The sequence below is a fragment of the Acipenser ruthenus genome, chromosome 5 (assembly GCF_902713425.1).
Source record: "Acipenser ruthenus chromosome 5, fAciRut3.2 maternal haplotype, whole genome shotgun sequence".
Taxonomy (NCBI): domain Eukaryota; kingdom Metazoa; phylum Chordata; class Actinopteri; order Acipenseriformes; family Acipenseridae; genus Acipenser; species Acipenser ruthenus.
This window is the reverse complement of record NC_081193.1, coordinates 71,216,288-71,277,235: the sequence shown is the minus strand read 5'-3', so window position 1 is coordinate 71,277,235 and position 60,948 is coordinate 71,216,288. Positions and strand designations below refer to the sequence as shown.

General features: G+C 38.5%; 1 protein-coding gene across 3 annotated transcripts; it reads left to right on the top strand.

Moving 5' to 3' along the window:
• The first annotated feature begins 296 nt into the window (after positions 1-296).
• Positions 297-19,012, top strand: LOC131737166 (uncharacterized). 3 transcript variants are annotated; one of them, XM_059024442.1, is made up of 10 exons: positions 297-620; positions 1,079-1,172; positions 4,780-4,816; positions 9,196-11,553; positions 11,632-11,685; positions 14,429-14,529; positions 14,839-14,900; positions 15,370-15,527; positions 16,424-16,573; positions 18,140-19,012. In XM_059024442.1, exons 1-10 carry the CDS (start codon positions 610-612, stop codon positions 18,490-18,492), a joined length of 3,378 nt encoding a protein of 1,125 aa, XP_058880425.1. In that variant the 5' UTR covers positions 297-609; the 3' UTR covers positions 18,493-19,012. The 3 variants fall into 3 exon arrangements, with proteins under 3 accessions (XP_058880425.1, XP_058880428.1, XP_058880426.1); XM_059024445.1 differs by having other exon boundaries at positions 298-620; positions 1,046-1,172; XM_059024443.1 differs by lacking the exon at positions 1,079-1,172 and having other exon boundaries at positions 298-620.
• The last annotated feature ends 41,936 nt before the right edge of the window (positions 19,013-60,948 follow it).

Genomic DNA, 60,948 nt, shown 5'->3' with positions numbered 1-60,948 from the left:
TTCACAATTGTATCAATCTTACAATTAGGCTCCCTAATCTACGTTATATATCTATAAATATCTACTTTATGTTGAACTTCGAGGTGCACTAAATACGGGAAACAACAAAGTTGTGTTATTTGTTCTCATTAGACATGATAATTAACGCTTTGAAGTGTCACACCAAGCAAGATGATATCATTATCAGTAAAAATAGTACCCGCTGATTCTTGGTTTAGGAGGATACATGTTTAAATGACGAGATAAAACTGCGATGTTACGTTCTTCACAGAACCCTTCATCGTTGTTGATTGTTCATTTGTAGCCCTCATTTTTTTGTATTAGTAGATGATATAATCAAATAATTAGATTCGACATACTGATGAACCACTGAAACACGTGAATCTTTTTTTTTTCTTTTAGAACACTAATCTGGAAACTTTCTTTTCTTTTCAGTAGTGATATAAAGTAGGCAGTCAGAGAGACACGCTAGTCTTTGACTACCAATACAAACTTAAACTTAAACTTAAACTTAAACGATAGCGATAGCGATGCTCCATTGGGTTTCTCCAATGATTTATTATATATCTGTTATGTGGTTGTTGTGTTCCATTAATTGTGAGACTCATCATGCAGTACGGGTAGGTAATTATTAAACTTCGTTTCTAGCAACTTTGCTGCATGGATTAAAACTGTTTTATAAAAGTAAAAAGCATTAAAGTCCACTTTGTTTTCGAAAATACCAATGCCTTCAATAATTAGGACTTTCGGGGTTCATTGAAACCGCTTCTTAAAATATTAGACTACTGTTGTGTTGTTATTATTATTATTATTATTATTATTATTATTATTATAATAACTGCTGTTCAATATCTAAAGTAGACACGGTATCCAGTATGCAACATTGCAACGAGGATTTCTGAAGGGTTTGTAGGATTTTCAGAAAAAGTAAAGTCTTGGGGTGGGGACTGACCGACCGACCGTTGGTAACATCTAGACATTTTTTGGTATCCAAACTGATTTTTGTTCTTTGTCAACCTGCAAACATATTATCCATGTACTAAAGTACTGCAGTAATTGACACATTTTTGCTGTGAAGAGTACACGCGGTCCATCTGGTGGAAGCTTTTGTTACTTTTTTAAATTTACAACAGCACATGGCATCTGGCAGTCCACTTAAGGCAAAACAAAAGGTAAGACTATTTTATTTATTTACTTATTTATTTTAAATGCACATTTGTTTGATCTCACGATCACTTAATGACAAACGTATACCAATATGTAATACATTTTACAGTCTTTAGGCTAGTCATCTCAGCAGGATTTTTATATATATATATATATATATATATTGGTTTCGATTTATTAAATCTGTATTACATTTTTGTAACTAGTTTCATGTTAACTGCTGTATGTGTGTGTGTGTATATATATATATATATATATATATATATATATATATATATATATATATATATATATAATTACACATGCATGCACACTTAGTGGTGTTTGGAGACTGAAATTATTTACAGCAAGACTAGGTGTGGGGGATTGTACTGTTCATAATTACTCACTCGGACCTCTTACTTCCTAAATACCCTGGTACTGTATTTCTGAATAGATCCTTTTTCTCTTTAAAAATATACTAATTTTTTTAATGATCAAGACATCAAGTAGAGTGGAACCCCAACATGTTCTCCTTTTTCACAGAAAGCAGTACCCCCCAGGATGAGGAGGGGAGTTTGTTGCTCGATAACTTTGCTGTAATTACTCACTAAATATCATGGCATCCCTGAATAGATCATTATCTCCTCATTTAAAACTATGCTAAGGATTTTAATGAGCAATCCATCTCAGTGGGGACAGCCAAGACTGGTACAATATTCAATGTTGTGTTGTCCTTGGCAGTCCTTATCCCGAAACCTACAGTGTTTGTGAGGGTAAAATGAACAGACTGTCAAACCCAGCCATTCCACATTGGCAGTAAGTGGATCATATTAGGGGTACCGTCCTGTTTGAAACTACAAACAGAAGTGTTGAAGAAACAGGCAGATTAGGTAGAACAGCTGATGACGTGAAGAAAATGTACGGGAATTCCTCTAATGACGAGCATCCTATGCTCCCTGCAGAACCAAATGTATTGGGGAGCCGTGCACAAGACTCCCAGCAGTAGCTGTTGTAACGAGTAGATGGAGGCATTGCTCTTTACTGGCGCATTTTAAAATGGTGGTTGATGCTGAAGTCCCAAGAGAATGTCTGCAAATTTGTGGAATGTAGAGGTGGGCTGATACTTGTACTCTTTAATAACCTGTAAGCCTAAAGTATTTATCGGTAGGTATTAAAATAAATCCATTAATATGTTGATATCAAAACAAAAGTCTTTTTACCTCCGTTTTACAGTCGAGTACAAGTCAATGACAATTAACTTCCGCCTTGTGTTTTTTTTTAAAAACCGTCTGGAAGTGGATTTTCCTCTTGTAAGAGGTGCTGACATTTTTACTGCTGTTACTAGGCAACTGTCAACACATTTCCACAGCTGCAATTGGTTTGGAATCCTGCTGGAGGTGAAGCAGTTCTGTGGTTGTATGAGACCTTGAGTGAAAGAACGCATGTGTATTTTGATCAATATTTTACCGGCATCCCGTCAGACTAAAGTATTGGGAGGTACAGCCTCTATTATACCAGAATACCAAAATCTGTACAACTAAATGACATTGGTACAGCCATGCCGAGGCGGTTCTGGTCAGTCTGTACAGGTGGACGACAAGCTGTGCATTGTAAATGAAATGGCAGTGTGAGAGCCATTTAGCTGTCATGTGAGGTGTAGTGAAAGAAGGAGCTGACTGCAGTAATGATTATGAAGAGTGCCAGCCTGCTTCACAGAAAACTGCACCAAATGCCTGCAAAAGTGGTCCGTGTGAAAGACCCCAACATGCCTGCCAGGTGCAAGAAGAAAACAAAGGTCCTCTGTGGCCTGTGTCTCCTTTCTTATCCTTGCAGCAGAGAGCAATTGCTAGAGGGGATTTCACGAATAAAACCTTGTAAAGCAAGAATTGCTGTTCTTGAAGAGATTTAAGAAATATAACCTCCCCCCCAAGTCGTATCGTTGAATGACCAACCTCCTCTCCAGCAGGACACAGGACCATGTTTCCATCCCCTTTGGATTCATTCGTTCATTCAGTCCTCCTGAGTGTTTTATGGCATGTAAATGCAGTACTATATGTAATAGCAGTACCATGTAAATAAATCAAATTATCTCTGAAGGATTGTACTTGCCAATTGAACTTTTGTTTTGCATTTTTTCAAGGAATTGTTTCACAGACCACGCTTCAACTCTAATCATAACTTCCTTACTCCATTAAGTCCAAGATTAGCATGAATCGGAATCTGTGAAACTAGCCATTTGGCAAATATGAAAGCCCTGCGCTCCGTACAGTACGTGTGGTTGAAAACGAACATTTTGGCAGACTATTTTTTGTAAAATATTAACATTGTTTATACCGTCAAATGTTGTAAAGTGTTACCAGCAGTAATTGCCCCTCAAAAGAATACTGTAAAGCCATAAATATTTGCAAGCCTTTTATTACGCATTTTTTGCGTAATGGGGGAGAAAAAAACAAACATTTTTTGGCACGAATATAAAATTTCACTAACAATACATACTTCGTATATTGCAAAGGTCGCCAACGTTTCTGCAGCAAAATAGGTTGTATGGGTGTGATTCGCCAGATATTTTGGTCACAAATATATCTATGGCTTTACAGTAGTACAATATTGGCTCCCCTTATGTTTGCAGCAATACAAGAATGTTGCAACATAATTGTCTTTGGAGAACATGACATTGAGGTGGGGGGATTTTTTTCAGCGTAGATCCCTAATATAAATAATAAATTGTTGCACAGGTACAACATAACAGTAATTACTGCTACTATACAAGCAATAGCAAACATTAAAACATCCAATACGAAAATTAATTAAAATACAATACAGGGTAAAAACATTACTTAAGACATGAATGATAGATTTATGAAAGTGTGCCTTCATTCGTGTTAACTGCAACAGTTGGTGCCTCCCTTCTGGAAATCTATCTGGTAGGAACACTTTTGGTTGTCTGTTTCTGTATTACTATTTTTAAAGCTTGTTTACAGTGTTAGATTTACCTTTCTAATTGCAGGTTTACACTTCAAAGCAGTATGCACAGCGTTATGCTTTCCCATAGCTCCCTCGAGCCTGTGCAATGAGCCAAGTCATTTATGTATGCAATTTACCAGTTCCGTATCTCTTCCTTGTTTCATTACCAGTTGCCTAAGGCATTGGAAACGGATTAAAAAACCTACAGTATACAGAGGCACATTATACAGCAGCTTGAGTGATCTTTATTAAAATGTGACCATTTTTTGTACCAGTTGCTGCCAATTTTATAGTAACTGTTAATTTTGGTAATGAGTGCCTGCAGTAGATCCCACCTTATTAACCGCAGAGATTCCTGTGCTGTTCAGATGATGGTGACAGTGATTTATTTCACAGATCTGCAGATTAAACACACTTGTGCCCATACTGGATCGTACCATGTTTCTTAACTAACTTGGCTGTGCCCTCTTGTGGTGATCCACTGGGGAAAAAATGATTTTTATATAGTGTGTGTAACAAAAATATGTATATAATGTTAGTTAATGCCCAAATAAAATATGACTTTTTAATGGGCCTTTTTGCTGGAAACAATGGCCAGTTTAAGGTGTAGCAGTATTTTTTTTTCACTTTCACTGAATTATCATTGTTGTATTTGCTTCATGCTAGGGCGCTGTGGATCCAGACCTTGGACAGCTGACTTCAGGTATGGTTTGTTTTTATAATCTCTCTAACGGTTAACTGTCCACAGTCCTCTATTCCTTCTCTCTCGCGCACACACACACCGTTTTTAATGGCTGCTTAAACTTGGTGTGAGCTTAAACCCGAGTGGTCTGATAGAATATTTAGATAGATATAATATTTGGTTAGAATATATATATTATATAGACGTCCTCAAATTTGTTGGTACCCCTCCACAAAAAACGAAGAATGCACAATTATCTCTGAAATACTTTTGTCAGTTTCAAGTTAATTGGCATCCACCATTGTTTATTCCATATTTAATAGAAATCAGACCTTGCTTTTGATTTTATTCAACATAATATTGTAAATAAGAAAACAAATGAAAATGTCATGGACAAAAATGATGGGACCGCTAACCTAATATTTTGTTGCACAACCTTTAGAGGCAATCGCTGCAATCAAACATTTTCTGTAGCTCTCAATGAGACTTCTGCACCTGTTAACAGGTAGTTTGGCCCACTCTTTCTGAGCAAACTGCTCCAGCTGTCTCAGGTTTGATGGGTGCCTTCTCCAGACTGCAAGTTTCAGCTCTTTCCATAGATGTTCGATAGGATTCAGATCAGGACTCATAGAAGGCCACTTCAGAATAGTCCAATGTTTTGTTCTTATCCATTCTTGGGTGCTTTTAGCTGTGTGTTTTTGGTCATTATCCTGTTGGAGGACCCATGACCTGCGACTGAGACAGAGCTTTCTGACACTGGGCAGTACGTTTCGCTCCAGGATGCCTTGATAGTCTTGATTTCATTGTGCCCTGCACAGATTCAAGGCACCCTGTGCCAGGCGCAGCAAAGCAGCCCCAAAACATAACTGAGCCTCCTCCATGTTTCACTGTAGATATGGTGTGCTTTTCTTTGAAAGCTTCATTTTTTCGTCTGTGAACATAGAGCTGATGTGACTTGCCAAAAAGCTCCAGTTTTGACTCATCTGTCCAAAGGACATTCTCTCAGAAGGATTGTGGCTTGTCAATATGCATTTTAGCAAATTCCAGTCTGGCTTTATGTTTTTCTTTCAAAAGTGGAGTCCTCCTGGGTCGTATTCCATGGAGCCCACTTTTGCTCAAAAAGCGACGAATGGTGCGATCAGAAACTGACGTACCTTCACCTTGGAGTTCAGCTTGTATCTCTTTGGCAGTTATCATTGGTTCTTTTTCTACCATTCACACTATCCTTCTATTCACTCTGGGGTCGATTTTCCTCTTGCGGCCGTTCCCAAAAAGGTTGGCTACAGTTCCATGGACCTTAAACTTCTTAATAATATTTGCAACTGTTGTCACAGGAACATCAAGCTGCTTGGAGATGGTCTTGTAGCCTTTACCTTTACCATGCTTTTCTATTTTCTTTCTGATCTCCTCAGACAGCTCTCTCCTTTGCTTTCTCTGGTCCATGTTCAGTGTGGTGCACACAATGATACCAAACAGCACAGTGACTACTTTTCTTAATAATACTGCATTGTAACTGATCTATTAATTAGCAGTACAGCTTTGGCCAAAAGTTTTGCATCTCTCCTATATAATTAATTTTGCTTCAGTCAAATGAAGCCTGTGGAATAATGCTACGTTGACATATTGAATTACATACTGCTTTGCAGTTTTCCATACCTAATGAAAAGCTGACATTTAAATGTGACCTTTCAAAATCCAACATGCCTAACTACTACAGTACCATTATTATGGCTTCCGGTAGACTTGTGTGTGTGCGATAGACATATATATACATACAGTGCCTTGCAAAAGTATTCAGACCCCTGACCAATCCTCTCATATTACTGAATTACAAATGGTACATTGAAATTTCGTTCTGTTTTAAAATAAAATATCAAACACAAACTCAAAATCAGTTACTGTAAGGTGACATTGGTTTTATGTTGGAAAATATTTTTAAGAAATAAACTGAAATATCTTGCTTGCATAAGTATTCAACCCCCACACATGAATATTTGGTAGAGCCACCTTTCACTGCAATAACAGCTTTAAGTCTTTTGGGGTAAGTATGTACCAGTTTTGCACACAGTGTCGGAGTGATTTTGGCCCATTCTTCTTGGCAGATTTGCTCCAGGTTGTTCAGGTTGGTTGGACGACGCTTGTGGACCGCAATTTTCAAATAGTGCCACAGATTCTCAATGGGATTGAGATCAGGACTTTGACTGGGCCACTGTAGGACATTCACCTTTTTGTTCTTGAGCCACTCCAATGTTGCTTTGGCCTTGTGCTTGGTGTCATTGTCCTGCTGAAAGGTGAATTTCCTCCCAAGCTTCAGTTTTTTAGCGGACTGAAGCAGGTTCTCTTGCAGTATTTCCCTGCATTTTGCTCCATCCATTCTTCCTTCAATTTTAACAAGATGCCCAGTCCCTGCTGATGAGAAGCATCCCCACAGCATGATGCTGCCACCACCATACTTCACTGTAGGGATGGTGTGTCTTGAGGCATGGGCAGTGTTAGGTTTGCGCCACACATAGCGCTTTGAGTTTTGGCCAAAAAGCTCTATCTTGGTCTCTTCTGACCACAAAACCTTTTCCCACATCACAGCTGGGTCACTCTCATGCTTTCTGCTAAACTCCAGACATGCTTTCAGATGGTACTTTTTGAGTAACGGCTTCTTTCTCGCCACCCTCCCATACAGGCCAGTGTTATGCAGAGCTCTTTATATAGTTGACTGGTGCACCATTACTCCACTCCCAGCCACTGAACTCTGTAGCTCCTTCAAAGTGATTGTTGGCATCTCTGTGGCTTCTCTCACAAGTCTCCTTGTTTGAGCGCTGAGTTTTGAGGGACAGCCTTTTCTTGGCAGTGCCTGGGTGGTGTGATGCAGCTTCCATTTCCCGATTTATTGATCTAACTGTGCTCTCTGGGATATCCAAACAATTGGATATTATTTTGTACCCTTTCCCTAATCCTATGCGTTTGTATTTTATCTCTAACTTCTGTAGAATGCTCTTTGGTCTTCATTTTCCTTCAGATTCACAGCCTGACCAATGATCCTTCAACAGTGGGGGTTTTTATCCAGAAAATGTGACGGCAACGTTAATGGTTCACAGGTGGAGGCCAATGGTAAGGTAATTGTGTTCTCGTTAGGGCAATTTCTTTCATCCGTGTAAACTGGGAGCTTCCACAGCACAGGGGTTGAATACTTATGCAAGCAAGATATTTCAGTTTTTTATTTTTCTTAAATATTTCTCAACATAAAACCAATGTCACCATCCAATAATTGATTTTGTTTCTGTGTTTTAAAATAAAATATCAAACAGGATGAAATTTCAATGTACCATTTGTAATTCAGTAATATGAGAGAATTGGTCTGAATTTTGCAAGGCACTGTTATATATATATGTATATATATGTGTGTAAAATGTATTAACTTGCTACCTTGCCAATACTACCTAGCTGTTTAATGTATCTAATTTCTTTTCATTGTTTCACAGTTTAAGTGTTTTTTCAAAGGTCTTCAACATGTCCATTCCAGTGCACTAGGGTTTGATATCAGGGGTGTATTCTCTGGGTGTGTGTTTCCCCTTTTTTTTTTTTTTTTTTTAAAGTCCTTGTGCTTGTTTCATGTGACATCAGTCTTGAAACAAAGAGCCCAGTATTTAAGAATTTACTAAGAACTACCTATAATAATTGCAGACAAAATTAATGGGAGATTTTTTTTAAAAATATAATAATTTGACATTGCTTTTTTGACCTCTTACCTGTTGTCAGTCACAGAATGTAAAGCTTGAATCTGGGTAGCCTCACGTAGCACCATGTTTGAAAAATAACATTGTCTCAAACAGGTTTCACGAACTGCAAACCTGTTTCTATTGATCAAAATGGGCTTTAAAAAAAACAATCCTTCACAAAACTGTCCTGGCTGTGTGAATAGGCCCCAATGTTCCAAATGGCAGAAGTGTACATTTGTTTGACTTAAATGTTTGTTTGGTTTTTGTATTTGGTTGGTTTAAACAATAAGATTCTGGTATGTGTTCCCATTTTTAAAATAAAATGACATGCACTCAGTGCTTACTATATATTTAAATTCTTGATGTGATTGGAAGGATTCTGTTTTACACAGAAAAGACTAGTGTGTTATGTGATTGACCTGTAAAAATTTGTATTTTATACAAATACTCTTACATTTAATGACCAGAAAATATATTTCATGACCTTTAATACAGCTATCCTTGGAGAAAGTGAGATTTAAATGTTTTAATAGAGCATTTTTAGTTTAACATTGTGAAAGGCAATCTGGTATCTAGAGCTGGGGAGCTGTGCTCATGAATTTAGGTCTAAGCAGTTTACAAAGTATACCCTGTAACATACAAGTTGTGTGGTGTGTGTGTGTTTTTTTCTTTTTTTTTTTTTTTTAGAAATGGAACCAACACTTCATGGCTTTTTCCCTCTAAGAAGCTGCCATGTTACTATGTTTGAAGATTATGGAGATTTGTTTTCCCCTGTATTTTTGGGCTCGAACCCACCTCCTATTTGGTGCAACTGGACTATTGTGGCTGACCAAGGGAAGCAAATTATTTTGCACTTGTACCAGTTTGCATCCAAGGAAAACTGTGAGATGAATGAAGATCAAATCATCTTTGAGGAGTTTCCTGCTAGGATGGAAAAGCATACATTGAATGGATGCTGGAACGAACAATTTTACACTTCTCAATCCAATATTCTTTATGTGTTTTGGCTTTCCATGGGCAGTCCAAGCATTGGTAATGGAGGATTCTATGGGAATTACGACATTTTTGAGGACAACCTGCCCATAGATAAGACTGCGTTGCCAATATTACATCAGATTAGGGGCACTCCCCCAGTTGATCGAGAAGATAACATCATCAAAAATCTTAAGGATAAGAAAAGTTCCTTGGGTAATGAGATGGAAGAAACTACAGAACATTTTGTGCAAAATCTTACCCCATCTATGACAAGTGTGTACATTGAATCGCCTTCCTTTTTATTGCATGAAGAGAGAAGTCATATTCCTACTACTGTAGAGCAGTCTCCTCTTCCCCTCGGGCAACTCGGTGAAAATTCTGCAAGTGCAGCTCTGTACTTGTTGAGCACAACTTCATTTCCGACACAAAGCACATGGAGTGAAGCATTTAGCACTGAAGACCACGAAGATATTAGCAAGACTGGGCACACTAAGCTTTATAAGCATCTGACCACTCAAAGTGAAACTGAATATCTTGAAAGCTATAAACATGACCAACATCCACAAATCACTACTCCAAATGCAATAGAAAGCCAAGCAGAATATCCAGAAAGCAATCGTGACCAACATTCACAGAGAATTACTACTCCAATGGAAAGTGAAACTAAATATGTACAAAAGTATAAACATGACCAGCATTTACAAAAGAGAACTACTCCAAATGAAATAGAAAAATACCTAAACTATAAACATAACCAGCATGCAAAGGAAAGGGAAAAAGAACATCAAGAAAATAAACACGACCAGCATTTACAAAGGATTACTACTCCAAATACAATGGGAAATGAAGAGGAATATTTTGGAAGCTATAAACATGACCAGCATGTAATAGAACGTGAAACAGAATTTTTAGGAAACTATCGACGTCAACAAATTACTACTCCAAATGCAGTGGAACGTGAAACGGAATATGTAGGAAACGGCCGTGACCAGCATTCACAAAGGATTAGTCCAAATGCAATGGCAAAGGAAGAGGAATATCTAGAAAACGTTAAACATGACCAACGTTTGCAAAGAATTACTACTTCAAATGCAATGGAAAGTGCAGAGCAACATCTAGAAAAAGACTGGCATGTAATGGCAGGTAAAGCTGTAAGCAAGAGATTCCATATAGTTAATCCTACTGAGAGTGAGACTTTGTTCAGAACTGTTCATTTGCAGTCAAAGCTGCCTGAAATCCAGTCTGAGGCTTTGGACTTTGGAGATTTGGAAGCAATGGCTGCTTTGGATTTAAGAGGTGACCTTGAACTTGAACCAACCAGAGTCCAGTCCTTCTCTTTGGAAAGTATGTTTCTTGGGATGCATGACACCCCCGCTGAAGAAAGGTTTGTAGTAGATGCACAGCCTTTAAATAAAGCTAGGCTGGAAGACGTGGATGGTGTTTGTAGTTCTTGTGAATTATCCAGAGTGTTTGTGGTAGCTACAAGTGGAGAAGAGGTTGTAGAAAGTTTGATCCCTACTTCATTTGCAGACAAGTTCAAGCAGTCTCAAACCTTTGCTGATAAAAGCAATAGTGCACCATACCTTCCAATATCTACAGCTAATTATCTGGAAACCGTGGAATCTAATCAAACATTCAAAAACATCCGTAACTCCATAGAAGTGTCACGGGTAGTCTTTCAAAGCAGAGTTGAAAGTCTAGATGGCGGTGAAGACCATGAAATAAGTCCCATATTGACTAATCGTGAGTCCACTTACAGGGTTAATGGAGATAAAACTGGTTCTGTCACCCCAGGACTTTTAGAGGAGGCTCCTGAAATTAACCAACAGCTAAAATTCACAACTCATCCATCTGAATCTAATTCATCTCTTAAGCAAGATGGCATTGAAGTACAGATACAAACTGGGAAACTCTGGACCAATGCAGCTTGGGAAGAATCGGTTGGAACCACAGATTCTGTTAATAGAAGTGAGAGAAACACATTTGCAGAGATAAGAGTGAATGGTGCCAGCCCTCTAGAACCACTCCATGAAGGCCCAACATCAATTGCACATGCATTTAACGTCTCTGGTTTGTATTTTCTGTTTTAAAATACATTTCGGAATAATTCAGAAAAACCTAGATTGATTTCTTTTCTGCTTTTCACAGATGGTGCTTACAGATCCCACAGAAATGTTACTCCGCTTGTTCATTTTCCTGGAGGTAAGGATATATACTACTTTGGGTGTGTATAGATTATTTTCTATAGATCCAGATTTAATCTAACAAACCCTTAGCTATTGAATATTTGGTAAACTACATATTACCTGCTATGTAGCTTAAGTAGTGCTATGTATGCTTGTTTTTTATTTTTTAGCATGGCTGTTTGGCTGTCAATTCTGTTGATTTTATAGGCTTTTCTGATGTTTACTCAAATTTTACAATGTTTACATTAGTCAACTTATAGTAGTTTATGAATCTATATGCAATTGGTGTTTATAGTTAAGATGTATTTTAGGATATTGCAGCAGTAGAAACAATTTAAAATGGTTCGGTACAATTTCAATGGATTTTGATAATGGATCATTTATTCGTGTTGAAAGCAATCTCTTGGCGTGCGCATGGTATTCATAGCTCAGTAAAACGTACAAAAATGATATCTTATTTCGGGAAACAAATATGACATTGCCTTCCTGCAAGAGATGCATTTGACTGAGGATGAATCTCTCAAATGCAGCTGGGTGGGCCATGTCATTGCATCCTGCTACAGCTCTAAATGTAGGAGTTGCTATCCTTATTAAAGTGGTGGCTACTGTCGCAGAAAGGGGTAAAATAGCAATTTAAATTGTTATTGGTAACAACTTATTTTAGTTTAATATTTATGCACCCAACATAAATCCATTTTTTGCAAACCTTTCAAAAGAAATATAAAACTTGGGGGCAGCACCGGCAATCCTAGCAGAGGATTTCAACACTGCCATTAACGCAGATATTGACAGTCGTGTACTTCATAAATAAATTAGTACAAGAAGTACCTCGGCAGATATAAATTCTGTAAATATAGTTTGCGAAGAGATTGGTCTCACATTCCTGGAGAACATTTAACCCCTCTGCAAGGGAATACGCTTTTATTCTGGTCCTCACCAGTCATACTCAAGAACTGATTTATTTTCTCACATCCAATTCTTTGCTAAAAGATATAGAAAATACCTCAATTGAACCAATTACTTTATCAGACCATGCCCCCAGTAACTTTGAAACTAAACCCAGTCTATAATAAAAAGCACACTCCTGGAAAAGTAGCACCTACTTTTATTAAATAAGAATTGTGCTACATTTATTGGAGAAGAGATTCATGACTTTAAAAATATCAATAAGAACCCGGAAACATATCCTTTTTAATATTATGGGACACATGAAGAGCCTACCTTAGGGTAGGATCATTGCTTTTTCTGCATCCAAAAGAAAAAAATGAAGGAAATAACTGATTTAAAGTAGAAATTCAAAAGATGCCTATCAAGTTTAGTAGTAAAAGGTTTGAATTGCATTAGAATACTAAAGCATAATTTAATACTAAATCACTTCCTGGGGGGGGGAGTTTGCCATCTAATTCTATTAAGCACATCAAAGAAACATCCTTTATTTCTGCAGTCAGATCTGAGTAACACTAAAAACTAATCAGTAAAAATCTAATGAGTTTGTTTAATTTTTACAATAATTTGCACTCTTCTAAATCTCATTTCAATGCTGAAGGCTTGTATGACTAAGCTATCAATTCCCAAGCTAGATGAGATGGATCAGTTAATATTAAATGAACAAATAACCTTGAATGAGGTTAATCTAGCCAATAGTAAAAGCCTTGGGTCGATGGTTACCCAGCTGAATTCTTAACATTTCAGGGTCCTATTGGCACCATTATAAGTGTTACAAGAAAAAGTACAAAGTTACCAAATTCTATGTACAAAGCAAGTAATTAATCCCTCAAACCCAAAGATCCACTAGATGTACAGAGTTATCATCCTATCTCCGATGCAATGTGATACTAGCTTCCAACTAGACTACAAAATTTTACCCAAACTTATTTACCCTAATCAAACTGGATTCATTAATGGCAGATCCTGGTTACTGGTACTACCTGACATTTCAATCAAAGATTATTATTATTATTATTATTATTATTATTATTTCAATTGATTTGGTTTACAAAACCTAATGTCATTCTCCTGTAGGACAATTTGAAGTTTGATGTGGTTGCTTCTTATGAAATGATAAATGTAGAAATGCGTGGTCCACCTAGGTGTCTCTGTAAGATGGTCTCCTAACTCATTTTCATCAAATCTTGAATAAAATTACTTTAATAGTAGAAAACAATTTATATGGTTCTTCACTAATTTGAGGAAATCCGAAACTACAATTTTAAACCAAAGTCCTTTATCAATGAACTTTGGTAAGAAATCCAAGACAGAATTCACTTATTTTGGGAGAAAAATAGAATGTCATTTAGATCCTTAGTAGAACAGTTTTAATTTTACAGGATGGTGAATCCCAATTGACTACTCTAATTATAAACTCCCATCAATTATGGTCCCTGATGACAATGTTCAAGATATAATTAGGTAGTCCAAGCTTCATACTGTATATCCCTAAAAATAATGCTTCTATAAAACTGATGTGGACTAATTGACAAGCCCTGAACATTGTCACAGTGTGCTGATTTGGCATGGATGACCCAAAGTGTATGCACAATTTATTTACGGGTTCATGACCATGCTATAGGGCGTTTCTGTGCACTGTTGCCTGCCATGTAGCTGGAGATTCTCCTTTTAGCTTTTGCTTCAGGACCTGCAGGCTGTGCTTCATGAATGCTTCAGTGGCAACTGCATGTTGCATTATTTCACATTTAAAACATGACCCTGTTTTAAATGCAACCATTGATCTTCTCATTTAAGACTATTTTTTGTTTCAGAGTATTTGTTTGAAGTATCTATTGAAATGCAAATTAATCACACTGGAAGCGAGAGCTTGGAGGATTTGGAAAGGACACTCTTGATATTGTTGGAGAATCTGGTGAGCAGAAGGTTTTTATTTAAACGAAGAATGGCAATAAAAATGGGGTTTCAAATACAGAATCTGTGTGGCTGCTCAGTGTTTGTGTTTTAACTCCAATTTTTTTAAAATAGTTTTATGCTTTCTAGATTTTTGGATTAATTCAATTGTGCAATAACAGGAAATGAAAACATCTAAACGTGTGTGTATGTATGTGTATATATATATATATATATATATATATATATATATATATATATATATATATATATATATATATATATATATATATATATATATATATATAAAAAAATGTATGTATCTTTGCAGATACAAGATGATTTGAAGCATTTGCATCCACCCAAAAGTATCGCTTTGAAACGAGTTAAAAGGTACAGTACCTATATTGATGGCTATTAATACCCCATTGGTAACAGATATGGACATAACATACTGCATATCCAACAAACCAATAGTTTGGTTTTGCTGAATTTGCTCAGAATTCTCAGGCTGCTCAGACACTTGCCTAGAGCACACCTTAACCTTGACGTTCTGTTTCCACAACATTCCCAAAGACCGTTCTTTATTTTACCATGACCTTAATGTTCTGATTTGAGTTGCACCCAGAACTAACCCATACAAAATTATCAACATCATCTAAATATAGGTATGTCTGCAGAAATGTGTGTTTAGTGCTTGATCCTCTTCCTGAAAAGTAGGGTGTGTGTGAAATTACTAAAATTTAAATTTAATGTGCCTTTTTTTAAATGCCTGCATTGTAAATCATTATTTAAAATTGATATCTCATGGAAGCTCAAAGCTAATTTGTGTAGCTCTTTTTATTTTTTTTTTTTATTGCAGATTGAAATCTGGTCTTCTGTTCATACTATGGCTACACTTTGGCTTTGGAGGGAGAAGCATGCATTTATTGATTCAGTCTTACTTGCAAAGACTTGTGAATAGGCCTGTGGCAGAGCTGGGAACCAAGAATGCTCTTGTGAGTTCTGTATCAACAGAAGGTAATGCATTTGAATGCTTTAGGACCAAGGGAACGGTGGGTAAAGATTTGTATTCGATTGAACTACAGTAGCATACATTTTTGTTTATATAACTTGACGTTGTGGTGCAAAATACCAAGTCTGAAATAATGATTTGTCTGGAGTCGCAGGCTGTGTATGTATTTATTACATTGAGTGACACTGACAATTTTTTTTTATTTTCATACATTGTACACCACTGTGAATGAATTGAGTAATAGATAATGTAAATGTCAACAATTCAGAAGTGTACTTTGGAAGTGTATGGCAGTTTGCACAAAGGTTTAATTATTTTTTATATAATTACTTCCTTCCAAACTCATTTGAGTGTAACACAGACTGTGTGAAATATAAGTGCACAGTGTTCTCTATGTTAATATGGTTTTGTTCAATTAACCTAGTCTTGTGTTTAATTTTATATAGTAACAACTATGCAACCTAAAAAGATCCAATTCCCTGACCATGCTTTAAAACTTAATATAATTGACATGTACTGAGCTTGTGAAATATGGCATTTGAAGAAAACTTTTAAAATGGTTGTATAAAACCCTGAAGACAGGTTTGTTTGAAACTTTCCCTTTTAACTTAATTGAATTATTCCAGAACATGTCTTGAATTTGAATAAACGTTGAGCCCTACATAACTATTCATCTTCCTGTGCTGTTTTTAATATGATTATTAATACCTGATAAGGAGTCATTCATAGCGGTAACATTTGCACAAAATTCTATATGCTTTTCTGAAAAGTAATTCAGATTTAAAGTCAAATATTTTTCGATTTTGTTCAAAGTCAACACAGAAAAGTGACACTTTCACAACCGTAACAAGTTGATTTTTAGTTTGATACCACATCACTGATTGGGAATGTTATGTTGCAGATGTAAACGAGTGCAGTACCGAGATGCTGCTGTGCGATGCCCATGCCGATTGCTTCAATGATTTTGGCACTTACACATGCCGATGTCAGGACGGCTTTGAAGATCGGTCTCGAGCAGGCTTGGGTGGCACGATTTGTGTTAATGTTGCAGGTATGTATTTAACAGAATGTGTTTTTAAAAACTGAATGACTTCCTTGAAGTGAATAGCTTCAAAATGCATTCTTAGTCCTGCTACATTTGTAATGTTGGGTAGATCAGCCCAAGTGTCTCTTGTTGGTCAGCGATGGAGAGGGGTATAGCTGCAGACTCGCACCGCGTAGCTCTCGCAGGGTAGTGCTGCATGCGCAACTCATAGTAGACGTCCATAATATGCTACAGCCTGATCACATACGGCTGATGAATTTAGGATACTAAAAACTAAGTTTATTTCATAACAGTAACCCAAGCCTAAGCTTTGTGGGGTATTGGCTGTAACTTTAAATACACACAACAATAACCTAGCCCTAAACTTAAGGTTCGTGGGGTATTGGCCCTGGATCACCAATTCACAGTGTAATCGCTATTTCTCCCCCTTCCATACCGTGTTTATGGTCACGTGGTAGGGGTGTTGAGGGTGAATGAAGCACAATGTAAATTACGAGTTGCGAGAGCTACACTGTGTGAGCCTTCGCTCCTACAGCTATATACTTTTTGCCGATGGCACAGCAGTGTCTAGCCAGCAAAACGAAAGCAAACTTAACCCTATGCAGTCAATTTATTAAGTGCGCGTCAGGCGTGTCGGGTCCAATTTATTTTCACATGCGCATTTAATTTTAGACGCGCCGTTTAAGTTTTTTTTTTTTTTTCCCCACAGTCAAACGGATTTGCAAGGCCCTGCATATCAACAAAACACTCACTAGACATCTCCAGCCACGCCCCACCCTTTCGTTCGCTATAGCTTTCACATATGCTGAGAAATAAGTCGTACATACCGATCAACCATCTCCCTGATCACTCGTTTTATCAACAAATGCCTCAATAGTGCGATCCAAGTCATTTTATTACTATAACATCTGAAAAAAGCTCTGCAAATGTCCGTGATATTCTCTGAGCGCTGATGCAGTCAGTCAGCTTGTTTCCTTATGGCCTCCATTATCAGATGCCAGGGGCAAGTATAACTATTCATGAGATACGCCCCTTTTTTTTTTTTTTTTTGTCTCGGCTCCTGTCGCTCCCACTCGGCCATTGAATGGTTTTTCCCAGCTTTTTCCGGAGAAAAAACGACAACCTGTTTTTTGCGTCTTTTTGATGTCGGACAGGGTCCGACATTGGACCTGAAAGGAATAATTGCAATGTCGGACCAGGTCCAACATAGGACCGCAAAGGGTTAATCCAAAGAGGCAGATCACCTAGATGGTGCTGGTTTATGGTCTGTAAAGACATTTCTGGCTAGTCTATGGAAAATGTAATTCCAAGCTACATATTCAGTAAGATATATACTTACTGTTTACAAATTACAATCCCCCCCCCCCCTAAAAAAAAAAAAAAAAAAAAAAAAAAAACTAATTTACAGGCCTTTTTAGACCTGATATGCTGTTATGAAAACTGTTTGACAATGTTGAATAATCGAGCATTAATTAATTAAACTAAATCAGATAGGCCAAGGTTTAGTTTTATTGTATCTCCAGAATCTCCAATTTAGGTGCTTGATGTAACTTTTTAATTTTATATTTTCAGGTTCAAAATCACCCACCCTCTTGGAAGCCTTAACTGGCTCTGGATTTGTGTTAATTGTGTTTCTATTGCTTTCCATGGTTGTCTTGGCAGTTGTTTATAAAAGACAGCAACAAGGAGAATTTGTTCATTGTGATAATCTGGAATCTGCCGTATCGCAGCAGTGTTTGCAAACTCACAGTGGTGGACTTCATCAAAAGGGTGACTTGGTTGAGCCTAAAGAGTGTGGCCCTAGAGAAGGCTTGCCTCTTACTCAGTTAAAGTATTTCTGTGGCTCGGAAAGAATTGGTTCTGGAATGTCTGGAAACACACAGGGAGATGACCTGAGCATTGCTGACGAACATGCAAGATTATAAGTAAGTCTGCACTTTTGTAATCCTCAGCTACCATATTGGTATAAGGTACATGTGTAATTATTTGCAGTGATATATAGTTTGTCTAGCCATGCTCATGCATGAGGTTGGTATAGAATCACACAAAAGGTCTGTCATAAGTAACTGGATTTCAGCCAAAATTTCTTTTAAGGCGCGTCTTGTTTGAAACAGTACTGATCTTGTTATGTATTGGTTGTAAGGGAGGGAGGTCAGTTCATTGCTTTCCATCTGATGCTGCTGGTAGAAACCCAAAGTACAATGTTTTATGTCCTGAGTGTATTTTTATTTAGTAACAATCCCTTATGTTAATTTTAAAAGTATATTGTTCCGTGTGCCTTGTGCCTAAATGTCTGTCTGTGATGGGGAAATCCTCACTGTCAACAGTGTGTTTGTACAGATCTGCATGTGATGTGTATCTCTACCACTAGGGGTCAGATTATACCACTTGAGTTGGTCTGTTCTGGTCTTCCTTCACATTAAAATCTCAACTGCTATACTGCTATTTACTGGATTTTTTTTTTCTGGGGTGGAAGGGGTTTGCATACAAAAACATAACATTCCACAACTTTTTTTCAAAAAATAGTGCTTCCTTTGAGACGCAATGCTGTTTATTCTTTCAGGAATGAGGGGGTTTTGTACAAATATCGACATTTAGTAGAACCTTGGTGTGGTGTAATGCAAGGGGCTGGAGCTGGGGTTCCTCCCTTTGTCATCCCCCTAAAATTACTTGTCAGTCACCCTGTTTAAACTCTAGCCAACTCCCTGATTTTCTTTTCTTGCTTTTCAGTTTGTGTTTTTACCATGCAGACGCAAACTTAAACTTTTGCTTTTCAATCCATTTTAAAATGACTACTCTCCCAAGGCAGCTTTCATTTTCATCTGAGTTTTTTTTTCTCTCCTTCTGGCTGTCTCCCTTCAAATTCAATAAAATCCACTCAACCTGCTTCTCCTGTATCTGACAGTGCTGCCGAAGATTTCCATCAAGCCTCCGCCAGTCCAGCTGCTTTAACCTCTGCTCATCCGGCTGTGCCCGGTCCCGTGTCTCCGCACCCCAAGCTCAAGAAGCTCCCATTCCTCCTTACCACTCTAAACACATTAACCCTCCGCATGATTCTCCATTGCAACTTTTTCACAAGGATTGGCCCATCGACAAACTCCTGAAAGATCGTTTAAAAAAGGATTGCCCATTACAGCGCGGTGTGATTTTGGGCTCCTTTTTTTTGTTACATATTGCGATTCAATATCGGCAGAGCCTGTTTTTGCCCCCTCAGATGTCACAGCAGAGATACAAACTTGTCAGGTTACGCTCCGCCCCTGCTGTGCAAGCTTCACTCTCTTCTGATCCAGCGACTACACCTCCTCAGTCTTCAATTTCATCTGAACACTGTGGTGTGTTGGGTGTTTTTTTTTTTTTTTTTTAATATAACATGCAACTCATTCATCCTCTTTCCACCTCAATACAGTATCTGACCGCCTGGATGCGCTAGATAACAGAATCACTCCCTTGGAACTGGCAGCCATTACTTCCTCATCAGTCACCAGCAGCAGTGCTCATCACTCCCGCTGCTTCAGCCACGACCACACCTGCTCTTGAGTTGTCAATCGTCACTCTAGTGACCGCCTCTAGTTCTGGATCCTCTTTTTGTAGTTCATCGCCACTCTCTGCGACTCGACACAACACTTCCCTTTACCCATTCCTCTATTCAGCTAACTGGTTTTCATCTAAATTCCTCTGTTTGCAGTCTTCTGACTTCAGCTCAAGATTATATGGCTGATGGCCTCACTCCTTCTACCCACTCCTCCTGTTCAACCGGATGATCTATATTCACAACCTTCTGTAAGCAATGTCACATCTCCCTTAAACCAGGATTTCATTGTTTCTTTTTTATTATAATAATTTTATATAGCACCTTTTTTAAAAGCAACATCTCAAAGTGCTTTACAAACAAACAATAGTCAAAATGCCTTTCTAAAGTTTAGTTTTTTTTAAGCTAGATTTAAAAGCATTAAGTTCAGAATCCCTGATCTCTTTAGGAATGCTATTCCAAAGTTTTGGGGCATAACAACAAAAAGCCCTGTCGCCCATAGAACGTAGGTGAACAGAGGGAACTCGTAACATTCCAAGATCAGTTGAGCGAAGGTTGCGTGAAGGGGTGTAGACTGATAAGAGATTGGAGAAATACTATGGAGCCAAACCATGTAAAGCCTTAAGTAAAATTTTAAAATCGACACGAAAACCTGACAGGCAACCAGTGCAGGGACTCTAGAACAGGAGTGATATGGTCCCTTACACGTGACCCTGTCAGGATACGAGCTGCTGAGTTCTGAAAATGTTGTAATTTGGACAGTGTACTTTTGGAGACGCCTGCAAGCAGAGCTTTACAATAATCGGACCTTGGAAAAAAAAATGCATGAACCAGCTTTTTAGCTACAGAAGCAGAAATCGTAGGTCGCACCCTAGCGATGTTTCTATGGTGGAAAAATGATGCCTTAACTCTGTATTGTCACAGTTAAGATGCAGAAAATTTGATGTCGGGAAAACTATCAGAAAGGCAATCAGCAAGAACAGAGGCAGCAACGTCATATTTAGTATGCACATAAATGTGGGTGTCATCTGCATAAAAATAATTCAAGCCATGTAATTTTAGTATGTGACTGACAGGATGGCGTGTGTGACTTCAGGCCAGAAGCAGGAACTGAAACAGATACTGCAGGTAGGGTGCAATGGCGTTTTGCGCGGTATTTATTTTCCAAAAATAACAAAATAAAGGTTTAAACAAACCACTTTCTCACAGAACGAAAATAAATATTTTAAATAAAACAAATCTTGAACACGCAACAATACATAAATCGCTCGGGCTGGGCAGTAGCCGTCACTGACAGACTTATTTTTAGTTTAGTTTTTGTTTTCTTTTAATTTTACTTCACTCTTGTGCCTCCTCACAAACTCTCCCCGTGCAACCGATCTGCAGGTCTCTTATATTCTGGCCGAGGGGTTAACTAGCTAGTTATTATCTTATTACCCCTTGGCCAGAGTCTGCATGAGTTTAAAATGATGCGCAACTGTTAATTAAATACTCAGTAGCTGATCAGTAATGCATCTTCATGAGGTTCTGAAAACACACACAACAATAACACATAATGGTGGTGGCTTTTGTCCACGCCGCAACAATCATACAATAAATCATAATATAATAATACAAAACATACAACTACAGGGGCGGGGTGAACCCCGTCAGTGACCAGGGGGAAACATGTAAATACTAAATAGCAGAGGGCCCAAAATTGAGCCTTGTAGGACACCAGATGTTACCAGCCCAACCTCAGAACTAAAACCGCCAAGAGAGACAAAGTGTTGACGCCCAGTAAGATGAGACTGAAACCATTTTAGTGCAATGCCAGAAATGCCAAACAAACTTCCTTACCTATCACGTAGGATGGCATGACTTGGTGTTGAATGCAGCACGAAGATCCAAAATAATTCAAATTGATAACGCACCCGAGTCAGCTGCTGTAAGATCGTTTGTAACTTTATCAAGGGCAGTTACAGTACTGTGTAGTTGTCGAAACCCAGATTGCAAAGGTTCATAGTTTATTTGCAGAAAAGACAAGCTGCATATCTCCCTGGGAACTATCAAAACTTATTTAGCTGGAATTCAATACCATTATTGCCTATTGTGCATTTTCTCTCTTGTCTATCCCTGCTATTTGCCTCCTATTTAGGGGAATGGCAAAATGTCCTGCCTTCCCGTCTCTCTATCACATCTCCATTCTGTGCCAAGGTTGCTTTTTCCTTTTGAAGATCTAGTCATGGAATTCCTTTGTCTTTCTACATTTTTGGTTTTCTTTGTCCTGAATTTGCTGTCCCCCTCTCCCTCAAGTTTTCCCTCCAGGGGCCTTCATTCCTGACTCGGTCTCCTTTTTTTTTCTTTGCATTTCTAACAGATCAGCTACAACGGGCAATTTTGTTCAGCTGTGCAAACTCAACTCTTCCTTATTCCTCTATCCCACTATCTATCTACGACCCCTCTAACCCCTCCAATCCCCTCTATCAATTAACACTTCTATTATAACAAACTGGTTTTCTACTCTTTCACTCATTTCTAAAGCTGATCATTCCCCATTCATTCTTTATAGGTGCAGCCAAAGTTAATCAACCACTCCATTGTTTTTGGTCTTACTCTGTAGTGGAATTTTACATTCGTTCTTCTTTCCCTGATTTATTTCTGCTCAACAAAGTATTGCTAGCATACCCGGAGTGGGGGGCCATCTCTGCCGGGACCACCAGAGGTGTCCTCCCACAAAGGTTTTTCCCTCTGCCATTAATTATATATATATATATATATATATATATATATATATATATATATATATAATATATAAAAAATGTGTGTGTAATTTAATTATTGACACAATGTTCTTTTGCATTGGTGGTGTAGTTGTTGGAAGCCAGGGGACCTCTTTTGGGGGGCAAGTGAAGCTCACTTCCCAACCTTAGAGGCTGACAACGTCATCTTGCCCCCAGAAAGAGGAAGGTTCCTGCTGGATGGAGGGGACCCCTGCACACAACTTTTTAAACTACCTTTTGTGTTCTGTTCTTGCTTAAATCTATTAATTTGCATCTGGGCCAGTCAAACCCTTCAGGGAGCAAAACTTGCTCCCAACTTTCGAGCTAGTCATTGATTCAGTTTATCAAAGGTAGATCTTCCAGCTGGGAAGACCCTTGGCCCTCTGTTTATTTCTTTATTCTGTTTTCCAGCACTTTTGTTCTCCCTCCAGTTTTAGATGTATCAGTAAGCCAGGGAGACCTTAGTTTGTCCTCTTTCCTTCGTTTTCCCCTTGGGAAGGGAAGTTACCTCGCTTCCTGGCCTTTGGAGGTCAATCGGTTCGGCCTCAACTCAACGAAGGTGGTTCTCAGAGTAGTCAAAGGGAGACCCCTATTCTGTTAGTCTTAAGCACTTGGTCTCTATTATAGTAATCCCTTTATGCAGGCCTAGTTCCTGAAACAAATAAAACTGAAGACAGACTTACTACATTAATAATGAGCTGCAGTTTGTCTAATTTTAATCTGCTGGGTTCAGAAGGCAAAAAATTGTAAAGCATTATTAAAGCCCTTTTTTGTTTTTAAAAAAACAAAAAGGGTAAAAGACATATGACAATATCTTAACTTTTTTTTTAGTTTTATTTTACTTTTTTTGTATTTTTAAAGTGCGTAAACGAGACTTAAATTATTTATACTTGCAGGCATGTAGAAGGGAATCAGTATGCTCATTATATGTTGGTATGGACCTGTAAGGAATCCTGTACACTTAATACAATGTGCCCCCATTGCAGAGACAAAGCTCTCATTCTGCTGCATGTTCTTCACGTGTTCCAATGGAGGCAGTAATTCTCTGTGTAAGCACTCTGTCTGGAGTCCTGCCCTTTTGTATGATGGCTGACTACAGCACATGCCAAATTTATTCAACACTTAGGATTATTATTATTATAATATATATTTTTTATGAAACAAAAAAAGCTTGTTCTTAAACTGGCTGTTCCCAGCTCATGCCACCAGGAATTAGCATAATGATTGTCAGCAGATTTTTTTTTAAAAAAAGTGGATGAATTGTGCCTAATGAAACAATACCGTCAACATTTTTCGGCTTCAGTCCATTTTCCATACCACTTTCTGTGTTTTAAATTACAGCAATGGAAATAAGACTGAATTCCATTACTTACAAGTTTGAGTCATTCAGGGTTTTAAAGTGATCTTGGTCAGAGTGTAGATGGCATGCTCAGGTATGTCTAATTTAAACCCATAATAAAAATGTTCAAACTACAGTACTTTTGACTGGGAGTCTTATTTCCATCCCTGAATCTAGGTCTTGAAGGACCAATTATTTAAAATAAGGGGGAGAGGGGGATGGATATTGCATTGCCTCAAGAAGGAATATTTTGAATTCCATTCTTCTGAGCTCTGTCTTCGTCCTGGGGCTCTGAATTTCCTCACTGAATCTACCTCTATTTAGCAACGTTCACAGCAAATGTTCGAGTTGCATAGTACACTTTTTGATCTAAAGAGACCTACTGTGTCCACTTTCTCTCCGTGGCGATGTACTGCATTCGGAGAGAGGCAAGTTCACAGTAGTCGGATGCACATGGCTGAAGCATAATCTGCAAATGACTACTATTTGGGCTCAGTCTACAGTATATGAAAAATAAGGAAGAGATTGTTAATCTACTGGGGGCAGAAATAGCAGTTAACATTTTAAAATTTGCAGGGATAAATTATTTTTTTTATATATATAGTTCTAGAATAATTTTTCAAAGACGTGTGCAATTTAAGACAAAAGGTAGACCAACAGCTAGATGTATTTTGTCATAACAGTATGCTTGTATATCTGTTATTTTGGCAGCTGTGGATAACCCTAGTTGTAACTGGTTGGCAGGTTGTCAACGTTCTGCTCTTGCAGTGGTACGCTTGTTTATCAAGGTCTTTTTTCCTTCATTGGGATGGTTTACGTTTTTGGTAAATGAAGACATCACTGAATGTGACATTCAGCACACAAATCTTGGGATGAGAGTGATTTTTAAATAATTGACAGAGGGAAGATTAGTTATGTAAAGGTTTTGATCTAAAATAAGGTAAATTTAGGTAGAGCCCTGTGAAATTTATTATTTTTTTTAAATTTGCTTTAGTTCACAAATCGTTTTATTGAAGAAACTAATAAAACGGCTCATATATGTATCAGTAATAGTATAGTAGACATGTTTTTAACTACGTATTTAATAGACAGAAATAATGGTTACCATAATTTCTCATTAGTGGCAGTAACAGTAATGTACAGGCCCCCACTTTAACTGCCTATTTATGGAAAATACTGCCCATGCCCTATATAAATACAATTTTTATATATATAAATTTTTTTTTTTACACTGCCCTACTCTTGTAGGGCTGTGTGGCGGAGTGTCCCGCCCCTATTTATTATTATTTGTATTTTTGTTTGCGGCGCGGGTAAAAGCGCCGCGTCTTTTATTATTATTTAAAAACCCCGTGAGGATGCATGGCTGATCAGCTACTGATTACTTAAATAGCTGACAGTCATGCATCCTTACCAAACGCGTGCAGACTCTGGCCGGGGGATAATAAGATAATTACCAACTAGTTAATCCCTCGGCCAGAGTATATAAACCTGCAGCTCTCTGCACTTGATGTTGGGGGTGTTGGAGTAGAGAGTACGGGGAGCGGAGAGAAGGTATAACATTTAAAAAACAATTGCTAATACGTGCTGGATTATCCAGCACGGCACTTACTTGTTTGTTTATTTATTCGTTTGGCCCTCGTGCCCTTTTGTTTGTATTTTGTTTAAATATTTTGTTTATTTATTATTAAATACGCTGAGTGCTTTGGCACTCGGTTTCACCCGCCCATCCACTGTTTTGGAGTCAGTTACTTCCTGGTCCGTGACGTCATCCACCACACCACTGCGAGCCAGACTGTCACAGGCTGCCATAATAATTTAATTGCACATACAGCAATCTACCCATTTAAATAAATGTATTTGAATGCCATTGCACTGAAGGGCTCCAGTATACAACAAGCTTAGTTTCTCAATATTTGAATACAAAGCAGATTCATTCATTCAAAACCAAAACTGCACTTGCTCCAGGGCGAAGTTTGCACCACTTTGAAATAAAACAAAGAATTGGTAAACTACTATAAAATACAGATTAACCTGTTTTATATTGCATCGCTTAATATCATACCCTGTTTATTGTCACAATTTTCGAAAAACCAATCGCCATAATGCACCATAGGTTCTTTGAGAAATTTACCTCTCAATATCATCTCACAAACCCGCATATTGCCACATTTTGTGAAGCGTGTAAAATGCTGCGTGGCCGGGCTTTACTAAGTAACCACAGGATATAATTCATTTCCATCGCAGCTAACACTGCTCTTTTAATTCACCGTTTTATTTTGTCACTGTCCGCTGCATACATCCCCCTCATGCTCAAATTATTTGTAGCTTCCATCACAATTAATTCCAGAATGACTCGCTCCAAATTTTAGATCTGCGCAAGTGCTAGTCAGAGTTTCCGTTTCCCTTCAGACCGTGTCTATGGTAACGGCTGACCCTTGACAACTACGATTGCAGGTATTTATTTAAAGTGTTTTTTGTATAAACCAATTTTGTGTCATTCTATTTTCCTTAATTGTTTTTATTTATTTTTATAGTTGCATTCTCTTTTGTTACTTTTTTTATTTTGTATTTGCAAAAAACATGGGGCTCTAGCAATAGGCAACAATATTAACTTGCAGATATTTTGAAATGTTTAGTTTTGTGGGTTTAATGTACCAGTAGTCTTGGGAGCATCAAGCCGTGTTAGTGTGGGTTTTGCTGACTATTATATGAAATAAGGTTAATGCTCTTCACAGTTGAATTTTTCTATTATAAGCTCTGTTTTGAGACACTTACATTTGTAATACCATCAAGCTACTCCTGTGGTTTTCTGAAGACCCTTTGTGTGTTGCCAGGTCTTGTAATGCAGCATTAGAAAAAACAGATTAAACTTCAGAGACCTGCTGTTTTGAGACAAAGTACTTGTCATCCACCCACTAAGCTTTGTGCAATGCTGCTGAAGGAATGGTTGCTGTAAGGTGTATACTGTATATCTACATGTAGTGTATTTGTACTACTCTGCTCAAAACTCCAATCATTATCTAGTCTAAGTTACTTATTTATTATACAGAATAGACTGGTAAAAAAATATTGAGGAATCACACATTTGCCAAATCTGCCATCATGCAGCATAAATGCACTTTTTTTTTTTTTTTTTTAATGGATACGGTCATACTTGCCAACATTTGGAAACTGTTCAGTGGGACGCTGATCATGTATATCTTCATATAATAGACGTATCTCCCAACTCAACACCACACGACCATCGTGACAGTAAAAATAGACAATAACGCGTTCTGACCTTTTGTATAAGTTAATAAGTTAGTGATCTAAAAAAATAAGTTTGAAATTCAGCAACTGCATGATGTTGATTTTCATTGGTCAATTTTCTTTGCTACGGTCCATACAGCACCACTGTTGGATGACAATGACAGGTGAGTGGAAACTGATCCTGATCTACTTATACAGCCAAACTTTATGATCAGGCTTTCATTTATCCCAAATGAAAGTGCAAAGCAAGGGAACACCCCCCCCCCCCCCCCCCCCATATGAAATCGCACCATGTGTGTAACATTGTGCCTACCTTTGTATGAGACTCTAAAGGGAAACAAGGGGCTATATTACAGCTGGATTTTAGAGCATTTTACAGTACTGGGGAAATAACCCAGAAAGAAAAGGTGCTTTTATAGAATCCAGGATGTTTTTACAGTTTATTAAAATATTCTAAAATCATCCAGGGTTCTTTTGAGAACAACACTGATGAATGCATTATCCATTAGCAGCAGCGCTAGGTTTGAAATTGAAGGAATCTTTGAAAAAGACCTAGGAGTTTATGTTGACTCAGAAATGTCTTCAACTAGACAATGTGGGGAAGATATAAAAAAGACCAACAACAGGCTTGGATATATTGTGAAAACTGTTGCATTTAAGTCAAGGGAAGTAATGTTAAAACTTTACAATGCATTAGTAAGACCTTATCTAGAATATTGTGTTCAGTTCTGGTCACCTCGTTACAAAAAGGATATCGCTGCTTTAGAAAGAGTGCAAAGAAAAGCGACCAGAATTATCCCGGGTTTAAAAGGCATGTCGTATGCAGACAGGCTAAAAGAAGTGAATCTGTTCAGTCTTGAACAAAGAAGACTATGCGGTGATCTGATTCAAGCATTCAAAATTCTAAAAGGTATAGACAATGTCGACCCAGGGGACTTTTGTGACCTGAAAAAAGAAACAAGGACCAGGGGTCAGAAATGGAGATTAGATAAAGGGGCATTCAGAACAGAAATTAGGAGGCACTTTTTTACACAGAGAGCATTGTGAGGGTCTGGAACCAACTCCCCAGTAATGCGGTTGAAGCTGACACCCTGGGATCTTTCAAGAAGCCGCTTGATGAGATTCTGGGATCAATAAGCTACTAACAACCAAATGAGCAAGATGGGCTGAATGGCCTCCTCTCGTTTAGTAAACTTTCTTATGTAACATTTTTGGTGCTGGGCAGGGGGCAGATTCCCCTATTTGGGGTTAGGAGGAAAAATGTTCTCTCTTTTTAAAAGTCTTGTTTCAAGAAAAAAAAAAAGTAAAACTTTAGTAAACTTAATATCTTTTGGTTAAAATGTCTACCTTATGTACAATTATCACTGTGTATTGGCAGTATCTCATTTTTGTGAATATATTGCTTGTCTATGGCACTGTTTAGTACTGTACAATGGTTGATAGAGGATAAGTGGCGAAGCCCCTTTGAATATGGAAAATACACAACAACGTGGATGGATCCTTAACCCACGAAAGCTATAGTTGTGTGTTGCTGCCGGTTGTGAACACACAAGCACGGTGCGTTTTAAATTAAATCCGTTTTCATTTCTGAAAGAGCCGACAGATTCAAGTATAAACAATAACTCAGATGGAGTCATTTTTAAAGTAGAGCAACATAGACAGAATAACTCAATACAATAAGGTACACAATAATGAATCAATTATCGTAAATAAAACATAAGCATACAATAAATATTAAAAATAGGTATAATTTACATCTATAATGATTGACTGCATATACACAACATGACTCAATATTGTGTGTGTCATTTGGACAGGACAGTGTGCATACAGCTGAACTACACCAAAATAATTAAGCCAGCACAGCAGGAGAAACAAAACTGGTGCAGAATAAAGCATTTATACCAGTCAACTGAATTCTACATTTGTGTTTTTACGAAGATAGAAGTAATTATTTATTGGTGCATAAACAACTTGCTGCTTAAATGTTTTCAAAGAAGTATTTAAAATAAGTCATACCCAAAACTAGGACTAATTTAACTGGTCCGCTCTGTTAAGTAGAGTTATTATTCCTTGAGTGTAGTAGCAGTCTGCTGGTTTGAGTTGAGTTAAACTTTTCCCAGACCCCACTACCTGTCTTCAGTATTGAAATAGTTTTAGTGTTTATTTAACGCAACAGCAGAGTATATATTAAAGGCTGTGGTTTGATAGTAAATTGCTTGTTTGGGTCCTGGTGCCATGGCTTAGGTATGTTATATACAGGGTGTATGTTATATCTAGGAAAAAAGTAAACAGAAAATATGAAGGCTTGGTATGTGTAACAGCAAAACAAATAATAATAATAATAAAAATAAACTGCACTGGCATATTTCATCATGCAAATAAAATGATTCTCTGAAATCTTTTCATTTCACTGGGGATGTTGCTAGTTCTGGTATGCACATCAAGAACGGGTCAGAACTCCATGAAGCCCAACTCTGAACTTTCGGTATAAAACATTTTCTACTTTGGCTGGATTGCGATTACAGATCTAATCCCATTTCCTGTTCGCACAGACAGCCCCTGGAGTGAATGGGTGGGTTTGAAAAACGATAAAGCAAGAACCGTCAGTGAATGGCTGATACTTTCTCTCTATGCTCCATTTTGGCATCGCTGAGCTGCAACTTAGTAAATCTGTTGGTTTTTTATGTGTGTGTTTGTTTTGTGTACTAGTTAAACATTCACCAGCTGGTAAAGTCTTGCAATAGCTAAGAAACCATAATGTTGCACCTGTTGAGCTTTTATCATTCAGACTTATCAATGAACTTAGGAACATGAAGAAACATTTTGCAAAAACCCCTCCACGCTCGCTCTCTCTCTCTCTCATGCCAGCTGGTGTCAAAGGCATACAAATCACACAAGAAAAAAAATGCTTTGTTACTTAAAGCTAATTTGCAGGGCAGAAGTACATGTAGCTCTACTGGGTAATTGATCTTTATTTTTAACAGATTCAAATATCATTACCTTGAAGAGATAAAAAAAAAAAAAACAGATGCGACTGACATTTTTTTTTTTTTGAGAAAAAAAATCAAAAAATGAAATCTGTAAGATGCAGATCAATTTGCACAGTAGCCCAATTACTGAGTGAGCAAGCTGTATGCAACAGTACAGTGCATATGGAAGTATTCAAGGTGGTCAGTATATTAGGAACAGCCCTTTATTAAAAAGTGTCCAATCCCTGAATGGAACCATTTTTGTCAGGCCTGTATCTCAGGGTTCTGGCCCTGACTCTGCGATGCTATGGGGCATCACAATACCAGTTACTAATTCTATCTGGTTGAAATAGGAGGGTGGAAATGCTAGCTACTCTGGAGTGCAAATAGTGTTCATGAGAAACTCTTGTTTGCGGTGACTGGCCCAATAAGCCAAGAGTTAGAAACAGAGGTTTCTAACTCAAGGTTGGCGCAAGTCAGGTAGCCCTGTTATGTGAAGGGCAGTCTCTAAGTGGCATGTGGGATGGTTTAATCTACTTCTGTTCTCACTCAAGTTCCAGTATGAGGGAGTAAGTGTGATATTACAATGCTAACTGTAACTGCATAATTTCTCTTCGCCACAAACTTAGCCTTTTCCATGACTCGTACTGTATTGTGTGGAAGGAGGAAGAAAACCAAAGACAGCAATCTGTTTTGCAACTGTTTTGAATATTTTATGGCAAGTAAGCAAAGGTAATTTCCTTAACTTGGCTTAGCGTGACATGTCGGAGGCAATCTGGAAATAAATGTAACACTTCCATCTCAATATTTCCTTAACATGAATCTGTATTACTTTATAATGTACATGGAAGAAAAGGTGTTGTATTAGAAACGCAGTGGTCTAGCTGCAGTACCAGGCTGCAGCAGTGTATCTGTGGAGTTGTATTTCAAATATGTTCATATCCTGAATTAATGTAAAAAAAAAAAAAAAAAAAAAAAAAAAAGCTGGATTTGAGCACTTAACAGTAATTTTAAAGTCAATTGACACACTGAAGTTAACAATTAATTAATTATGGATTATTTTATGTAAAGGCAAAAGAGCAACAATTTGTAAGACAGTCAAAAATGATTGGGTGTTACGATTGTTATTAAGTATTATTTTTTAAATTGTACGAGCCTAAACCTAGCCTCAATGCTAACCTAATTCAAGCTTCTTCTAATGCGTTTTGTTATACCATCGAACCACTTACCATTCACAGTAAGTTAATGGCCTTGCTAGGATCTTTTTTTTGCAGCAGTTACAAGGCGCATTCCTTTTGACCACAGACCGCTCTCTATTGAACAACGTTGCTCTGGAATTTATAGGCAGATAAGATGCTGCAGATTTCTCTTCTTACCATTTATATGAGCCATGGATAGAAAATCAGTCTCCCAGACTAATTTATAATTCTCATTTCTATCGGTAAGGGGAGTTATTGCGCGGAAACAGCAGCATCAATTCAGTTCAGTACCCTTGAGGTATAAATTGATATTACAAAGGAGTCCTTTAGAATAATTGAAGGTTACTGTTATTCCCAAGTCGGACTGCAACACCGAGGCTGGAGGGAGTAGGTAAAATGTAGATTTTAAAGTTCGAGAAGAGTCTCTCTATAGAATCCAAACCCAATTTTTTTTTTTTTCCTCAGGATGATTTATTATAATACAAGTGTGACTCCAGTATAACATTATAATACCTGCGGCCTTGTCCTTTGTGATGTCACGGAACTCCTTGGTGGCTTTTTACAATCTGATTATGTACAGTAGCTTGTACTTTATTCTCTGTTATTATTAATAAATGTAACATTTACAACATCGATATTTAGTTTAAACAGTAGGAATATGCAAATACTGTACTAAAACACGTTAATAATGGTGGTAGTAACAAAGAGAGGGTACTATATGAATGTACTGTGGTTATTCCACAAACCATGAGCCCAAATAACAAACAAATGTAATATAAACATTTATGGAGTATTGTTTAATGATTTTTATTAACATTTAAAAAAAAGACTGATTCCAAAACATAACAAACAGCATTGAATTCACATTTATTTCAAAATAGTTTGATTTTAAATAAGGAAAATAGAATAAAACAGAAGATAAAACAGGAAATCTTTGTTTTTGTGTTTTAAGGGCTTCTAGCATTGGTCCCCATATTTTTTAAAAAACAGTTCAGTCGTCCACTCTGCAACAACTTTTCCAAGTGTAAAATGTAAAGATTTCGCTCTGAGAAATGTGGCCCCCTTTGCAATATTTCAGAACTGGTTTATTTAGTATTGTTGATGAATAAATAATATCTAATTCATTTTTAGTGAAAGGAAGACCTTGAGAAGCTGTACCCAAAAAACAGTAAACATGAATTTATTGAATAATATGTTTTGTATGTTTGGAAAATAAAATCATGAATTGGTTGCCAAATCAAGTTAATTTCTGTACAAGCTCAAAAAGCATGCATAAGGGTGTCGTTCTGAATCTTGCATTTCTGACATTTTGGGTCCTGTCTTAAGGAATACATTTACAGAGCTTAGATCTTGTAAAATATGCTCTATTGGTGCCTTTGTATTAAACTAGTCTTACAATTGCATTCCCAGTTATACTGTGATAATGTAGCCAAGATTGAGAATCTATGTCTGCTATAGACATTTGAAATATAGACTAGGCTTAGGGAGCGCCAGTACCATCTCACGCTTGATCTAAAGTACTGTAGCTGACCACTAGTTGGCACTTGCTCATACTTCTATGAAGACACTTTGGCTGACCTATGTTACAGATGTATAGGGCAGGCGGCTAGAACAGAACTTGTAATTTGAAGCTACGTATTATCTAACTGCATAATTTCTTTCTTTGGTCTAAGTTTTGATAACGGCATATAAAATATCTGTTCTGAAAGGGCCATGGCCCGAGCGAAGTCTTACTGCATTTCTTCACATGTGGGTCCAGTTATGCTGAACAGCCTACAGTATACAGCCTACAGCAAACCTGTGACTTCAAGTGTCCTGAGAGAAGAACATTTTTGGTTACCGTGGAGGCCATAGAATGGACCCTTGTCTTCCTATCCATCATCCTGGCAATTTGTTGACAAAACCAAGATCTGAAATACACGAAATGATGCGCAGGAGTGCAAGTAAGCTTTGAAATTATTAACGTATCCTTGTGCTGTGAGTACTGAGTCAATTAGGAGCCATGACCAATGTCTTGTAATGAAAATTGAAATTAGAACAATGTGGCTAATTTTTATGGGTAACTCTGGTCTTCATAGTTCAATTTCTGGCTGTTCGTTAAGTCAAGTGGGTGGGAGTTCGGAAAGGATACATTCTGGGTCCAGGGGTGAGGTTTAGAATAGCTATGAAGAACATACAGGCATGTCATAGACTTTAGTACAGTATCTCCACTCAGGCCTGAGAACTGTGTTCTTGGCTCCCACACAAGGCAAGTAGGTTCAGAACAGCATCCTCAGACACGTGCCTCTCTGTCTCTTGCTGGGCCCTATCAACACTGCAGCTGTGCTTTCATCCTCTTTCATGGTTTTGTTTTTAGCTAGTTATTTGTTATTTTGAAGTATATTATATCTTGGGGCTGTGCCCTGTCCCTTTGGTTACATTATCATGCACATATTATGGACTGTAGTGGAAGGCAAAAATATTAGAAATATTAGATACATTATATCATTATTTATTTCTTAGCATTAAAACATAATGCTGCAATATCACAGTTAAACAGTCAACAAGTTACATTAGATTTGAACAATCATGCACACTTAAATGGTACATAACTACAGTAGTAAGGAGTTTTTCATTTGTTTTATAAAATAAAACAGTTTTATTTTACTCTCATAAATTGTACTAATTGCATTTTGGTGTAAACATAAAATTGTTCCACAGTGACAAAATTTATAGGCAATCAGAAAAGCAAGGTACAATTTCCAGTGTGTTATGCCAATAATTTGTAAAAAGGTTTCCCTGTTTAATGTTACAAATTACCCACCTTTATCCTTGTCAGAACATAGGAGCCCTTCCAAACCACAATACCACCATGACAACCAATCTCTGTGGGGCATTAATTCTGAGGGCTTTGTCACATTTCCAATATTGTAATATCTGTTTATAAAATCCTCACACAGCAAAGCAGCCCAGTTAATATGACATAATGGAAAGGAAAGAAGCCTTCAGTTGGATTTGACGGGTACACGTCTCAACTCTTAACCTATTCCATAACTTTCTAGAAGCCTTGTTTTAAAGTAATAGTAGCTAGCAAAATAATTATATCAATCTTATCCAAGGTGCACTTCCATCAGCTACATACATCTCAAATGTGCCGTTTTTAAAGAAACACATTGTATTGAAATTTAAAAACATGATATCTGGTACTATTTTAGGTTAATGGCACTGAAACTGAGTTTCCTTTTTCTTGATTTATCTGTTAGAACTTGTTGTACTCCCTGGGTCATTTCACCTCAGCAGTGTCTTATGGGTCAAAGCATGCTATTGGCTGAAAGTATGTCAGTCAATAGGGGAAGCAGCTGGTGGTGGTTGTTGTTGTTGTTGTTCTTCTGCAACCAATCTTGGATGACCTAGCGCCAGGCAGTTTTGTGAGTTAGAAACTGCCAGCCAGTGCAAGGATTCAAGGACAGGTGTTATATCAGCAACCTGTAGTAATCTACTGAGCAACTGGAGCCAACGTGGCCAACCGTGAGATACAGTTTGATAACCTTCTCAGCTCTATAAACCTTGCACATCACTACACCCTGACACAGTTAGGCCATATGAAATGCTATTTGATAACCTTTAAACTGATCATGATTCAACAAACTTGAGTTCATGTGAGACCAAAGCTCTTGATAAGTTTTACTAGTCCTTTTATGGGTAATAATATGAGTGTATTGTTGGGTAAATTGGTTCAAATGAGTCTTTCACCACTATGGGAACATGACCTGTCAAAACACAGCTGTGTGCTTTTTGCTAATAACATGCAGAGAGGTTTATTCTATTGAAAACATATCTGACATTCCTAAGTGGTCCAACACAAATAGACAGAATTATCCTAAACTGCTTTTTAAACCACAGAACAAAGATGAAGCAATGGCAGCTTATTATTATTTATTTCTTAGCAGACGCCCTTATCCAGGGCGACTTACAATCGTAAGCAAATACATTTCAAGTGTTACAATACAAGTAATACAATAAGAGCAAGAAATACAATAACTTTTGTTCAAGCAAAGTACAAGTGTGACAAACCACAATTCAATAATACAGCAGATAATAGTGATAGTTACATCAGGATATGATTAAATAGTGATAGTTACATCAGGATATGATTAAATACAAAGTACTACAGGTTAAACACTTGGCAGATTACAGTATTCTGAAGAACAGGATTAAATGCAGTAAAATAGGAGGCAGATAAGAGCAAAATAAAGCACATTTAAATGAAGGGTGATAGTGTCCCAGGATACAAACAGAGGAGTTCTACAGGTGCTGTTTGAAGAGGTGAGCCTTAAGGAGGCGCCGGAATGTGGTCAGGGACTGGGCAGTCCTGACATCTGTAGGAAGGTCATTCCACCACTGCGGAGCAAGGGTGGAGAAGGAGCGGGCTCTGGAGGCAGGGGAGCTTAGCGGAGGTAGAGCTAGTCTTCTAGTGCAGGCGGAGCGGAGAGGTTGAGTGGGGGTGTAGGGAGAGATGAGGGTCTGGAGGTAGCTGGGTGCAGTCTGGTCAAGGCATCTGTAGGCTAGTACAAGAGTCTTGAACTGGATGCGAGCGGTGATCGGGAGCCAGTGGAGCGAGCGGAGTAGTGGAGTAGCGTGGGCGAAGTGAGGCAGAGAGAACACCAGGCGGGCAGCAGAGTTCTGGATGAGCTGGAGCGGACGGGTGGCGGACGCAGGGAGGCCAGCCAGGAGGGAGTTGCAGTAGTCTAGGCGGGAGAGTACCAGGGCCTGGACCAGGAGCTGGGTAGCATAGTTGGTGAGGAAGGGTCGGATTCTTCGGATGTTGCTCAGGAAGAATCGGCAAGTGCGTGCCAGAGTGGAGATGTGCTGGGAATAAGAGAGGCAGGGGTCCAGGGTGACTCCAAGGTTCTTAGCTGAGGAAGAGGGAGAGAGTGTGGTAGATTCCAGAGGAACAGAGATAGAGAGATCAGAGGAGGGGGAGGAGGAGGGAAAGAAAAGGAGGTCAGATTTAGAGAGGTTGAGTTTGAGGTGATGCGAGTGCATCCAGGAGGAAATAGCAGACAGACAGGTAGAGATACGGGAGGAGAGGAAAATCTGAGCATCATCAGCATAGAAATGGTATGAGAAACCATAGGATGCGATGAGGGGGCCCAGGGAGCGGGTGTAGAGAGAGAACAGGAGAGGACCCAAGACTGACCCTTGGGGGACTCCAGTTAAGAGAGGGTGAGGTGTGGAGGTTGCTCCACACCAGGTTACCTGGTAAGTGCGGTTGGAGAGGTAGGAGGAGAACCAGGCCAGAGCAGTGCCAGAGATCCCCAACCAGATATTGTATTTGTTTTATTTTATTTTATTGTATTTATTTATTTTGCTTTGCATGCTTCACTAGAGCCCTGCTCCAGGGTCACAAACCCACCACGTGTGCCCTGGACCCCCTCCCCACTCACCTCTTTCAAGCTGCTGCTCCTGCTCTACTTCCTTTCATCTCCTCCCTTCTCAACACCTCTCTCCTTTCTGGTCTCTTTCCCTCTGCCTTCAAAAAAGCCTCTATCACTCCCCTCCTCAAAAAACCTACCCTCGACCCCACCTCCCTCCAGAGCTACCGTCCTGTCTCCCTCCTACCCTTCCTCTCCAAAACCCTAGAGCGGACTGTACACCGCCAGCTCTCTGCTTTCCTGTCCAACCACTCTCTGCTCGACCCTCTCCAATCTGGCTTCCACTCTGCTCACTCCACTGAAACCGCCCTCCTGTCTGTCACCAACTCACTAAACAACATCCGAAGAATCCGACCCTTCCTCACCAACTACGCCACCCAGCTCCTGGTCCAGGCCTTGGTACTCTCCCGCCTAGACTACTGCAACTCCCTCCTGGCTGGCCTCCCTGCGTCCGCCACCCGTCCGCTCCAACTCATCCAGAACTCCGCTGCCCGCCTGGTGTTCTCTCTGCCTCGCTTCTCCCATGCAACTCCACTGGCTCCCGATCACCGCTCGCATCCAGTTCAAGACTCTTGTACTAGCCTACAGATGCCTTGACCAGACTGCACCCAGCTACCTCCAGACCCTCATCTCTCCCTACACCCCCACTCGACCTCTCCGCTCTGCCTGCTCTAGAAGACTGGCTCTACCTCCTCTACGCTCCCCTGCCTCCAGAGCCTGCTCCTTCACCACCCTCGCTCCGCAGTGGTGGAATGACCTTCCCACAGATGTCAGGACTGCCCAGTCCCTGACCACATTGCGGCGCCTCCTTAAGGCTCACCTCTTCAAACAGCACCTGTAGAACTCCTCTGTTTTTCCCCTGGGACACTTATCACCCTTCCTTAAATGTGCTTTACTTGCTCTTATCTGCCCCCTATTTTACTGCATTTATTCCTGTACTTCAGAGTACTATAATCTGCCAAGTGTTTAATCTGTAGTATTTTGTATTTAATCATATCCTGATGTAACTATGACTGACGCTGTTATCTGCTGTATTATTGACACACTTGTACTTGCTTGAACCAAAATCATTGTATTTATCTTGCTCTTAATTGTATTATTACTTGTACTGTGATACTTGAAATGTATTTGCTTACGATTGTAAGTCGCCCTGGATAAGGGCGTCTGCTAAGAAATAAATAATAATAATAATGTATGGTACTGTAAATAAGATAGCTGAATGAGGCAGCAAGAGTAAGGATCAGCCTAACTTCCCCCCCGCAACAAGACACTAGGGGTCAGCTACTAACTCACCACTATAAACGTGATGTTACATATTATCGAGACTAAGATGGTAAATAGTTTAAGGAAGATTCAAAATAAAGAAATAATTTTGAAACACCCTAAATATAATTTTAAAATATAATTAATGGTAATCATGGATATTGTTACATATAAAAGGCCATTGGCACTTGGTTAGATATGTTATATTTAAGCAATATAGAGTCGGGTACGCTGTGAGGCACAAAGTGAAGGAGAGTGTCTTCAACTGACCAAGAAGTGCCGATATCCCACAACAACACACATACTTCAGTGCCATATTGCGATTATACAATGGCTTTGGGTAATTTGAAATAAAAAAACTAACAAAATAGGTTTACAGAGAACTATTGTAATATCGTAACAGCTGTAGGCAGCAGTGTGGAGTAGTGGTTAGGACTCTCGACTCTTGACCGGATGGTTGTGGGTTCAATCCCAGGGGGGGGACACTGCTGCTGTATTTGCTCCAGTAAAAACCCAACTGTATACATGGGTAATTGTACATAAAAAATAATGTGATACATTATTTGTAAGTTGCCCTGGATAAGGGCATCTGCTGAGAAATTAATAATAATATAGCTTGGCAAAAAGGGTACTTTTTTACCACACATTATCACATGCAGTATTTGATATATACCCCAAAGGGAAACTGGTAAAAGTCACATGTTCAACTTATTGAATTTTTTTGAGTTGGTGTATACTGTAAAAAAAGAGTAAATACAGAGCATGTAGTAACATCTGTTTTTCCATGTTTTCTTCTACAAAACTAAAAGCACAAGCTAATTTTAAGTCAATTATCACATTAAAGGTTTTGTTGTTGTTGTAACAAATAGAAATGACAAAAAACTGATTCTGTAGGTAGAGCCCCGTGTTTTTCGCAAATACAAAATAGCACGGAATAAAAAAACGAAATGCAGCATTGTGACAGAGAAAGAATGAATCTTGGTTATAAATCTCCCTCCCGACCTGTGAGGGTGCGGTGTAAAGGGAACAGAGTGCCCTGGACTGGATGGCCTGACAATTCATTCTCAGGGTTAGGTGGAAGTCGGCCATCTAGAAAGGGGGTAGAGCTACAGTACACCAAGTCATCGACCCAGAAGGGAAGCGATGTGGCAACCGCGGATTGGAGGAGAAACGGTTGCACTCGCTAACCAAGGGGGTGTGAATGTCAGTACATAAGGGGACATAACAAGGTGATCTGTTCCTTTTTGTTATGGTTAAGCTGAACCGGAAGGAGTACTGTGAATTATTGTGAGTGTTTTATTTGTTTTGACGTGTCTAAAAATTTACTTGTTTGTTATTATTAGACGGCTAACACGATCCGGAGCTGTCGCTACAGGTCAGCACTAAACGCGGACAACACTGCGCCATTGTACACAAGTAAATTGTATTACACTACAAGCACTATAGCAGTCTCTCTGGACTTGTTTATTTATTTTGAACTGTGTATTATTATTTCGGATCACTTAGCCACAAGCATATAAAATGAAATGCAAATGTAAAACAAAATAAAACCAAAAAATAATTATAAAACAGTCATAGAATTACATTTTTAAATTGGGAGGTTTATACAAAAAACACTTTAAATATCATTTGGGAAGATACCGACATTAAACATTAGCTGTTTATTATTCCTTTTGGGGAAAATATGTTTTTTTTTGCTTATATTTTGTATTAGTTTGCTAATTCATTGTTTTATGTGGTCCAGTGGTTAAAGAAAAGGGCTTATAACCAGGAGGTCCCCAGTTCAAATCCCACCTCAGCCACTGACTCATTGTGTGACCCTGAGCAAGTCACTTAACCTCCTTGTGCTCCCTCTTTCAGATGAGATGTAGTTGTAAGTGACTCTGCAGCTGATGCATAGTTCACACACCCTAATCTCTGTAAATTGCCTTGGATAAAGGCATCTGCTAAATAAACAAATAATAATAATAATAATATTTCAAGTGGTGCAAACTTTGCACTGGAGCAAATGCTGTTTTAGTTTTTAATGAAATTGAATGAATGAATCTGCTTTACTTAATGTTTAAATCCTGAGAAACCTCAAGCTTGTTTTGTATACTGGAGCCCTGCTTCAGTGCAGTGGGATTGAAATACAATTTCTATCGTTTTTTGCTAGTTTCACAACCGGCTACATTTCCCATCATCCTCCTGCTCACTGGTAAATCCATGTCAGTTACATATATGAGCAGGAAGATGATGGAAAATGTAGTTCTGAGAGGTCCATGCGGGTACATGGGAAGCCATCTTGAGGCAGGCAATGCAATTTAAAAGTTTTAAAAAGTGGTCAAAATGTAAAAAAGAATTAAAACAATACACACACCTTACGTAAGTTGTAGCAACACATGGGAACATGTAACACAATAAAATAAAAAGGTCCTTATGTACCCTTTAATACCTGCCAACAAGAAACATCTTAAAGGGAATTACTCTGAAAATCTGGTGCCTGCATGATAGGACAATGAAACCCAAATAGAACTACAGTAATCAAGAAACCATAACATTAAAACCAAGATACAAAAAAGAATATTGTCATAATAATAGCGTTGCTTGTTTTATGTCAATTTAAACACAAATTTAAAGTATAAGGAGGAAAAAAAACAACAACCAGGGGAAAATAGATCATGAGGCAGGAAACAATAAAAAGACATAGTGTTGACCTGTGGGTGCATTTATTAATGGGCACTGGCAAGGATGTCAGTTATTTACATCACTAAATAAAATAGAAAAGGATACACAACATTATATTCAATGTTTGTAAACTTCAAGAAATGTCTGAGGAACAGATAAGCGACTCTACCCCCAACTGCCAGTGCACACAATAAAGTCAATTTATTAGTGTTATTGTGTACTTGATCCCTGTTTAAGAATGGTTTATTGCGCTTTTCCGCTGCTTCCTCTGCCCCCCCCCCCCCCCCCCAATTCTTATCACCTGGAGGGCTGAAAAAATGCTGGAGTCTTATGAGTAGTTTAGTCAGGATTTTTGTGAGGGGGGGTGGGATTTTGACTTTTGGAAAGCTCATCTGTTGGTTTTATATGCTGTGGGGACATTGAAAAGGGGGGGGAAGGGCTTTTCAAGTCTTAGCACGAAGGATTCTGTGAAATGCGTTTCCTCTGAAGAGATTTCACCTCTAGTTAATCTGCAGATGTTCAGGATGTTTGACCTAGAATTTAAGAACCAGCACTTTAACCACCAGAAAAGCACCCCTGGCGTGGCTTTGATTTTGGAGTTGCTCAATGGTTCTATTGGAGAAGATTTGAGAAGCACTTTGATATCCTTTGTGGGTGAAAGGCACTATATAAAAGCAAGTGCTTTTCCATCCCTTTTTAAATCACTATATATTGGCCACTAGCTCATACCACCTCTTGAGAAACACAGGCTGTCCATCCATCTCTTATGAATGGTATACCATATGCCCTTCTCTCCTATGACAAGAACCAGGTTATTTCTAATGACATGACATAGCAAAAATAATTCTTCCTACAGCACTGCATTTTAAAACACTGTTATTTAAATTATTTTGAAATAAAAACTATGTTGAATGTCCTGATTAGGATTCTGCTTTGATAGTGATTAAATGGTAACTTTTATGCATGATCAGACATAGTCACTGTTTCCCTCATTTTTTATGAAAAAGTTACCGATATGTTAACATTTAAAAAAAAACAAACATGTATATATTTAATTCTAAATCATAGTTTTCGAGGAAGATGGAATGGAGGGAAGGGAGCAGAGGCTGGGAGGGGAGGGTAACATTCAAGTGAAAACAAATACATATGAAAATTATGGAAGACGTCTCATTAGCATGCCTGAAATAAATTGGTTTTGAAGAATTAAGACTGTTCCTATTATCATTTGGTTAATCTCCATATTTCAATCCACTGTTTCATTATTTTGTTTGTAGAATTGTATATTTCATTCTTGATATCTAGAGAAAAATCACACATCCACATTTCAACTATAGTGTAATTTATGCATCCAAATATGAAGTTACTGCAATTATTGCAATTGAAGATGTTTAACTATATTATCAATCATAGTATCAATATATTATCAATCATACTGGTACACATTGGCTGTGCCCAGTTTTTAATATTTTATTAATTACCGTACTTACTTATTTTGGACAACTTTGTTCTTGATTTTAAATAGTAATAATTCAGATTTGTGTTGAAACAACATCCCATTATTTAAAAAAAACAAAAAAAACACCTTTCTGTGTTTTTACAATCGTGCCAATTTGAAAGGCAGCATTGCGTACCATGTTTGTTTTTAAGCATCTAACCTTTGCTAATGTGAAAATAATTCTAGGTTTTGTACAGTCATTTAGAAATTCTGTATTTTTGTCCATCGTCTCCCATTATAGGCTACTGTTTGCATGCAAGGTTGTATTTTTTCACAATGTTTCTTTGAAAAACGTTTGCATACTCAGCTGCAAAGTGAGTTGAAACACACTATGGGGAAATAATATACACTGTGGTAAAATTATGAAAACAGATTTAACAGCAAGTATCCAGCTGGTTTATCACATCAGCTGCATATACCTTCCTTAACATTGTTCTGTTCAATTAATTTAGTTTCCATTCCTGGCAACCTGTCTCTACTTTCACCTACAAATATTACTAAATATTTTTAATATCCAGTGTTACTCTGTGTTTCTTTGTTTTATTTGACTTAATACATAATCAATTAAAAAACCATTTAAAAGAAACATGACCTTTTTATTTAGTGTTTGGTTAGTAATTGTAGTAAATTGTAAATTGGTTAGTTATATATGCTAGCTGAGGAAAGAGATGAACTCCATTGAAGAGTCTGTTCACTATGCGTATATGCGTATGTTATATGCATATAATAACTTTATCAAATTATGTGAGTGCAGTTCTTAGGAAGGCCATTTCGTGCTCCTAATAAATCAAATTTGCGCTTTTACCGCTTAAAATGGATGTAGCTTGAACCCTCAGCACCCTCACCAGGGTCCCTATACCTCTGGGACTTTGTACCATGGTAGTCCCATGGGGTCATGTACCATGGTACTGTCCAGTTTATAATGAAAATGAAATGGTGTTTCATTCAGACTCAGGAACTGGAGTTTTAGTGCAGTATATATACATGTATATAATATACATGTATTGTTTTACATAAATTGGGCTCCTTGCCCTTTAAGAAGTCCCCAAAATAAACAACACCATAACAAAAGAAACTTAACTGTGCTTCGGGAACCTGCATCAACACTATTGATAGTTCAATTAAACTCCTCTACTTTCCCTAAACTAAATAACAAGAAGGCTACTCCTTTCTGAGTATTGTACACAGTGAGTAATATAAACACAGAGAGTTTTCCTCTTAAATAATATCTTACATTTAAGATGTTGTCTCTCATCCTCCACAGACAATGGTTTTGTTGGTCACAACAGTGCTGACTCATCCCTGGTCAAAAAAAACCAAACTGAAATCAGCCTTTCCTATTTTAGGTACTCAACCACTCCAACTTACACCTGACTATAATTACACAGGGAGCACAGCTCTGTTTAACCTGGGGCTGAGATACATGTTGTGTACTACTCTGCCACACCCTTTAATCACTTTTATGGTCTTCTAATATACAGCAGATATTTTAATAATTCAAAGATGTGTTTGTAAATCTCTTCATTAATATTACAGTAACATTACCTTAACATTAAGAATGAATGAATAAATAAATAAATAAATAGCCTATACGCAAAATGCCCACTCTCCCATTTTGTCACTACTACTACAGTTTAGAATGAACAGGCTTCTGGTTAGGTAAAGGACACGAGATGACAGCCAAACACCGTGATTCTGACCTCCACTCACAACCCAATCAGAGCATTCTTGAGGTTACTGCACAGCCATAACCATACAGACGGGCGCTGAGCAAAAGCGTGCTGTGTTGTGTAAGACAGCAGGGAGGGGGTTAATATCTTCCCTGCACAAAACATGTGCGTAGGCACATTCTGTGTAATTGTTTGATTTATTTTATTGTTAATTATCCCCTGCACCTGGTGGTAATTGTAAATTAGGACCAGGTGCAGGGTATTTAAGAGGTGCAGTCACTCTACACAGGACTGCTGAGTAGGAGACAGGTGTGCTCTGTTTCCGAGCAGTCAATAAACTGGGTGTGTTTTCTTTGTTTATGCCAGGTAAATGGTTTAGCCATCCTGCGAGCTAGTCAGGGACCTGCATAACTGTGTAGTTAGCGCTCCAAAGTTGTTAGGTGTTTATTTTTTGGTTTTGTTTATTTTGTTTATTGAAATTAGCGCATCAGCGCTTAAAAAAACAAAAACCAAAACAATTTCTGTGTTTTTAAAGGGGCAACGAACCGCGAGTGGTCAGACTCGTTTACAGTTGACATTGAGGAGGAGAGCGTCAGCTCCAGAGGAGAACTACTATACGAAACCCTTCCGCTCAAGACGGTGCTCATGAAGGCATTGCCCAGCCGAGACCGTTTGAAGAGGCAGGAGTCACCGTGAGGATGCCGGGACTCCGCGAGCCCAGAAGTAGGTCAGTTTAGGGGATGTTGATCCCAAACAGTATAGAGAGAGTTTAGTGTAGCAGGTGCCTGGAGCAGGACATCTCTTTGAATGAGGCTAGCACTCGCTTTGTGTGGCAAACTTTTATTTACAGCTTTGTTTTGTTTTCTTTATTAAATCTGGCACTAGGATTACCATTGTTGGTACCCTAGCATTGGGGCCTGTGTTGTTACTAAATCTGTGCGGCGTGTCAACACCCAATGCTCTGTGTCTGTCTCAGTATTATTCAGTGACGACCCACATATGTAACATCACCCTTTTACATATGTTTAAAACTGATAGTCTGAAATGACAGGAATATCAGGGCTGGAGATGATATTACAACAAGTATCATAAGCACATTTTCACAAAGAAATACATTTTTATGCTGTACTGTTCTATATACTAACTGCCTTATGTTCTGCCATTGTCTGTAACGCAGAACTGTTGCCCTGACATTGTGGTGCCACTGCATTGTCACTGAATATTTGGTCAGTTTGTGCCACCCACTGCTTTATAGGAAGTAATTTAAACTGCAATCTAAACTGGGAAACACACACCAGCCAAGGTTTTTAGCCACCCCAGCTTTGTAAACAAAGTGGCAGGTGTTTCCATTAAAATGTCTTTGTGGCCACATAGGAAATGAGATGCAGTGGTTACAGATCTCTGAGGACATTAGCTACATTCATAGCTTTTAATACCTAATTGTAAGACACATATTATAATATAGTATTACAGTAGTAAAGTTTTGACTTGAAGTGTTTGTTAATGTCTTCTGTGTTTTAACAGAGCCCACGTTTTTTTTAATACTACATCATGTACACAATGGACCCTCAATTCACAATCTTCCGTTTTAGTTTTGATGAACTAAATACAGTTTGAAACATCAGACTTTATTTAATTCATCCAAACAGTTTGTAAAGCTTTGTGGATAGTGCCTCATGTGCGCTTCTCTTTATGTGCATTTTGACTCCCATGAATCATGTCAGAGTGTTTACTGGATTGACAAAGTAGAAACCGCCACTGGTCATTTTTTGTAGGTTTAGTGTGCTTTAAAACAAGGGTTGCATGCATTTGACCATTAGTGTGAAAAGGGTTCAGTAGTTCAGGGCTATCCACGCCACGATTACTTTGTGCTTTTCAGCAGCTCATTCATCAGCGAGAAGATGCTGCTTTGTACTGATATCACTTTAGAGTTCAAAAACATCAATGTCAGAAGCTGTCTTCATAACCTTATCAAAGGTGGCTGCACTTTTTCCATGTTTGTTCTACAATGGACAGCTCTGTTTTATGTCAAAGCAGACAACAACTAGATTACTTTTGTAGAAGATTTATGAAAAACAGTATCTGCCTATATAAACACCAAAATACAGATAGCATTGTACAGTAAGGAACAGCAGTCTTGTGGACTTTCTAATTCATATTCGACATTTTAATGACTGTAATTGTAAAATGTCAGTGAAAAATATGGACTGTATTTCGGTTAACTTGTTAAGAAAATATATCAGAATAGATTAATTAAATTGTAGGCAATACCAAAAAAAAACAAACATAAGGTTTCTAAACATGATTTCCATTACATGAGAGTAGATGTTAAAACGTCATGCTGATTTAAACTTGGCTCTCACCAAGATAAGCACCAACAATCAAAAGTGCAATCTGAAAGATTTTGAATGAGATGTCAATGAAGGCAGATCTCGGCAATGGAAGTTATTACAGTTGGCGCCGCTTTATCAGGACTCCTCAGAAGAAGTAAAAATATCCTGAATCTCTCCCAATTAAACGAGGTATTTCAGACAACCTTAGTCACACTTTTTTTGTTTCTAAATGAAAAGAAAAATAATAAAATCACATCACATAATGATTACATGCTAAATACATAATTTAAAATATGACAATAGTTTTTTTTTATTCCTAAACAATATTATTCGCTGTTTTTTATTTCTACATGAAATGAAAAATAATGAAATCACATCTTATCACCTGCCATGTCGACACGACAACTTTCTTTGCAACAGCAGCCTCAGAAACAACATGAGACTTCAAGAGTTCAACATGGTTTATGCAGCTTACGCAAGTCATAGCGTAATCACGTACTCACTGCACTGTGCTACGTGAACCTGTCTTGGGGACAGGTTACAAGCACATCACTCTCACCATGTCCCTCACTATTTTGTTTATTTAGTTTAGCAAGTCTTTCTGGACACTTCACTTCACAACTTGATCTTCTAATTTCATCAGTCTCGTTTGGTTTTACGGTAGATGTCGCTGATTCTTCTGTGACTACAGCATCTTCACTAGGAACTTTCAGCACAGTCTGGTTTTCTTTGATGTCACGGCGATTTCGACGAAGTACTGCACCTTGTTCAGTCTGAATGGTGTACGATCTCGGATGTACTTGCTCGATGACAGTGCCCCTCTGTGTCCAGGTGTTTGTTGTGTTGTTCTTCAGTCTCACCTGATTGCCTCTTTCCAGCTCTGGTAGCTTGCGAGTTCCTCTGTCAAAGTAGAACTTTTGTTTTAATTTCTGTTGCTCTTTGTATTTTCTCACTGTCTTCCCGTTTGGTTTTGAGAAGCTCTTCTTTCATTGGAAGATTGGACCTTATTCTTCTGCCCATGAGCAACTGAGCAGGTTATAGTCCACCCTCTAGCAGCGTACTTTGATACACAAGGAGACTATTGTAAAAGTCACTTCCATTATCTTTTGACTTTTGCATCATTCTTTTTACTGTTTGCACAGACTTTTCCACCAGTCCGTTTGACTGAGGAAAATGTGGACTTGAAGTGGTATGGACAAAATCCCAGTGCTTGGCAAATCTCTTGAATTCAGCACTTGCAAACTGCGGTCCATTGTCGCTGAATACTTCAGTGGGTACACCATGTCTAGAAAAAATGTCTTTCATGCTGTTTATCACTGCATTACTGGTAGTACTGCTTAACATACCCACTTCAGGGTAGAGAGAGTAATCTCTCTACCTTCTGGTGTGGTCGATGTGGTACAGGGTGAGGATTCTAAGATTCAGCTGGGTTGCTTGATCTGTATTTCAGGCATGATGCACACCTAGTAACCTCTTGTTCTACTTCTTGATTCATTCGGGGCCAGTACATGACTTGACATGCTCTTTTCTTGCACTTTTCCACACCCAGATGTCCTTCGTGAATCTTCTTCAGCATTTCTTTTCTCAAGCAACTTTGTATCACAATTTTGCTGCCTTTGTACACAACCCCTTCTACTACAGATAGTTCTGCTTGGCAGTTCCAGTATTCACATACATCTCAAATACAGTGCTGTGTGACGTATGGCTAGCCTAGCAGTATTGTAGTTTTCAGGTTTTTTAGTGTTTCATCTTTCTCAGTCTCAGCTCGAATCACCTGCATCTTTGTCAGCCACTGGCAAGCTTGTAATGATCATGTCCACGTATGCTTGTATCTCTTCTGCAGTCTTCCTCTTTGCTTGAGCGCTCTGATCCACTGCTCTTGACAAGGTATCTGCAGTATACATTGATTTACCTGGAGTGTACGCTACATCCAGTGCATATCTGTTGCCTGATCATCATTCTCTGGATTCTAAGTGGACAGTCGTTCAAAGGTTTCCGAAACAGAGTAATTAGAGGTTTATGATCAGTTTCTACACTAACTGTTTGTCCAGACACAAACTGATGGAATCTCTCACATGCAAATGTAATGCTCAAAAGCTCTTTTTCAATTTGTGCATATCTTGTCTCCGCCCCAGTCAGAGAACGAGAAGCATATGCTACTGGTTGCCAGTGATCTTCATATTTCTGCAAAAGCACGGCTCCTAAGACATACTGAGATGCGTCTGATGAGATTTTGATTGGTTTGTCTGAGTCATAAAATTTCAACACTGGATCCTCTGTCAGGAGTTTCTTCAATTCCTGCCAGGCTGTCTCCTGTTCATGGTTCCAACTCCATTCAGTGTTTTTCTCTGTAAGTTGTCTGAGTGGAGATATTCTTTCCGAAAGATTGGGTATGAATTTTCCCATGTAATTGACATGCTCATGAATCTCTGAATATCCTTTTAGCACTGAGGATGTGGCATGTTCTCAATGGCTGATACTTTTACCGGATGCCGGATGCCTTCACTGCTGATAATGTCCCCTACAAAAGTCAGCTCCTGTAACTCCAAGTAAGCACTTCTCTTTATTAAGTTTCAAGTTTGCTCTTCTTGTCGTATCAAGCACGTCTTTTAGTCTGGCATCATGTTCATGTCATGTTTAGATGATCCCCACACAATGATGTCATCCATTGACGTGTAAGCTCCTTCAATATGGTCATAGATCATGTGAATGGGTTTTTGATACACTTCGGGCGCTGAAGCAATTCCAAATGGTAGTCTTAGGAATCTGTCTCTTCCATATGGGGTGTTGAACATGCACAATTTGGAACTGGCTTCATCCAGTCTCAGCTGCCAAAATCCTGAAGAAGCATCCAATTTGCTGAAGCATTTTGCATTAGCAAATTGTGCATGATTTCTTCTCGTATTGGAAGTTTAAAATGTTCTCTCTTTATTGCACGGTTCAGGTCCCTGGGATCCAAGCATATTCGTAGCTTTCCAATCTTCTTGTCGACAATTACAAGCAAGATACTCGTCTGTCTATGCAAATCCTGTGTTCAACTGGAAGGCAACCAAGTCCATTAAACAGATCACTGCACTCCTGCATTATTGCTTTATAGTCTGTGTCACTTTGACTCAGCCACGAGCACTCTCTTCACCAGGTCAATTTTTTCATATGCAGACAAGCCAAGTATTGCCTGTACATCTTTTGGCACCATCACGAATGACAGCCTGTACACCTTGTTCTTGTATGTGATATTAGCGATACATTTTCCTTTCACTGGTATCTCTGAGGCAGCATATCCAGTGACTTTCACTTTGGCTTCATGCAGTTTTGGTCTAGGTGTAAGACTTCTGTAGTCCTTTTCAGAAATGACATTCACTTGTGCTCCAGTGTCTAACTTAAATGAAACAACAATGTCAGTCACTTGCAACAAAAGCATCCATTCTCTCTCATTGTTTTTATCTTCTGTTAGAACATCCACATAGAATTCATCAATCTCTTGTTCAACAGCATGTACTTTTGCTGTGTTTGTGACTTACAGCAACATGCAAAATTATTATTTTTGCCACATTTTTGCATGCTTTTTCATATGCCGAGCAATTTCTGGGACCATGCTGTGTTCCACAACGTCCACAATTCTCTGGCTTGTACTTGTTTTTAGGTGAGTGCATTGCTGCTTTCCCTTTCGAATCCTTCTTTATTTCATGTCTATTTACTGCATGAACAGCGCTATTTTCCTCACTGCACAGCTCTTTCACTTGTGATTTGATAGTTTCTGCTGCCCTACATATAGCCATTGCTTTTTCCAGATCAAGCTCTTTCTCATGAAGCAGCCTTTCTCTCAGTGCGTTAGCTGGGATTCCACAGACAATTCAATCTTTAATTAGCGATTCAGCCAGTTCTCCGAATTCGCATGTTTTGCTTCAAGTTCTCAACGCAGTCACATACTGATCTATGGTCTCTCCCGTTTTTTGCACACTCGTGAAAAATGTTTGCCTTTCAAAAGTCATGTTTCGTTTGGGAATGCAATAGCTTTCAAACTTCTTCATTATTACATCTAGCTTCAGATTTTCTCCCTCTTCGAACACAAAATTATATATACATCTAGCGCTTCTTCCCCAAATATATGTAAAAAGATAGACACTTTCATTTTCTCGCTTTTTCCATCAGCCTCAATTGCTGCAAAATACACTTGAAATCGCTGTTTGAACCTTTTCCAGTTTTCAGCAATATTCCTTGTTAATTGTGGACTTGGAGGTGGCTGTAGCTTTTCACTGTTTTGTTTACTTGCTATTTATTTTATTTTTTTCAATATACATTCGTATTGGAGCACTGACTCACTTTCTCTCTTTATTTTTATTATTATTTTTTTTTTACTCTGCGATTCCTCACTGTTCCTTTCATTTCTCCGCTTCCTGACACCATGTTAGGTTATGTTGTTGGGTTCAATAAAGATTCAATGAAATAGAACTTGTTTTTCAACTTCAGAAACATGTTAGGTCAGCCATGTTCTTACCTCAGCTTCCTGTTCCAGGGACTATCTAACACTTACCATTTCCTTGTATATTAAGGCACAAGGGCTCACCTATAAATGATCACATATCATTACAGATACTAACAGCAAATTGTTCTAATTTAAATGTGTACAAAATATACCACTATGGTGTTGCCAGATTTTTTGCTTTCTTTAGTGGAACTCTCTTGCACTTATGAACAGGAAACAACCAGCGTCTTGGAAATATAATCTCCCAGATATAAAGCCCTAATTTATACAGTTAAAATGGTTATACTGTAATGTCTTACCTTTAATTGTTAAAAGTGGGATAGTACAACAATGTACCTGAAAATCTTTTTATGGGTGTGCAACAATGACTGGTATACGTGCACATATTTTTTGTTGTTGTTGTAATCTGTTAATGCCTACTGAATATCTGTAATCTATTTCATAAAAGCCCATACAGAGATGAATTAGATCTGATTTTATAATTGTTTATAAAAGACAACTGGGGGTACAATTTTGGAGGGTTCAATTTCACGCTGCTCTTTTCATTATATATATCTTTCCAATAAATACAATTTTAACACAGGTATCAAAGTAATGCCCTCTAGGCAGGGTTTTCTTGCTATAAGAAACTGGTAAAGAAGTAATTTACATATTTTTGCTGCTGTTTTTTATTTTTTTTATTATTTTTTTTAAAGCAAGCCCTACCAATGCTGTAAGGTGGAGCCTGCTAAAGAAGTTTCACTGGAGCTGAGGTTTTTAAAGTATAATGGAGACAAATAAGATTTTCTATCCAAGGTGTGTGTGTGTGTGTGTCTGTGTGTCTGTGTGTGTGTGACTGAATCATTAGCTAATGCTCGAGGTATTGTGACAGTGAGTGCAGACAATGGAGCGGTGCCAGAGAAGAGAGACACAGGTGGTGTTTAAGTGATTTCCCGCTGTCGAAGCAGGCAGTGCAGGTTTATGATTTATTATGTGTGAGTGAGTATGACTGGGCTGATACGCACCAATGATACATAGTACAAGAATGTTGCTTGTGGGTGGAGCGGCTAAGCATCAGCACTGGGTCTCAGAAGATATAAAATGCAGCATTAATACATTTTCTTTGTTGGCACCATGGTACAGCTGCCAGTCTCTGCTTGGGAGAGGACTAGAACTGATGCAGTGTGCTCACTAAGGGGGGGGGGGAGGGTTGGAGATTAGGGTCTTATTATTTTTCCTATATTTTCTTCCTGGTGGTGTTGACAGAGAGAAACTAAGTTACAGGGTGTGCTTTGTTAGGACATCTTTTTTGTTTAACTCCTTGTCCAATTTTTTAGTTGATACGGCTCGCTGGTATTGTGCATGTTGATTGAGACCTTTTACAGTCCTCTGCAGTCATCCTCTTCCCCTATCAGTCACCAGTCGCACATATACCATAATTTAATAAAGCAAGACATAGTGGTCCTTGATTTCCGGATTTCAGTTGCAGTCAAGGAAGGAAATCCTCTATCATACATATTCTACACATTCTAACAGAAACCGCACCAGACGTTATATACTGCACAGTCAATCGTGTGACATGTGGTTCAGCTCTTTTGCACTGCATTAGCTATCCTATATGCCCTTTTTATTCCTATTAGCTTAAAATAAGACTACAATGATAAACTGCATGTGTAAGTAACATTAAGCAGATCAGCACTGGTGCCACAGAGATCAATATCGGCAGTGTTGTTTTCGACCAAATTTCTCCAGGCAAAAAATCTACAGGAATTAAAAAAGGAGCGCTTGGAACAGAGTGTTCCTATAATGTCAGCTGCATGTTTTCAAACTGCTCCTTAGAAGCCTGGATCACATGACAAACTTTATGAAAAGTGAAGATAAGATAAAGAACAGCTGTACTTTGATTCCAATGACCTTCATTCACTAGTCACTGCTTTGTGCTCACTTATTTATCCTCTGCAGTCCAGTGTGCCTTCAGGAAGAAATAACGTACAACCGATGTAAAAAAACAACTTAGTTCACTTATTAGTCTTGTCAACACAATGAACTCTGTGACTGTAAAATCCTTCCTCTGTTGAACAAATGTTAACATATAATTGTTTACTGTCAATATTTGCAGTGGCAACTGCAGTTAACTCCAGTTCCAGCACTGGTTTGAGAATGTGGCTTTTTGCTCTAACCACTTAGCCAAGCCACCCTGCTCCCTGGTAAAATCTACAACTAAACATGACTATATATGGCAAAGTCTTCTGCTGGACATTAATTACATAACAGTGCTCTAAAAAGTACCCATAGATTGTCCCATCCAATCTGATCATAGGTAGATGAAGGATCCCAAAAAAGATGGTCACTGCTGTTTGGGAAGATAGTAATGTCCCTATATAATTTTGTAAACTAATTTCACCACTTCAGCTGGTTACTGGCACTAAGTTCCCTGGTGGTGCATTAGTTACAGTTCTTCACTGACAATTTCACAGGGAGCATTGCATTGGCTCTGGCGTGGTTTTTTCATCACAGTCCGTAGGCACTCTGTGAGCTCAAACAGACACCTATTAGACAGGCCTTGTTACGCCAGGTGCTGGTAGCTCACTGACTGACAACTGCTGCCTAGTTCCTGGGTGTAAAGAGGCAATCGGCTTGGAGGTTGGGTTGGAATAATATAATGCTTTGGGACCTGGTTCGAGGCTTAAATTGTTCAACTGAACACGGTTGTGACAAATACCTGGTCTAGAAGGGCCAGATCTGGACTAGATTATGGTTAAGAAAATCATCAACCATCTAGAAGAGTTTCATTAAAATCAAACCTTATTTAAAACAATAAAACAGATTTAGAAAAAAAAAAAACAGTCCCGGGAGTTAAAGCTTTGTGAACAGTAGCATTTTGTATATATTTTACTAAAGAATTTAGGGAATATAAAGACTCTCATGTATTAACCCGCTGTATGTGAATTTCCTTTCAGGCAGTCATTCTGACAGCCATTTTTACTAACAGAGTAAGCTTGACGAACCTTTGGCAGTTTTGCACAAAAGAGAGCATCATTTGCTGGAGGCATTGTCAATTCAGACCCAGTCCCCCTAGGTGAAGTCTAATTCTTTCTAAAAGATATTTTTAAAATGTACCAATTGTCAGTGTTTTTAATGAGGTCATTGTAACTCAGAGTTAATCAAAAGTGCTTGTTTTTTTTGTGGTTAAATATGTGTCCAAAAGTTATGGAAATATCAGTGGTTTTGCAGATCGTCTGGCACTGATTAGTAAAACAGTAACTCTAAAGTATTACAGTTTTTCATTGAAACTTTCCAAGTAAGCCATGTATTTCTGATCAGTTGATCTGACGGGTGTAAATACTGCCATTGTTTAGATAATTACAATAGAGATCTTTTGTACCAAGCTGTGATAAAGAGAGAAAGAATCAAAAAGGGCGCCGGGTAAGGATGGTAGTACAATTCCCCATAGACGGGTCTACTCAACGGTGGGCGGAAACAGAAAGTCAGCCATCTTGGGGAAAGTGCGTAACTGCAAGTACTCTAAACAACTCCATTGCGATCAGATACGGGTCAGGCAGCGATTGGATAAACCATGGCAATGGGCTGATTGCAGGGAGGGGTTTGGTGGTACAAAGGGGATGCAGTTGTGTGAGTAGGGCCCCTTGCGCTGAAATGTATCGTACGGCCGGAGCAGTGTATGTTTGTTTTTGTTACGTATTTGTTTTTGTTACGTGTTTGTTTTTTGTGTCTTGCAGAGGAGGACGGAGCCAGCCCAACCAATTGAGCACTACCCTCACCTCACGACACAAGCACCCTCGCCTCACAACACAAGCACCCTCACCTCACGACACAAGCACCCTCACCTCACGACACAAGCACCCTCGCCTCACAACACACGCACCCTCGCCTCACGACACAAGCCAGCCTTGTTCCCCTCCCCCCCAATACCATTCATGGGGTTTCCATGCGGGGCAATTTACACGTGAAATGGTGACGTGTGCACGTTTGGAAGAATTACTCGTGTAAATCAGGTTGCAGTGCCTGAGTGCTACCGAAACAAAGGGAAAACAACCACTGTTCCCAATCCAGACAGCCTTGGGAGCATACGTGGAAGATGTCTGGCACAGAGCTTTAGAATCCTACGTCTCTGCCCATTTTCAGCCACGGTGATCTGCAATACGTGTGTTGGTCAGTTTCATTTTATACCTCTCAGTTAATTTTTAATAAATGAGTCATAAAATAAATTAGTTGAAATGGATTCAATACTAACAACATGCCACCCCGCCAGTGCCATTTAAAAAACAATTTGGGCAAGAGCAGTAAAACACATTATTAACCAACCAGGCACAAGGTATTTTGCTTTATTACAGCAGCTTAGATTCACTCCTGTGCTAGTTCTCTGTGCATGGAAACCACATTTACACAAAATTTCACTAGCAATCTTCAAAAACAGCATGAGTACTTTACGCATACCTAATTTACATATCAACCCCCACCTTTCCCCTTCATTTGCATGATGTCGGGTGAAAAGCCCAGTTTACTCGAGTAAAATAAACTCAGTGAATGGAAACCCCAAAAAGCATTTTACACAAGACATTTTTCTAGAGCAAATGTCTTGAGCTAAAAAAAGACATGGTATCTCCACCATTGCTGGTAAAGGGGCGGTTCTTTTTGTTTGTATTAAATAAACACAGACGTTTTGGGAGTTTACAACTGTTTGGACCTTGCCTCACCACACTCACCTGACGACACAAGCTTATGAAAACCAAAACACATTTAAACTATTATAAGGCATGTCCCCATTAGAACTTTTCAGTTGCAACTTTACTGTTAAGAGTGTTGTTTGGTGCAATAATTCTAAACAAACAATTCCTTACGTTTCTGGTAACATAAATGGCAACAATAATTTTGAGATCAATAAATTGAGAACACCTACAGTAGAACTAGTAACTTTATTTTATGTTCAGTGCCAGGCGTCATGTTTTAAAATGAAAATACACATTTGCTATGTGGTTTTTTTTTCCAGACCTACATAGTGAATAAGAGGGCACAACGACAGGTACAATGTATTAAATTATGTTATTGCCTACAATCCCTTTTAATCTGGTTCAACCAAGCCCCTGGACAGGAATGGCTTCCAGTGCCACACATGAGTACAACTGAATTAAACAGATCTGCTGACTATTTCGTGGACATTAAAACTAATTTAAACTTTAATCATGTTTGCTCAATGGGGATAATGATGGTGGATTGGCACATTTTGAGCTCAACGAGATGCCTCTAAAGCAATGCATATTGTATTGAGTGTAAAATATTTCATGACACATTATTATTATTTATTTATTAGCAGACGCCCTTATCCAGAGCAACTTACAATTGTTACAAGATATCACATTATTTTTACATACAGTAGTGTGTGTAGTGGTTAGGGCTCTGGACTCTTGACTGGAGGGTTGTGGGTTCAATCCCCGGTTGGGGATACTGCTGTTGTACCCTTGAGCAAGGTACTTTACCTAGATTGCTCCAGTAAAAACCCAACTGTATAAATGGGTAATTGTATATAAAAATAATGTGATATCTGTATACTGTGAAATAATGTATAATGTGATATGTTGTAACAATTGTAAGTCGCCCTGGATAAGGGCGTCTGCTAAGAAATAAATAATAATAATAATACAATTACCCATTTATATAGTTGGGTTTTTACTGGAGCAATCTAGGTAAAGTACCTTGCTCAAGGGTACAGCAGCAGTGTCCTCCACCTGGGATTGAACCCACGACCCTCCGGTCAAGAGTCCAGAGCCCTAACCACTACTCCACACTGCTGCCACTGAATCTGCCTCTGTGTCCGCACTCTCGTAAATACTATCAATGGGGGGTGAGGGGGAGGACACCAGAAATAAAATATTGCATCTTTGCAGAATGTCATTTACTGTTTCAGCATCCAAATAATGGAATTCCCTCCTGAGATGAAAATGTTGTTTTTAGGTTCCTCATTCGAAAAAATGGGACCCTTATACACTGATTGTGTCCTATAATTATTGAAGCTTTGTTTTTGCTTCTGCCCTGTGCAGCTATGGCATTGTGTATGCTTGATTGCTATTTAAATCCTGCTGCCACTGTTTCAGGACACCCTGGATAAATACTTAAAGCAAACAGAAATAGAAAACAGTTTTTTTTTTTGACGTACACAATGTCTTCCCCTTCCTCTTGAGTTTGCTGTTTTCTATGAGCCACTGAGTTCCCTCGGGTCTCTATATCAATCAAAACTAGATCTAGGTTCTTTATCTCGGGATGGGCAATTCTGGCACTTCCTGGTCACGTCTTTGTTCGTGATTGTTTAATCAAACCAATTGTAACAACCTTGATTGGTCTCTACCACTCTGTTATGGAGAACAGGCCTTTGTACTACCCACTGGGAAGGTTATTTCATTTCCTTGTTATATAAGTAAACCCAGCAGGGGATCTCCCTTTCTCTCCAGTTGCTGGCAATAAGCCTGTACATACAGTATGCTCTTATGTTAAAGCCTGTTCCATGTGGTAAGCTCTTATTCTGCTTGCTTGCTAATAAAGCTGTGTTCAATGAGCTGATTGTGTGCCCTGTCCTAAGTATACGTTCAAGTCTGGGAACAATTATCAAAACTCTATTCATGTACCAAAGCAATTAATGGCTGCAGTATACCTGCTAAACCTGGTGTGGAATGGCCCTCCTCGACAGGATTTGTCCATGTCTGCTTTTTTGCTTTGTTTCTGCAGTCATGTCGTTCCACAGTGATGACTGAAATGCACTGTGCTGCTCTGTAGAGATGATAAGTGTACAGCCCTCTTCAGACCTTTCCACTGGGCTGCCCCCCAAAATCAGTGCCTAATGCATCAAAACACACATCTTGCAGTCAAAAGACAGGGCACAGCATTCCACCCATTCTCTCCCCCCCTCCTAACAGGGCAGACATTAATGTATACCGCAGTATTAATATCAGACACAAACTAAAATGACACCAATGACCGGCCAAAAACATGTGTTAATTGTTTTATTTAATGGTTAATTATCACCTGCACCTGGCTATCATTGTAAATTAGAGCCAGGTGCAGGGTATTAAAGGAGAGCAGTCAGTCTTTTCAGGGCTGCTGCTGTGTGAAGAAGCCTGATTGATGATGTGTTCAAGTCTACTAAAAGGTACTGTATGAAGTCTTTTTGGTTATGTTACTGTGTGAAACGGTTTTGTTTGTATGTCAGGTAAGTGGCTTAGCCATCCTGTGAGCTAGTCAGGGACCTGCATAAATGTTTAATTAGTACTCTGAGTGGGAGTTAAGCTTTTGTTTATTTTGTTATATTAAAAGTGCACGCAAGCACTGAATTTCCAGTTTTGTGTTGGGTCTCAGTCATTTTATAGAGGCCAACGAACGACTGTAAGAGTGGCCGTGTTATATAATATGTCACGAGTATCTAATTAGTTTGCTTTTGTATTTATTATATTTCACACTTATTTTTGTTCATTATCCAAATGGAGTCACTTCTGTTGCTTATTTTTGTATTTGTTATGTATTTAAGTGTGTGTTATTATTTGTACAACAGCATGGTGAATAGAAGGGGAAATTAGTCCAATTCCAAATGCAGCCAGGTGTTTTCCATTTGCACCAATTAACTATCATTGACAGTCCATTATAAAAAGGGAACCAAAAGTATAGGAGGGGGAGCGCATGGTTCCACAGGATGTTGGCTATCTTGACTGACAGACATACAGACATGGATGGTAAACGACAAGGATCATTTGGAAACTTTTAAAGGTAATACAGAAAGATATACGGTAGCCTGATGGAAGGAAAGACCGGTAAGAAACTGTGGCGCTTTTTGGATTAAGAGGATTGTTAATATTACGCAGACAACAGTGTGGCGTTTGACAAATGCTTCAAAAGTAAAGACACTTGGCAGAAATATTTGTTTACCAAAATTGATTTGACAAGGTGTTGTATTACTTCCCTTCAAGACACTCCCCTCCATGGCCGACACCTCGGAGGAGTAAACGGACACCAACCAAGAGACGGACTGCCAGCTCCCTGTACACACCTGAGACGCGAGGTCATACTCTACCTTAGGTAAGTACCAGTGGCCGGGTCTGAAGACCAAACCAGACTAGAGAGGGCCAAGATCAGGGTGTATGTAGTGAATGACCAGGGACACAGAGGGAGTGTGGAGATAAAGTGCTGTTTGTTGTTCCATTGCAGGATCCTGTGTCATGGTGCTGGAGAGGGGGGGGGGACTGAGCCTGAAGGGAGCCAAATACAAGCCATAGATAGATGTTTAACCTATATTTACCTAAAGAAGCACACTGACATTTTAGGCCTCCTCACATTGCACCATGAGCTTGGCTCCCCTGAAAGCACCATCTTGGGGTTGAACTCCTTTTTTGTTTTGAGACTACAAAGGCGCTCAGTTTGTGGTTCAGTGAAGCTCTACTGCTGCCCACTGAGAGTGAAGTTAAAAGCACCAAACTGATTTCTCTTGTGACCAAAACCAGATCAGAGCTCAGTAAGACAGTAACACACTGCATCATAACAAGAAATATGTTTTGATCTGCATAGAATATTGGTGCCAGGTTGCCAGGCTAAAAATGTAATTTACAGCTACAGTACAGTGTTTACAAAGTTTTTCCAATGGATAACATTAATTGATTTTTGGTTAGGTCATGTTTTTAGACCAATTGCTCAATGATTAAATTAAATATTTTGTGGTCACATATTCAGATTGACCAGCTTTGGGTTTTGTCTTAATACACATAAATATCAATAGAGATCAAAGCTGGAATGTCGGTGGTAACTTAATGGTTTTTTTGCATATGTAGTGTTCTAGAACTATTGATGTACAAAGACCTAGGCTAGTATAACCAGTAACTGAAAGTGTGTCACCATTATAAATGGGGTTTTAATGTATTTGCATAAACCATCATTGTTTCTACCAGCTACTTGCGTATAGATTATCAGTTACATTGCCACCAGGGAAAATTAATGATCACAGGCAACCCGACTTTATATTCAGTGCACACACGCTATCTTTTGCACTTTGAATGCTAAATAAGAAAACGGTGAGCACTATTGAATGTAAACATATATAAATGAGTAATGTCTCAGTGTAGATAGTGTTGTGTGGTTTTTTGTTTGTTTTTTTAAAGCAAGTTTCATCATAAGTAAGAACAGTAGTCACGAAGATTTAGATAGCAGAGATATTGCCTAAAATAGCTACACAGGCCTAATTATTCATGACCAGCAAAGATTTATTGCATATAAATAAGCAGTTTAAACACCACCGCATGTTGTTGGCTGTGAATCCTCAATTGCTCAGTGGCATAATTTACTGTAATCTCAAAACAAATACATTGTTATACTATTACTAAGCCCTGATGAACAGGAGGTGTCTGGCTCATGTCTTTAAGCATTCATGAAGATGTTGGATTGCCACTCAAGTTGCAGAAGCGCAATAGCAAAAAAGAAATGAAAATGTCACCTGTTTGCAATTACAGGCTCCATAAAATGAAAAGATCAAAGCCTCAAGTTCTTACTGCTTAATTTCAAGCACACAACCTTAGATAAGAAAGATTGGGGATATCTGCAACCAACACATTTGAAGTAATGCGTGCTTTTTAATGTTAACTCTATCAAGTACCTTTGGAAATACAGTGGTTGGAAGCATTTCTGTTGCCGTCTCAGTAGATGCATTAAATTTGAACTAGCAAAACAGTGTTTTTTTGTTTTTTTTTGGAAACATGTAACCTTGAAATTAAAGTGTTTCTAATATATTTGGAGGTTACTTTCTACATGTCCTATAATGAAACTTGAAAAGATTTTTTTCAAGTTTCACTATATATTGACAACTTAGAGCTTAGATAGCTCTTCCTGGGTCCCTATAACTTGTGCCAGACTTGCTCATGAGTTACTGTATGGTGCTTGTAAAAGCTGCATATGTTTCTAATGCCAACATGAGGTATTTGTTTAAAGCCTAGGTTATGACCTTTTTATATGCCTAACTATCTGGGATATTGGT

Excerpts from the sequence above, each read along its gene's own strand:
- LOC131737166 (XM_059024442.1), top strand. Across the intron at positions 11,686-14,428 it reads GCTTGTTCATTTTCCTGGAG|AGTATTTGTTTGAAGTATCT; the intron begins GTAAGGATATAT and ends TTTTTGTTTCAG. Across the intron at positions 14,530-14,838 it reads TGATATTGTTGGAGAATCTG|ATACAAGATGATTTGAAGCA; the intron begins GTGAGCAGAAGG and ends GTATCTTTGCAG.